The 72,089-nt window shown below is 39.3% G+C and overlaps 1 protein-coding gene across 2 annotated transcripts; it reads right to left on the bottom strand.

The window, feature by feature from the left end:
* Window positions 1–46,018: 46,018 nt before the first annotated feature.
* Window positions 46,019–50,047, bottom strand: LOC112743686 (uncharacterized). 2 transcript variants are annotated; one of them, XM_025792987.3, is made up of 4 exons: window positions 49,014–49,953; window positions 48,866–48,933; window positions 48,642–48,786; window positions 46,019–46,224 (listed from the first exon to the last, which is right to left on the bottom strand). In XM_025792987.3, exons 1-3 carry the CDS (start codon window positions 49,426–49,428, stop codon window positions 48,727–48,729), a joined length of 543 nt encoding a protein of 180 aa, XP_025648772.1. In that variant the 5' UTR covers window positions 49,429–49,953; the 3' UTR covers window positions 46,019–46,224; window positions 48,642–48,726. The 2 variants fall into 2 exon arrangements, with proteins under 2 accessions (XP_025648772.1, XP_072073427.1); XM_072217326.1 differs by lacking the exon at window positions 48,642–48,786 and having other exon boundaries at window positions 49,014–50,047.
* Between the last annotated feature and the right edge of the window lie 22,042 nt (window positions 50,048–72,089).

The following is a 72,089-nucleotide window of genomic DNA, read 5'->3' as shown; positions in this document are numbered from 1 at the left end:
AGAAATTTTCGAACAAGAGAAGGAGATGGCAGCCGAAAATAATAATAATAATAATGCAAGGAGAATGCTTGGTGATTTCACAAAGCCAACGTCCAAGTTTGATGGAAGAAGCATCTCCATTCCTGCCATTGGAGCCAATAACTTTGAGCTTAAGCCTCAACTAGTTGCATTAATGCAACAAAACTGCAAGTTTTATGGGCTTCCATCTGAAGATCCTTATCAGTTTTTAACTGAATTCTTACAAGTCTGTGATACTGTAAAGACGAATGGAGTTAATCCTGAAGTCTATAGACTCATGCTTTTCCCTTTTGCTGTAAGAGACAGAGCTAGAATATGGTTGCATTCACAACCTAAGGATAGCCTGGACTCCTGGGATAAGCTGGTCACTGCCTTCTTGGATAAATTCTTTCCTCCTCAAAAGCTGAGCAAGCTGAGAGTGGATGTTCAAACCTTCAAGCAAAAAGATGGTGAATCACTCTATGAAGCTTGGGAAAGATACAAGCAGCTGACCAAGAGATGTCCATCTGACATGTTTTCAGAATGGACCCTATTAGATATATTCTATTATGGTCTCTCTGAATTTTCGAAAATGTCATTGGACCATTCTGCAGGTGGATCTATTCACCTGAAGAAGACGCCTGAAGAGGCTCAAGAACTCATTGACATGGTTGCAAACAACCAGTTCATGTATACTTCTGAGAGGAATTCCGTGAACAATGGGGTACCTCAGAAGAAAGGAGTTCTTGAAATTGATGCTCTGAATGCCATATTGGCTCAGAACAAAATGTTGACTCAACAGGTCAACATTATCTCTCAAAATCTGAATGGATTGCAACATGTATCCAACAGTACTAGAGAGGCAGCTTCTGAAGAAGCTTATGATCCTGAGAACCCTGCCATGGCAGAGGTTAATTATCTGGGTGAACCATATGGAAATACCTATAACCCATCATGGAGAAATCATCCAAATTTCTCCTGGAAGGATCAACAAAAGCCTCAACAAGGCTTCAACAATGGTGGACGCAATAGGCTGACTAATAGTAAGCCATATCCATCATCTTCTCAGCAACAGACAGAGAATGCTGAACAAAACAATTCTAATTTAGCCAATATAGTCTCTGATCTGTCAAAGGCCACTTTCAGTTTCATGAATGAAACAAGATCCTCCATTAGGAATTTGGAGGCACAAGTAGGCCAGCTGAGTAAGAAAGTTATTGAAACTCCTCCCAGTATTCTCCCAAGTAATACAGAAGAGAATCCAAAAGGAGAGTGCAAGGCCATTGATTTAATCAAAGTGGCCGAATGCACTAGGGAGGAGGAGGACGAAAATCCTAGTGGGGAAGACCTCCTGGGATGTCCTTCAAGCAAGAAGGAGTTTCCTATTAAGGATCCTGAGAAATCTGAGGCTCATACAGAGACCATAGAGATTCCATTAAATCTCTTTCTGCCATTCATGAGCTCTGACTATTATTCGTCCTCTGAAGAGGATGAAGATGTGACTGGAGAGCAAGTTGCTCAATACTTAAGAGCTATCATGAAGCTGAATGCCAAGCTGTTTGGTAATGAGACTTGGGAAAGTGAACCTCCCTTGCTCATTAGTGAACTAGATACTTGGATTCAGGAAACTCTACCTCAAAAGAAACAAGATCCTGGCAAGTTCTTAATACCTTGCACCATTGGCACCATGAGCTTTGAAAAAGCTCTATGTGATCTTGGGTCAGGGATAAATCTGATGCCACTCTCTGTAATGGAGAAGCTGGGAATCATTGAGGTACAACCTGCCTTGTTCTCATTACAATTAGCAGACAAGTCAGTGAGACAAGCCTATGGAACAGTAGAGGACGTGCTAGTAAAGGTTGAAGGCCTTTACATCCCTGCTGATTTCATAATCCTAGATACTAGGAAGGAAGATGATGAATGCATCATCCTAGGAAGACCTTTCCTAGCCACAGCAGAAGCTGTGATAGATGTCAACAGAGGAGAGTTAGTCCTTCAATTGAATGGGGAATACCTTGTGTTTCAAGCACATGGCCATCCCTCTGTGACAAAAGAGAGTAAGCATGAAGAGCTTCTCTCAGTTCAAGGTCAAGAAGAACCCACACAGTCAAACTCTAAGTTTGGTGTTGTGAGGCCACAACCAAACTCTAAGTTTGGTGTTCAAACCCCATATCCAAACTCTAAGTTTGGTGTTGGGACTATACAACATTGACCTGATCACCTTGTGGCTCCATGAGAGCCACTGTCAAGCTATTGACATTAAAGAAGCACTTGTTGGGAGGCAACCCAATTTTATTTATCTAATTTTATTTTATTTTGTTTTAGTGTTATTTTTGTGTTGAATTAGGTACATGATCATGAGGAGTCACGAAAAAATCAAAAAAATTAAAAACAGAGTCAAAAACAGAAGAAAAAAATTTTTCACCCTGGAGGACGCACGGGCTGGCGTTCAACGCCCAGAAGGTGCATCTGGCCGGCGTTTAACGCCAGAACAGAGCACCATTCTGGCGCTGAACGCCCAAAACAAGCAACAACCTGGCGTTAAACGCCAGGATGGTGCACAGAGAGGACAAACTGGCGCTGAACGCCAGGAACAAGCATGAAACTGGCGTTCAACGCCAGAAACATGCATTACATGGGCGTTTAACGCCCAGAACATGCACCAATGGGCGTTTGAACGCCAGAATGATGCATGAAGGCAATTTACACGCCTATATGGTGAAGGAATGGTATTTCTTTTCACCTCAGGATCTGTGGACCTCACAGGATCCCCACCTACCATATTCCCACCTTACCTTCTAATCCTATTTTTGTGATTTGAATTCCCCATGTCACAATTCCCAATTTTCATTCACCACTCACTTCTATCCACTCTTCCCGACTCACCTTCAAAATTCAAAACTCTTTCCCACCCAAACCCACCCATATAGCCGAATACACACATCCCTCCATCTCTTCTTCTTCTTCATCATCTTTTCTTTCTTCTCTTGCTCGAGGGCGAGCAATTTTCTAAGTTTGGTGTGGTAAAAGCATAGCCTTTTGCTTTTTCATGACCATTAATGGCACCTAAGGCCAGAGAAACCTCAAAGGGAAGACAAAAGCTTCCACCTCTGAGTCTTGGGAGATGGAAAAATATAAGCCGTCATAGCTCAGTGGTATAACATGTGGCTGCAAATCAGGAGATCCCTGAGACACCTCAGGGAATAAGTTGTCCCCCACACAACTATTGGGAGCAAATAATGTTAAAAACACCAAAATCACTAGGGATCAAGCAACAAAGGCAAGGAAGGGACATAGAAGAGTTGAAGAACATCATTGGTCCTTCAAGAAGAAGACGCCACTAAAGGTGGATTCATTCCTTGTTCTTTATTTTCTTTCTGTTTTTCGTTTTTAATATTGTGTTTATATATGTTTTGTGTCTTTACTTCATGATCATTAGTATGTAACCATGCCTTAAAGATTATGAATAATTCCATGAATCCTTCACCTCTCTTAAATAAAAAGTGTTTTAATTCAAAAGAACAAGAAGTACATAGATTTCGAATTTATTATTGAATTTAATTTAATTATATTGATGTGGTGACAATACTTTTTGTTTTCTGAATGAATGATTGAACAGTGCATATGTCTTTTGATATTGTTGTTTGAGTGTTAAAATTGTTGGTTCTTGAAAGAATGATGAACAAAGAGAAATGTTATTGATGAACTGAAAAATTCATGAATTGATTCTTGAAGCAAGAAAAAGCAGTGAAAAAGCTTGAAAAAGTGGCAAAAAAAATATAAAAGAAAAAGCAAGCAGAAAAAGCCAATAGCCCTTAAAACCAAAAGGCAAGGGTAGCAAGGATCCAAGGCTTTGAGCATCAATGGATAGGAGGGCCCAAGGAAATAAAATCCAGGCCTAAGCGGCTAAATCAAGCTGTCCCTAACCATGTGCTTGTGTCATGAAGGTCCAAGTGAAAAGCTTGAGACTGAATGGTTAAAGTCGTGATCCAACGCAAAAGAGTGTGCTTAAGAGCTCTGGACACCACTAACTGGGGACTCTAGCAAAGCTAAGTCACAATCTGAAAAGGTTCACCCAGTTATGTGTCTGTGGCATTTATGTATCCGGTGGTAATACTGGAAAACAAAGTGCTTAGGGCCACGGCCAAGACTCATAAGTAGCTGTGTTCAAGAATCAACATGCTTAACTAGGAAAGTCAATAACACTATCCAAAATTCTGAGTTCCCAGAGACGCCAATCACTCTGAACTTCAAAGGAAAAAGTGAGATGCCAAAACTATTCAGAAGCAAAAAGCTACAAGTCCCGCTCATCTAATTAAATTAGTATTCATTGATATTCTGGAATTTATAGTATATTCTCTTCTTTTTATCCTAATTGATTTTCAGTTGCTTGGGGACAAGCAACAATTTAAGTTTGGTGTTGTGATGAGCGGATAATTTATACGCTTTTTGGCATTGTTTTTAGGTAGTTTTTAGTAAGTTCAAGCTACTTTTAGGGATGTTTTCATTAGTTTTTATGTTAAATTCACATTTCTGGACTTTACTATGAGTTTGTGTGTTTTTCTGTGATTTCAGGTAAATTCTGACTGAAATTGAGGGATTTGAGCAAAACTCTAAAGAAGGCTGACAAAAGGACTGCTGATGCTGTTGGAATCTGACCTCCCTGCACTCGAAATGGATTTTCTGGAGCTGCAGAACTCCAATTGGCGCGCTCTCAACGGCGTTGGAAAGTAGACATCCAGGGCTTTCCAGCAATATATAATAGTCCATACTTTATTCGAAGAATGACGACGTAACTTGGCGTTGAACGCCAAGTACACGCTGCTGTCTGGAGTTAAACGCCAGAAAAACGTCGTGATCCGGAGTTAAACGCCCAAAACACGTCATAACTCAAAGTTTAACGCCAAGAAATGCCTTAGCTCGTGGAATGATCAAGCTCAGCCCAAGCATACACCAAGTGGGCCCCGGAAGTGGATTTATGCATCAATTACTTACTCATGTAAACCCTAGTAGCTAGTCTAGTATATATAGGACATTTATCTATTGTATTAGACATCTTTGATCTCATCTTTGATCTCAGTTTTGTTTTATTATTCATCTTAGGGGATCATTGATCACGTTTAGGAAGGCTGGCCATTCGGCCATGCCTGAACCCTTTGCTTATGTATTTTCAACGGTGGAGTTTCTGCACACCATAGATTAAGGGTGTGGAGCTCTGCTGTACCTCAAGTATTAATGAAATTCTATCTTCTTTTATTCAAATCTCTCTTATTCTTATTCCAAGATATTCATTCGTACCCAAGAACATGATGAATGTAATGAGTTCAATTACCCTCATTATTATTCTCACTTATGAATGTACGTGATTGACAACCACTTCCGTTCTACATGCAACAGAGCTTGAATGTGTATCTCTTAGATTCCCCAACAGAATCTTCGTGGTATAAGCTAGATAGATGGTGGCATTTATGAGGGTCCGGAAAGTCTCACCTTGTCTGTGGTATTCCGAGTAGGATCCTGGGAATCCGGAAAGTCCAACCTTGTCTGTGGTGTTCCGAGTAGGATTCCGGTAATGAATGACCGTGACGTGCTTCAAACTTTAACCTGCTGGGCGTTAGTGACAGACGCAAAAGAGGGATTCTATTCCAGTAGGAGCGGGAACCAACCGGTGATTAGCCGTACTGTGACAGAGTGCGTTAGCATAGTTTTCACTGCGAGGATGGGATGTAGCCATCAGCCATGGGTGATGCCTCCAGACTGGTTAGCTGTGCGAGTGACAGCCGCACAGGATATTTCCCCGTGAGGAATGAAAGTAGCCACAGTTGATGGTGAACCCCTATACAAAGCTTGCCATGGAAAGGAGTAAGAAGGACTGAGTAGAAGGAGTAGGAGAACAGGCGTCCAAGAGCTCTATAGCATCTCCACATGCTTATCTGAAATTCCCACCAATGAACCTGCATAAGTATCTTTATCCCTTTCATTATTTCTGTTTTTCAAAAACCCATAAACTATTTTAATCTGCCTAACTGAGATTTGCAAGGTGACCATAGCTTGCTTCATACCAACAATCTCTGTGGATTCGACCCTTACTCACGTAAGGTTTATTACTTGGACGACCCAGTACACTTGCTGGTTAGTTGAACGGAGTTGTGAAAATAAACAATGCCCTCAGAGTAAACATCCTACAAGTAGAAAGAACAAGTGATCACAATTTCGTCCACCAGACACACATCTTCTTATCATTCCATCTGGGCATCTCTTGAACAGGAATGGGTCATCCCAGAAGAAGAACCTAGCCTCATGTAGCAGCTTCTTAACTTGTTGTTTTGTGTACTCTTGTGGAATGATTCTTCCCGCCTTGTAGTTGGCCATGTCTGCAAACCAAGGGACATGTTGAATGTGCAAGAGGTGTTCATCTGGAAATTCTTCATTTATTGATGGAAGGTTGTCTTGGCATGCATCTTGTGGTACCCTTGATAAGTGATCAGCAACTTGATTTTCATTGCCCTTTCTATCTTTGATCTCAATGTCAAACTCTTGTAGGAGTAGCACCCATCTGATTAGCCTTGGTTTGGCATCCTGTTTTGACATAAGATACTTAATAGCAGCATGGTCAGTATACACTAAGACTTTAGATCCAATCAAGTATTGTCTAAACTTATCAAAAGCATATACCACAGCTAGTAGCTCTTTCTCCGTTGTGGTGTAGTTTCTTTGAGCTTCATTCAATACCTTACTTGCATAGTAGATAACATGAAGCTTCTTTTCCTTCCTCTGCCCCAACACAGCACCGATTGCAAAGTTGCTTGCATCACACATGAGTTCAAAAGGTAGTCCCCAACTTGGGGGTGTGATGATTGGTGCTGTGGTGAGCTTAGCCTTTAGAGTTTCAAAAGCATGTTTGCATTCATCATCAAAGATAAAAGGATTGTCTACCACCAGCAAATTTCTTAGTGGCTTTGCTATTTTGGAAAAATCTTTGATGAATCTCCTATAGAACCCAGCATGCCCCAAGAAACTTCTAACGGCTTTCACACTAGTTGGCAAAGGAAGTTTTTCTATAATTTCTACTTTTGCCTTGTCAACTTCTATACCCTTTCTTGAAATTTTATGACCAAGAACAATGCCTTCGGGTACCATGAAATGGCACTTCTCCCAATTCAAAACTAAATTGGTTTCTTGGCACCTTTTCAAGACTAGGGTAAGATGATGCAAGCAAGTATTGAAAGAGTCACCAAACACAGAGAAATCATCCATAAAGACTTCAATAAATTTTTCTACCATGTCTGAGAAGATTGATAGCATGCACCTTTGAAATGTAGCTGGGGCATTACACAGTCCAAATGGCATTCTCCTGTATGCAAAGACTCCAAAGGGACAAGTAAAGGAAGTCTTCTCTTGATCCATGGGGTCAACCACAATCTGGTTATACCCAGAATATCCATCAAGAAAACAGTAATAAGCATGGCCAGCCAATCTTTCAAGCATCTGGTCAATGAAAGGTAGAGGGAAGTGATCTTTTCGTGTGGCATCATTCAGCCTCCTATAGTCTATGCACATCCTCCACCCTGTCACTGTTCGTGTTGGAATAAGCTCATTCTTCTCATTAACAATGACAGTCATCCCCCCTTTCTTAGGCACTACTTGCACTGGACGGACCCATGGGCTGTCAGATATAGGGTAGATGATCCCAGCCTTACACAACTTCAGGACTTCCTTTTGAACAACCTCCTTCATTGTGGGATTCAATCTTCTTTGGGGTTGTACCACTGGTTTGGAATTCTCCTCTAAAAGTATCTTGTGCATGCATACAGCAGGGCTTATGCCTTTCAAGTCATCAATGGTCCATCCCAACGCCTCTTTGTGAGCCTTCAAAACCACAAGGAGTTTTTCTTCTTCCTCTGCATTCAATGTGGAATTGATGATCACTGGGAAGCTGTCCTTCTCTCCAAGGAATGCATATTTAAGATGAGGGGGTAGTGGTTTTAACTCTTGTTGTGGTGCGTCTTCTTTCGTAGCTTCACTTGGTTCCCCTGATGCTTCCAATTTGTTCTCTTCTTGTCCCTTGATGTTATGGACTTCCTCTTGTTTCATTTGATGGTTTGTGTCAAGCACTTCTTCAACCAAAGAGTCTACTACATCAATCCTCATGCAATTTTCTTTCTCAACAGGGTGTTGCATTGCTTTGAAGACATTTATGGTCATTTGCTCATCATGCACTCTGAAAATCATCTCTCCCTTTTCCACATCAATGATTGTTCTAGCTGTAGCCAGAAAGGGTCTACCAAGAATGACTGAATTGTTTCCCTCTTCATCCATGTCTAGGACCACAAAATCAGCTGGGAATATGAAGTTTCCCACCTTCACCAAGAGGTTTTCAACTACTCCATTTGGTATTTTGATGGATCTGTCAGCAAGTTGGAGTGACATCCTTGTGGGTTTAAGCTCTTCAATCATCATTTTCTTCATCATGGTGAGGGGCATTAGGTTAATGCTTGCTCCCAGGTCACAAAGTGATTTGTCAACGGCCATGCCCCCAATCGTGCAAGGTATGAGGAAGCTGCCAGGGTCTTTGAGTTTTGGAGGTAGCCCTTTTTGAATGATGGCACTACACTCTTGATTGAGAATCACCGTTTCTTTTTCTTGCCAACTTCTCTTCTTGGTGATCAATTCCTTAAGAAACTTTGCATATAATGGCATCTGTTCCAGAGCTTCTGCCAATGGGATGTTGATTTCAAGTTTCTTGAAGATTTCTAAGAACCTTGGGAATTGTTAGTCCTTTGCTCCTTTGTGTATCCTAGTTGGGTACGGAAGCTTGGGTACATAAGCTTTTACTCCTTCATTTTTGTTTTCTTGTTGTGGATTCACACTCCCATTGCTATCATGGTTGCTCCTTTGTCTGAGTGGATTGCCTTGTGGCTTGACAACTTCTTTGCCTTTGTTAGGTGTTGAACCCTTTTCTTCATCTTGCCTTTCCACATGTACTTCCACTGTGTCTTGCTCTTTGGGTTTTATTGCTTCTTTATTCGAACTTTCACCAACTACCTTGCCACTCCTTAATTGCAGAGCCTTACATTCTTCTCTTGGGTTGGGTATTGTGTCACTTGGGAGAACATTGGTTGGACGCTCGGCTTGTTTGGCTAATTGTCCCACTTGTCTCTCAATATTCTTCATGATGACCTCATGTTCCTTGTGTCCCTTAGCTAAGGCTTGAGTGGTTTGAGCAAGTGCCTGCAAGGTTGCTTCAAGACTTGAGATTCTAGTTTCATGATGGTCAATTGGGGGTATGATGGGGGTTGATTGTTGTTGGAAGTTGTTGGATGGATTAGTGTGGTAATTTTGTGAGTTGGATGATGGTGCAGAAAAGTTATTTTGGTGAGTTTGTGAATTATGATGGGGTGGTTGATATGTGTTTTGTGTTTTTCTATATTGGTTAGTGTTGTTGGCATGGTGATTTCGGTTATTTGTGTTACGGGTTTGATTGTGGTTGCTATTCTTTTGCCAATGGTTTTCACCCCACTTTAGATTGGGATGATTTTTCCAAGATGGGTTGTATGTATCACCATGAAATTCATCCTGAGAATTTGAAGTATTCTGCATGTACTGGACTTGTTCTTGTGGTTGTTCAACATTGGTCCCTTCACCTTGGTTCCATTCAAGCAATGGTTGATTTGTTGTGTTCACTGCTGCAAGTTGCAAACCATCCATTCTCTTTGTTATCATCTCCATTTGTTGTTGGATTTGTTGGTGCATTAACTTATTTTGTGCCAAGATAGCATCAACACCTTCAAGCTCCATTACACCTTTCTTTGGGGTCGGATTATGCTGCCTCTCTGATGAGTAATAATATTGATTGTTTGCCACAATCTCAATGAGGTCTTGGGCCTCCTCGGCAGTTTTCATCATGTTGAGTGATCCTCCTGATGAGTAGTCTAGTCCCTTCCTTGCTTCTAAGCTTAAGCCTTCATAGAAGTTTTGGAGCTTAACCCAATCACTAAACATGTCAGGGGGACATCTTCTCATTAATGCCTTATATCTTTCCCAGGCTTCATACAATGACTCCCCTTCCATTTGCCTGAAAGTTTGAACCTCTGTCTTCAACTTGATGATTCTTTGAGGTGGGTAAAATTTTGCTAGAAATCTGCCCATCACATCATTCCAATTGTTGAGGCTTTCCTTGGGGAATGACTCTAGCCATTGAGTGGCATTGTCCCTCAAAGAGAATGGAAATAGTAGCAGCTTGTAGACATCTGGATGCACTCCATTTGTCTTCACTGTATTGCATATCCTCAGAAAAACAGATAGATGTTGATTTGGGTCTTCAAGAGGTCCCCCTCCATAAGAGCAATTGTTCTGTACCGAAGTGATGAGCTGAGGTTTCAACTCAAAGTTATGGGCATGAACATTTGGTGTAGCAATACTACTCCCACAATGTCTTGGATCAGGGATAGTATACGAGGATAACACCCTTCTAGCTTGTCCATCATTATTGTTGTTGACCCCTCCAGGAGGATTTTGCATCTCATCCTCCATGACTTGATCTTCTTCTTCCTCTGACTCCTCTTCACCAACAATTAGCTTTCCTCTTTCTGCTCTTCTTATCCTTCGGAGGGTTCTCTCGTCCTCAATATTACGTCTACTAGCTCCTGACATACACAAACAAAACCAAAATCACAAGTGAGACACTCTAGAACTAGAGTGGAATTGGGGTTAGTGAAACAAAGTATCAAACAGTTAGTGGGCTTAACAAAAACACAAAAACAATGCTTAATCTAAACCACCTTTCACTTAATCATTGTCAATCTTTCCAATCCCCGGCAACGGCGCCAAAAACTTGATACGTAAAAATTTGATTTCACGTACAACCGGCAAGTATACCGGGTCGTATCAAGTAATAAAACTCACAAAGAGTGAGGTCGATCCCACGGAGATTGGTAGATTAAGCAACTTTAGTTAAATGGTAGATTTAGTCAAGCAAACATAGTTTTGATTTCATGAGCATTTTGATTTCTGAACATAATTGCAAGAATTTAAATGGCAAAGAATGTAAAGAACTAGAAGAGAGAAATAAAGTGAAAGTAAATAACGGAAACTTAAATTGCAAGAAACTTAATTGACATCAAAAGTAAATTGCAAGAAAATAAAGTGCTGAATTCTAAAGAGCAAAATAGTAAATAGCAAGAGATAAAGAAACAGAATGTAAATAACAAGAATAATAAATTGCAAGAGTGTAGAAGGGAATTGGGCAATGGGTATTCAAGCACTAAGAGCAAAAGAAATGAGAATTAATGATAGAGAGAATCATTAGGGATCAGAGGTGCAAGTTTTCATGAATTGATGTTAGTCAATTCCTTCTCAATCATGGGTATAGATCCATGGCAAGTGGGTGATTGAATCCCAATCTCTTGGTGATTCAATCTCTCTCAACATAACCAATTGCCACTCTCGTGATCTAATTGTTCATGAGAAGAGATGAAGTTCAAATCTAATCCAGCCACACAATTCCCATAATCTCAACCAAGGAGAGTTACATCTCACATACTAACCAAGGTGTATTGATTAAAGAAATCATGAAAGGATGAACTCTAAACTGAATTGTGTGGCTCATTCCTCAAATTCACCACATAATTCATATAGATTAACCCCTCTCTCGATGGTGGTTGAATCTTTGAAGATCAAGAGTTCCCTCTTTAGATCAACCACTAGAATTGAGGAGGAGAAGATGAATTCACCAATTCATTTCAACAAGCAGAGCTCTTCCCCCTAATGAAAGTGGGGTTTAGTGAGTCATTGCTCCAATTTCAACAACAATTGCCATAAATCAAAATTAAACTAAATACAAATAAAAATGAAGAAGAAGAAAGAAATGCTTAAAGCTTAAGAGATGAAGAAGAGAAATTCCAAGAAGAACCAAAAATGCTCTCCGGGTAATCCTCCCGGAAGTGTTAAAGAGTTCTCAAGTAAAAGTGCTAAAAGTATGAAAAAGTTCTAAGTGTCAAAAAAATGTAAAAGTCCTCTACAAGTACACCAATCTCTTCTATTTATACTACTCCTAAAACTTCTTCAGAGATCTTCAATTTGGGCTAGCAATGTGGGCTTTCTCATTGTTGAATTCTTGGTTCAATTGAAGAAGTTGCTGGCCTTTGTGAGGAATAGGGGAAGCAGAGCAAGTTGGCAACCATTCTGGCCCATTGAGGGGCGTTATTGGCAATAACTCCAGGCTTAATGCACGTTGGCAACGTGCATCACAATTTCCTGGAAGTGAAGTTTGAGACTTGGGCGTTGCTAGCCCAAGTTGTTGCTAACAACTTGCTTTTCCTCTTCTTGGCTCTACTTTCATGCTAAATGTAGCCCAGAATTTGAGTGTCAACCTTCTGCTTCAATATGGACTATTATACATCATTGGAAAGCTCTTGATGTCTATTTTCCAATGCCACTGGAATCACCTCAATTGGACTTTCCTAGCTCAAGTTATGCTTCTTCAAAGAAGGTAAGGTTAAGCTGCCAAGTTGTTGCCAAAAACGCACCTTCACTCCCAAGTTGGCAACGTGCCCGTGCCTAACCTCCCAAGGCAGGGACTTGGGGCTGGCGTTGTTGCAAAACACGCCCCCTTGCTAGCACGTTGGCAACGTGCTCGTGCCCCCCTCCAGGGCTCATCTCTAGCCTTCTTGAATTTCAACTTCATGTTCTTGTTTTTAGGGCCTAAAGATGACTCTGGTTTGGCTTCAATTTTGTGCTCCACCATGGACTATTATATATGGTTGGAAAGCTCTGAATGTTAGCTTTCCAACGCAACTAGAAGCACTCAATTTGGATCTCTGTAGCTCAAGATATCTTCCATTGAAGAGGACATGGTTAGGCTGCCTTGTTGGAGTTGTTGTGGATAACGCCCCTATATTCCAAGTTAGCAACGTGCTACCTCCTTTCTTCACCATCCAAAGCTTCCTGGCGTTGTTGCCAAACACGCCAATGCTTTCTTGAGTTGGCAACGTGCTCGATGCTCTTTCCTAGCTCAAGACATTGCTTCCCACGTTGCCATTGAACACGCCCATAGAAGCTGGCGTTGGCAACGTGCTCGAGCCTTCTTCAAGGCTCTAAACATTGCTTCCCACGTTGGCAACGTGGCTGGCAAGGCTTCCTGGCGTTGGCAACGTGGTTGGCAAGGCTTCTTGGCATTGGCAACGTGGTTGGCAAGGCTTCCTGGCGTTGGCAACGTGGTTGGCCCCAAGACTTGGCTGGCAGCACATTCTGGCGTTGGCAACTTGGCTGGCAGCACATTCTGGCGTTGGCACTTGGCTGGCAGCACATTCTGGCGTTGGCAACTTGGCTGGCAGCACATTCTGGCGTTGGCAACTTGGCTGGCAGCACATTCTGGCGTTGGCACTTGGCTGGCAGCACATTCTGGCGTTGGCAACTTGGCTGGCAGCACATTCTGGCGTTGGCAACTTGGCTGGCAGCACATTCTGGCGTTGGCAACTTGGCTGGCACCCAAGACTTGGTGCCTAGCCAAGCAACCATTTCTGGCGTTGCCAAGGAACACGCCAATGATAGTGGTGTTGGCAACGTGCTCGAGGTTGTTTCCTATGGTGCCAAAGTTGCTTGGCGTTGCCTTGAATAACGCCTATGGTTCTTGGCATTGGCAACGCCCTCGAGCTCCTCTTCAAGGCTTCGTTCTTGTTGCTTGGCGTTGCCTTGAATAACGCCAGTGAAGTAGCACGTTGGCAACGTGCTCGAGCTTCCTGGCTGGGCAAAGTTCCTTGTTTGTGTGGCGTTGCCTAGGGACACGCCTATGGTTCCTGGCGTTGGCAACGCGCTCGAAGCTCCTTCATGGCCCAAGTTCCTTGCTTGTGTACGTTGTCCATAATAACTCACTCCTTTCTCCAAGTTGGCAACACCAACTTCTCTTCCAAGGCTGCCTGGCGTTACCTTCAACAACGCAGCCTATTCTTCAAGTTGGCAACGCCAACTTTGCTTCTCCAGGGCTGCCTGGCGTTGCCTTCAACAACGCCCTCCATTCTCCAAGTTGGCAACGCCAACTTGTGCTTCTCCAGGGCTGCCTGGCGTTGCCTTCAACAACGCCTCCTTTTCCCAAGTTGGCAACGCCAACTTCTTGCCCAGCTTGCATCATTCTTGCTTCCATGCTTCCTTGTTTCATCACCTATCATCAACAAAGGAAATAGCTTCAAAGTCTTACCAATTCATGCAATAAATTTCATGAGATTCATTCATACTCATTCATGTATGTATTCTTTAAATCATTTGCATGAATTTGACTAGAATCAACATGTTCCTTGGTGTTCTCATGCATGAAGATAAAACTCATAAAAGGACTTGTTTATTTAGAGAAAATGAGTGAAATTAAGCTAAAACCAACTAAACTAACTAGCTAATATAACAAATATGCAATTGCATCAATATCTTGAGCCGTGAATTATACAGGAGTACTTGTTGTCCAGGTTTGAACTCTTTCTTCAAAATCTTCCTGTCATGCCATCTCTTAGCTTTCTCCTTGTATATCTTGGTATTTTCATAGGCTTCTAGCCTGAACTCATCTAGCTCATTCAGCTGCAACAATCTTTTCTCTCCTGCTGCTTCAGAATCCAGATTTAGAAGTTTAGTGGCCCAAAAGGCTTTGTGCTCAAGCTCTACAGGGAGATGACAAGATTTCCCATATAGCAATTGAAATGGGAACTTCCCAATAGGAGTTTTAAAAGCTGTTCTGTATGCCCAAAGTGCATCCTCCAACTTTCTAGCCCAATCTTTTCTTGTGCTACCAACTGTTTTTTCTAGGATCTTCTTTAGTTCCCTGTTTGCTAATTCTGCTTGCCCATTAGTTTGGGGATGATATGGTGTGGCTACCTTATGAATAACTCCATATTTGTGGAGAAGTTTCTCCATTTGTCTATTACAAAAATGGCCACCACCATCACTGATGAGACCTTTGGGCTCTCCATATCTAGTAAAGATGTGCTTCTTTAGGAATTGAAGGACAATTTGTGCATCACAGGTAGTTGTAGCTATGGCTTCCACCCATTTTGAGACATACTCCACTGCTACCAAGATGTATCTGAATGAATAAGAAGGGGGAAAGGGTCCCATGAAATCAATGCCCCATAGATCAAACAATTCTACTTCCAAAATGAAGTTCTGTGGCATCTCATTCCTTTTTGTTAGTCCTCCTGCTCTTTGGCATTCATTACATTGGTGGACAAACTCCCTGGCATCTTTGAAGATGGTTGGCCAATAGAAACCACTTTGTAGAATCTTTGCTGCTGTTCTTTCTGGACCAAAGTGTCCACCATAAGCTGAGCCATGGCAATGCCATAATATATCTTTTGTTTCACTTTCAGGAATACATCTCCTGATTATTCCATCAGAACACCTTCTGAACAGATAGGGTTCATCCCACAAGAACTTCTTTGCTTCATTGATTAGTTTCCTCACTTGTTGCTTAGTGAATTCTTGTGGTATCTTTCTCCCTACTTTGTAGTTTGCTATATCAGCGAACCATGGTGTTTGTTGGATTTGCATGAGATGTTCATCTGGGAAGCTTTCATTCACAGGTAATGAGGCCTTTTGAATTGTTTCTGGTGGCAGCCTTGACAAATGATCAGCAACTAGATTTTCAGTGCCTTTCCTGTCCCTTACCTCAATGTCAAATTCTTGTAGGAGTAGAATCCACCTGATAAGTCTTGGTTTAGCATCCTGTTTTGACATCAAATACTTGAGAGCAGCATGATCAGTATAAACCACAATTTTAGATCCTATCAAGTACGATCTAAACTTATCAAATGCATAGACTACAGCTAACAATTCCTTCTCTGTTGTAGTGTAATTTTTTTGAGCTTCATTCAATACTTTACTTGCATAATATATGACATGATGCAAGTTTCCCTTCTTCTGTCCAAGTACAGCACCAATTGCAATTTCACTTGCATCACACATGAGTTCAAATGGTAAGTTCCAATCCGGTGGTGTGATGATTGGTGCTGTTGTGAGTTTATGTTTTAAAGTTTCAAAAGCATGCTGGCAATTTTTATCAAAAACAAAAGGTTGATCAATCATCAAAAGGTTACTCAATGGTTTGGCTATTTTAGAAAAATATTTGATAAACCTTCTATAAAATCCTGCATGCCCCAAGAAACTTCTAACAGATTTCACATTAGTTGGTGGAGGGAGTTTTTCTATTATTTCTACTTTTGCCTTGTCAACCTCTATTCCTCTTCTTGAAACTTTATGACCAAGAACAATCCCCTCAGGTACCATGAAATGGCACTTCTCCCAGTTCAAGACCAAATTAGTTTCTTGGCACCGTTTCAAAACAAGAGTTAAATGGTTTAGGCAAGTATTGAAACTATCACCAAAAACAGAGAAGTCATCCATGAAAACCTCTAAAAATTTTTCAACCATATCTGAGAAAATGGAAAGCATACACCTTTGAAAAGTGGCTGGGGCATTGCATAATCCGAATGGCATTCTTCTATAGGCAAAAACTCCAACTGGGCATGTGAATGAAGTCTTCTCTTGGTCTTTTGGATCCACCACTATCTGATTATACCCAGAATAGCCATCCAAGAAGCAATAATAAGCATGGCCAGCCAACCTTTCAAGCATTTGATCAATGAAAGGAAGTGGGAAGTGATCTTTGCGTGTGGCATCATTCAACCTTCGATAGTCAATGCATATCCTCCAACCTGTCACCGTTCTGGTGGGAATGAGTTCACTCTTCTCATTAACAATGACTGTCATCCCTCCTTTCTTTGGTACCACTTGGACTGGGCTTATCCATGAGCTATCGGAAATAGGATATATGATTCCTGCATTCCATAACTTCATCACTTCCTTCTGGACAACTTCCTTCATTGCAGGATTTAGTCTTCTCTGAGGTTGAATTACTGCTTTGGAATTGTCCTCCAAAAGAATCTTATGCATGCATACTGTAGGACTGATGCCTTTCAAGTCATCAATGGTCCACCCTAAGGCATCCTTGTGGGCTCTGAGGACATCAAGAAGCTCTCCTTCTTCTTTCTTTGTCAAGGACGAATTGATGATCACCGGGAGGCTTTCTGAAGTCCCAAGATATGCATATTTGAGATGAGAAGGTAATGGCTTCAGTTCTTGCTTTTGCACCTCTTCTTTCTTGCTTGGTTCCACTTCTTTGTTTATGAAAGCCTCAGCCACATGTTCCTCTGTTGTTTCTTGATTGTCCTTTTCTTGCTCATGCTGATTAATGTCTAACATTTCTTTCACCAAGCTCTCTATCATATCCACCCTCAAATGATCTTCCTGCTCTGGAGGGTGTTGCATTGATTTAAAAACATTTATGATCATCTGCTCATTGTGTACTCTGAAAATCATTTCTCCTTTTTCTACATCTATAATGGCTCTTGCAGTTGCTAGAAATGGTCTGCCCAAGATGATTGAATTGTTGCCTTCCTCATCAGTATCTAGGATTACAAAGTCTGCAGGGAAGATAAACTTTCCAACCTTTACTAGCAAATTTTCCACAATTCCATTTGGTATCTTGATTGATCTGTCTGCCATGACTAATGACATCTTGGTTGGTTTGAGTTCTTCTATGGCAAGCTTTTTCATCATGGACAAGGGCATTAAGTTGACACTAGCTCCAAGATCACAAAGAGCTTTGTCCAAGGATAGTTTGCCTATAGTGCATGGCACTACAAAACTCCCTGGATCCTTGAGTTTTGGTGGGATTCCCTTTTGGAGCACGACACTACATTCCTCACTAAGCATCACTGTTTCCTTCTCATTCCAATCTCTTTTCTTGTTAATGAGCTCCTTTAGAAACTTGGCATATAAAGGCATTTGCTCCAAAGCTTCTGCCAAAGGTATGTTGATTTCCAACTTCTTGAAAGTCTCAAGAAATTTGTGGAAGTGCTGGTCCTTTGTTTCCTTGTGAAATCTCTGTGGATAAGGTAGTGGTGGTGTTGAGCTCTTCACCACTTGATGCTGTTTTGGAATTGGTTTTTCCATGATTTGCTTTCCTTTCTTCAAATTCTGTGGTTTGTTATCTTCCTCTGTGAGTTTTTCTGGAGCATTCTTGGTCATCATGTCCTTGTTGATGGCTTCATCATTCTTTGTTGGCTCAGTGTCATTCTCCATAAGCTTCTTTGTTGCTCCTTGGTTACTATCCACTAACACTTTTCCACTTCTTAGTTGCACGACCTTGCATTCTTCCTTTGGGTTGGGAATGGTGTCACTAGGTAGTGAACTTGATGGTTTTTCAACAGAAATCTTCTTAGAGATTTGTCCAATCTGCCTCTCTAGGTTCTTCATGGAGGCTTCTTGGTTCTTTGTTGTCAATTCTTGGTTCTTCATCAGTTTCTCCATGAGCAGCTCTAGATTGGTGATTCTCTGTGAGTCTTGTGAGATGGGTTGATTTTGGGGTGTTGATGGATGAAGATAAGTGTTTTGGTTAGTTGGGTGGTTATGGGGTGGGTATTGGTTAGCATTTGGGTAGTTGTTTTGTGGTTTTCTGTATGAGTTTTGGTTAGTATTTGGCTGGGGGTTATGGTTTGTGTTTTTCCAATTGTTCTGGCCTGTGTTTCTTTGCCATGGTTGTTGGTTTTGATTATGGTTGTCTCCCCATTTGAGGTTGGGGTGGTTCTTCCAAGAAGGATTGTAAGTATCACCATAGACTTCATTTGTTCCAAGATTTTGGTTGTGCATGTATTGGACTTGCTCTTGTTGTTGCTCTTCTTGAGTTTCTTCACTTTGCACCCAAGTGGTTGGAGGTTGGCTTGTGGTGCTCACTGCTGCCACTTGCAAGCCATCAATTCTCTTAGCCATTTGCTCAAATTGTTGTTGAATCTGTTGCTGCATCATCTTGTTTTGATCTAGAATTGAATCAACTCCTTCCAACTCCATTACTCCTCTTCTCTGTGATGGTTGGCGTTGTCTTTGATGAGCAAAGAAATATTGGTTGTTGGCCACCATGTCGATAAGGTTTTGAGCTTCCTCTGTGGTCTTCATGAGTTGTAGAGAGCCTCCGGCAGAGTGATCAAGAGCTTCTTGAGCTTTAAGAGTGAGTCCCTCATAGAAGTTTTGCAACTTATCCCACTCTGTGAACATCTCTGGTGGACATTTCCTCAATAGAGCCTTATATCTCTCCCATGCTTCATATAAGTTCTCGGCCTCCAATTGAGTGAATGTTTGAACCTCAGTCTTCAACCTTAGGATCCTTTGAGGTGGATAGAATTTGGCAAGAAACTTGCTCACCAAGTCATCCCAAGTGTTGATGCTTTCTTTTGGAAAGGTCTCTAACCATTGAGTAGCTTTATCTCTGAGAGAGAATGGGAAGAGCAGCAACTTGTAGCTATCAGGGGGCACACCATTTGTTTTTACTGTGTCACAGATTCTCAAGAAGGTGGACAGATGTTGATTTGGATCCTCCAAAGGCCCTCCTCCAAAAGAACAATTGTTTTGAACCAGAGTGATGAGTTGTGGCTTGAGTTCAAAATTGTTTGCATTGACATTGGGAGGAAGAATGCTACTCCCACAATGCTTAGCATTTGCAAATGTGTATGAAGCCAAGACTCTTCTCTGTTGTTGATTATTGTTGGCTCCTCCTCCTGGTTGATTGGTATCTCCTTCCATCTCTTGGAATTCCTCCTCAGATTCTTCTTCTCCAACAACGTTCTTCCCTCTTTCGGCTCTTCTCATTCTCCGAAGAGTTCTTTGATCTATTTCAGAGTGAATAGGGGAAGATCTTCCTATACCTGACATACAAACACACAACAATAAACACACAGACCCAGAAAGCCAATGAAACTTCAATCTATAGCTAGAATGAAGTTTTAGTTAGTTTAAGCAAAAATTCAAACAGTTAGTGTGTTAGTAGGAATTAGAATAACAGAAAAGAAAAAAATGCTTAATCTAGACCTTCACTTCACTTAATCATTGTCAATCTATTTCAATCCCCGGCAACGGCGCCAAAAACTTGATGTGTGGAAAACGATCCAACACAAAACTCACCGGCAAGTGTACCGGGTCGCATCAAGTAATAATAACTCACAAGAGTGAGGTCGATCCCACAGGGATTGAAGGATTGAGCAATTTTAGTTTAGTGGGTGATTTAGTCAAGCGAATCTAGTTTTGGTTGAGTGATTTGTGTTTAACAAGAAGTAAATGACTGTAAATGTAAAGGGGGGAGGGAGAAGTGCAGTAAATTGAAGAACAGAATTGTAAATTTGCAGAATCTTAAAGAGCAAGAAAGTAAATGAATGAAACTTAAAGTGCAAGAAACTTAAATTGCAGTAACTTAAATGGCAAGAAAGATAAATGGCTTGAATATAAAAGGGAATTGAGGAATGGGATTGCAAGATCTAAACAAAGAAGAAGTAAATTGCAGCAAAATTAAATCAGAAGCAAATATCATTCAAACAGAAAGAAAATAAAATGCAGCAGAGGTTCACAGAAGAACCCAAAAGTAAAATTGGGTCTCAGGTCTCAAGAGACTAGGTAGCAGAGCCTAGATCTCTATTTGCCTTCTTAGATCCAAGTTCACAAAGCAATTGACAGAAAATTTAAAGAAGAAGCAATAGAAGAACAGAAATAAACTTGAATTATGCAGAAAACAAATTGAAAAGAGCTTGAATGGGAATTGAGACAGAATTTCCTCAATTTCACACACCCAAAACTCAGAAACTCAAGAGTAGAATTGCCCAAGTGAGAATGAGGAAGGAGATCAATCAATTCTCCCTTGATCCTCTTGGTGCTCGGACAAATCTCTCAAGGAAGCTCAAAAGAAAATGCAAAGACTAGCCAAAAGGTAAAAATTCAAAAGAGGGTTCAAAGGTAGCTAAAAAAAAGTTTTCTAATTACATCAAACTAGCTTCTATTTATACACTTTCTATTCTTGGATTTTGGGATTTGGATGGGCTTTTGATTTGGTGAAGAAATGAATTGAAATGGGAATTTAATTTGGATTTTCGGCCCATGAAAATCACTCCCAGGAGGCTGCCATGCCCTTGTGGAGGGCAGGGCAGAAAATTGATGCATGGTGCAAGAGCTTGGCGCGACATGGTGCGGCATGGTGCGAGTTTGGTGCGCCCTTGGTGCGCCAGATGCTGCCCTGCCCGCGCCAAGGGCAGGGCAGAAAAGTTGGTGCTGCCAGGGTTGAGGAGTGCGCGCGTTGGTGCTGCCAGGGTTGAAGATTGGCGCGCCAGAATTGATTTTGGTGCGCCAGATGCTGCCCTGCCCGCGCCAAGGGCAGGGCAGGAAAGGTTGGTGCTGCCAGATGCGCCACGGTGCGCCAGAATGCGTGCGTGGTGCTTGTCAGGGGAGAAAATTGGTGCGCCAGGAAGAAAATTGGTGCGCCAAGGTCGTGTGCCAATCCAAATGCTGCCCTGCCCGCGCCAAGGGCAGGGCAGAGTTCCCACATTGCACGTCCCGTGTTCGAAACACGGCTGAGGCATAAATTCATTAATTTCCTTGGTTTCTTGGCACGGCACTCATCCTTAAGTCTTGGCTTCCTCATGGTTCCTTGTTCGAACCTTGTAGCATGCATGGGTGATATTTTCCTTTGAATTTCTTTCCTTATAGAGCCCGATTCTGCCCTCCACAAGGGCAGGGCAATGTTCTCTTCCTCTTGGCCCCAAGGCACCATTTTGTGCTCTGCCCTTGTAGTGGGCAGGGCAGAGTTGCCTTCCTTGGTTGGTTCCTCTATGTTGCCCTCCTAGAGGGCAGTCTGCCCTTGCGGAGGGCAATGTTGCTTCTCCCTTTGCATGCGGCACGCTTCTTCTTGATTCGGCCACGCTTTCCTTTCCTTAGGTCACACTTCTTAGGCCACGCTTTTCCTTTTCTTTTCTTTTCTTCACCTATAATAAACCAAAACAACACTCCAAGTATCACTAAATTCAAGAGGCTTATAAATCAACTAAAATTCAATTAAAATTAGCTTAAACCTCAATGATTAACATTAAATTCATGGTGGTTGTTTGATTTAGAAAAGTTATACATTTTCACTCCAAATCACTTACTTAGGATGCAAGAAAGTGCATAAATGCTAACAAAACAAGTGAAATTAGCTTGAAAAATGGGTATATGATGACTTGTCATCAGGCATCTCTAGGAACTCAGAATTTAGATAGTGTTATTGATTCTCCTAGTTCAGTATGTTGATTCTTGGACACAGCTTCTTTATGAGTCTTGGCCGTGACCCTAAGCACTTTATTTTTCCAGAATTACCACCGGATACATAAATGTCACAGACACATAACTAGGTGAACCTTTTCATATTGTGACTCAGCTTTGCTAAAGTCCCCAGTTATAGGTGCCCAGAGTTCTTAAGCATACTCTTTTGCTTTGGACCACGACTTTAACCACTCAGTCTTAAGCTTTTCACTTGGACCTGCATGCCACAAGCATATGGTTAGGGACAGCTTGATTCAGCCGCTTAGCCCATGATTTTATTCATTTAATCCCTCCTATCCATTAATGCTCAAAGCCTTGGATCCTTTTTACCCTTGCCTTTTGGTTTTAAAGGGCTATTGGCTTTTTCTGCTTGATTTTTCTTTCTTCTCTTTTTTTCGCCATTTTTTCTTTTTCACTGCTTTCTCTTGCTTCATGAATCAGTTTCATGATTTTTCAGATTATCAATAACATTTCTCTTTGTTCATCATTCTTTCAAGAGCCAACAATTTTAACATTCATAAACTTCACTATAAAAAATATGCACTGTTCAAGCATTCATTCAGAAAAACAAAAAGTATTGCCACCACATCAAAATAATTAAACTAATTTCAAGATAAAATTTAAAATTCATGTACTTCTTGTTCTTTTGTAATTAGGAACATTTTTTATTTAAGAAAGGTGAATGATTCATGGAATTATTCATAGCTTTAAGACATAGACACTAGACACTAATGATCATGTAATGAAGACATAGATAACACATAAAGCAAAAAAATCAAAAAATAGAAAGAAAAGAACAAGGAAATCAAAGAACGAGTCCACCTTAGTGATGGCAGCTAGTTCTTCCTCTTGAAGATCCAATGGAATGCTTGAGCTCCTCTATGTCTCTTCCTTGCCTTTGTTGCTCTTCCCTCATGGCTATTTGATCCTCTCTGATTTCATGGAGAATAATGGAGTGCTCTTGGTGTTCCATCCTTAGTTGCTCCATATTGGAACTCAAATCCCCTAAAGAGGTGTTGAGTTGCTCCCAATAGTTGTGTGGAGGAAAATGCATCCCTTGAGGCATCTCAAGGATTACTTGATGAGGAACTTCCTCATGCTCTTGTTGAGGTCCATGAGTGAGCTCTCTTATTTGCTCCATCCTCTTTTTAGTGATGGGCTTGTCCTCTTCAATAAGGATGTCTTCTCCTATGATAATTCCAGCTAAACTGCATAGGTGACAAATGAGATGAGGAAAGACTAACCTTGCCAAGGTGGAAGTCTTGTCAGCCACCTTGTAGAGTTCTAGAGATATGACCTCATGAACTTCTACTTCCTCTCCAATCATGATGCTATGGATCATGATAGCCCGATCTACAGTCACTTCGGATCGGTTGCTAGTAGGAATGATGGAGCGTTGGATAAATTCCAACCATCCTCTAGCCATGGGTTTAAGGTTAGGCCTTCTTAGTTGAACCGGCTTGCCTTTGGAGTCTCTTTTCCACTGAGCTCCTTCCACGCATATGTCCATGAGGACTTGGTCCAACCTTTGATCAAAGTTGACCCTTCTAGTGTAGGGGCGTGCATCTCCTTGCTTCATTGGCAAGTTAAATGCCAACCTTACATTTTCCAGACTGAAGTCTAAGTATTTCTCTCGACCCATTGTAAGCCAATTCTTTGGGTTCGGGTTTACACTTTGATCATGGTTCTTGGTGACGCATGCATTAGCATAAAACTCTTGAACTATTAAGATTTCGACTTGTTGAATGGGGTTGGTGAGAACTTCCCAACATCTTCTTCGAATTTCATGTCGGATCTCCGGATACTCATTCCTTTTGAGCATGAAAGAGACCTCGGGGATCACTTTCTTCTTGGCCATAACTTCATAGAAGTGGTCTTGATGGACCTTTGAGATGAATCTCTCCATCTCCCATGACTCGGTGGTGGAAGCTTTTGCCTTCCCTTTCCTCTTTCTAGAAGTTTCTCCAGCCTTAGGTGCCACAAAAGGTTATAGAAAAACAAAAAGCAACGCTTTTACCACACTAAACTTAAAAGGTATGCTTGTCTTCTAGCAAAAGAAGAAAGAATGGAGGAGAAGAAGAAGAAAATGGAGGAGATGGAGAGGTGTGAGTTGCGGTAGGTGGGGATCCTGTGGGGTCCACAGATCCTGAGGTGTCAAGGATTTCTCATCCCTGCACCATTCTGGCGTGTAAATGCCCCTTTGAGTGCCAATCCTGGCATTAAACGCCAGGTTGCTACCCATTTCTAGTGTTTAACGCCAGCTTTTCTTTCCTTTCTGGCGTTTAACGCCAGCTTAGTGCCCTTTTTTGGCGTTAAACGCCAGTCTGGTGCCTTTTTCTAGCGTTAAACGCCCAGAATGATGCCAGACTGGGCGTTTAACGCCCATTCTACTACCCTTACTGGCGTTTAAATGCCAGTAAGCTCCTCCTCCAGAGTGTGCTATTTTTAATGCTATTTTTGAATTTGCTTTGATTTTTGCAGTTGTTTTTGTGACTCCACATGATCATCAACCTAAAGAAAACATAAAGTAACATTGGAAAATGGGAATTTAACATAGATAAATAAAATTGGATTGCCTCCCAATAAGCACTTCTTTAATGTCAATAGCTTGACAGTGAGCTCTCATGGAGCTTCACAGATGTTCAGAGCATGGTTGGAGCCTCCCAACACAAACTTAGAGTTTAAATGTGGAGGCTTTGGTTGACTCTGTATTGAGAGAAGCTTTTCGTGCTTCTTTCCCATGTGTACAGAAGGAGATACTTGAGCTTTAAACACAAGGTAGTCCTCATTCACTTGAAGGACTAACTCTTCTCTGTCAACATCAATCACAGCTTTTACTGTGGCTAGGAAGGGTCTGCCAAGGATGATGGACTCATCCTTATTCTTCCCAGTGTCCAGGATTATGAAGTCAGTAGAGATGTAAAGGCCTTCAACCTTCACTAAGACATCCTCTACAAGTTCATAAGCCTGTTTCATAGATTTGTCTGTCATCTCTAGTGAGATTCTTGAAGCTTGTACCTCAAAGATTCCCAGTTTTTCCATTACAGAGAGTGGCATGAGGTTTATTCCTGACCTCAGGTCACACAGAGCATTCTCAAAGGTCATGGTGCCTATGGTATAGGGTTTAGGGAATTTTCTAGGATCCAGTTTCTTCTGAGGTAAAGTCTGCCTAATCAAGTCATTCAGTTCATTGGTGAGCAAGGGGGGATTCATCCTCCCAAGTCTCATTACCAAATAACTTAGCATTCAGCTTCATGATTGCTCTAAGGTACTTAGCAACTTGCTCTTCAGTAATGTCTTCATCCTCTTCAGAGGAGGAATACTCATCAGAGCTCATGAATGGTAGAAGTAAGTTCAATGAAATCTCTATGGTCTTTGTATGAGCCTCAGATTTCCTTGGTTCCTCAATAGGGAACTCCTTTTTGTCCAGAGGACATCCCATGAGGTTTTTCTCACTGGGAATCACGTCCTCCCCACTCTCTCCAGGTTCGGCCATGTTGGATATGTGGATGGCCTTGCACTCTCTTTTTGAGTTCTCTTCTGTATTGCTTGGGAGAGTACTAGGAGGAGTTTCAGTAACTCTTTTACTCAGCTGACCCACTTGTGCCTCCAGATTTCTGATGGAAGACCTTGTTTCATTCATGAAACTGAGAGTGGTCTTAGATAGACCAGAGACTATGTTTGCTAAGCTAGAGAGGCTCTACTTAGAATTCTCTATCTGTTGCTGAGAAGATGATGGGAAAGGTTTGCTATTGCCAAACCTGTTTCTCCCACCATTATTGTTGTTGAAGCCTTGTTGAGGCTTTTGTTGATCCTTCCATGAGAAATTTGGGTGATTCCTCCATGAAAAATTGTAGGTGTTTTCATAGGGTTCTCCCATGTAATTCACCTCTTCCATTGCAGAATTCTCAGGGTCATAAGCTTCTCCTTCAAAGGAGGCTTCTTTAGCACTGCCAGATGCAGCTTGCAATCCAGTTAGATTCTGAGAAATCATATTGACTTGCTGAGTCAATATTTTATTCTGAGCCAATATGGCATTCAGAGTATCAATCTCAATAACTCCTTTCTTTTGAGTTGTCCCATTGTGCTCTGAACATCTGTGAGGCTCCATGAGAGCTCATTGTCAAGCTATTGACATTAAAGAAGCGCTTATTGGGAGGCAACCCAATTTTATTTTTCTATGTTATTTTTTTTTAGATTGATGATCATGTGGAGTCACAAAAATAACTGTAAAAATTAAAGAAAAATAAAAAATAGCAGATCTTGGAGGAGGAACTTACTAGCGTTTAAACGCCAGAAAGAAGCACCAGACTGGCGTTAAACGCCAGAAAGAAGCAACAAACTGGCGTTAAACTCTAGAAGCAGGTTGCAGCTTGGCGTTTAACACCATGAATGGAATAAAAGCTGGCGTTTAACGCCAAGAATGCACAATAGGGGTGTTTTGCACGCCTAAAAGGAGCAGGGATGAGAAATCCTTGACCCCTCTGGATCTATGGACCCCACAGGATCCCCACCTACCCTACCTCTCTTTTTATCTCCCTCTATCTCCTCCATTTTCTTCTTCTTTCCCTTCTTTCTTTCTTTTTTTGCTCGAGGACGAGTAAACTTTTTAAGTTTGGTGTGGTAAAAGCATTACTTTTTGTTTTTCCATAATCATTTATGGCACCTAAGGCCGGAGAAACCTTTAGAAAGAGGAAAGGGAAGACAAAAGCTTCCACCTCCGAGTCATGGAAGATGGAAAGATTCATCTCAAAGGTCCATCAAGACCACTTCTATGAAGTTGTGGCCAAGAAAAAGGTGATCCCTATGCAATTCAGCTGGAATTGTCATAGAGGAAGACATCCTCATTGAAGAGGACAAGCCCATCACTAAGAAAAGGATGGAGCAAACAAGAGAGTCCACTTATGGACCTCAACAAGAGCATGAGGAATTTCCTCATCAAGAAATCCCTGAGATGCCTCAAGGAATACATTTTCCTCCACACAACTATTGGGAGCAACTAAGGATAGGAGCACCAAAAGCACTAAGGATGGAGCAACAAAGGTAAGGAAGAGACATAGAGGAGCTTAGGCGTTCCATTGGATTTTCAAGAGAAAGAACTAGCCGCCGTCACTAAGGTGGACCCGCTCTTTAATTTCCTTGTTCTTATTTTTTCTATTTTTCGATTTTTATGCTTTATGTGCTTGATGAGCGGATAATTTATACGCTTTTTGGCATTGTTTTTAGGTAGTTTTTAGTAGGATCTAGCTACTTTTAGGGATGTTTTCATTAGTTTTTATGTAAAATTCACATTTCTGGACTTTACTATGAGTTTGTGTGTATTTCTGTGATTTAAGGTATTTTCTGGCTGAAATTGAGGGACCTGAGCAAAACTCTGATAAGGAGGTTGACAAAGGACTGCTGATGCTGTTGGATTCTGACCTCCCTGCACTCGAAATGCATTTTCTGGAGCTACAGAACTTCAAATGGTGCACTCTCAATGGCGTTGGAAAGTAGACATCCATCGCTTTCCAGAAATATATAATAGTGCATACTTTATTCGAGATTAGATGGCATAAACTGGCGTTCAACGCCAGTTCTATGCTGCATTCTGGAGTCAAACGCCAGAAACATGTCATAAACTAGAGTTAAACACCAAAAACACGTTACAACTTGGCGTTTAACTCCAAGAGAAGCCTCTTCACGTGTAAAGCTCAAGCTCAGCCCAAGCACACACCAAGTGGGCCCCGGAAGTGGATTTTTGCATCAATTACTTATCTCTGTAACCCTAGTAGCTAGTTTTAGTATAAATAGAACTTTTTACTATTGTACTAGTGTCTTTGATTGTCTAGTCTTTTGACCACTCGGTCTTTTGATCATTCATGGGGGCTGGCCATTCGGCCATGCCTGGACCATCACTTATGTATTTTCAATGGTGGAGTTTCTACACACCATAGATTAAGGTGTGGAGCTCTGCTGTACCTCGAGTTTTAATGCAAAGTACTACAATTTTCTATTCAATTCATGCTTATTCTTATTCTAAGATATTCGTTGCACTTCAACATGATGAATATGATGATCCGTGACACTCATCATCATTCTCACCTATGGACGCGTGATTGACAACCACTTCCATTCTACCTTAGACCGAGCGCATATCTCTTGGATTCCTTAATCAGAATCTTCATGGTATAAGCTAGAATTGATGGCGGCATTCATGAGAATCCGAAAAGTCTAAACCTTGTCTGTGGTATTCCGAGTAGGATTCAGGGATTGAATGACTGTGACGAGCTTCAAACTCGCGATTGTTGGGCGTGATGACAAACACAAAAGAATCAATGGATTCTCTTCTGGTATAATCGAGAACCGACAGATGATTAGCCGTGCTGTGGCAAGAGCATTTGGACCTTTTTTACTGAGAGGATGAGAAGCAGCCATTGACAACGGTGATGCCCTACATACAGCTTGCCATGGAAAGGAGTATGAAGGATTGAAAGTAAGAAAGCAGTATGTTGCAGAGATTCAACAGGGATAAAGCATCTTCATACACTTATCTGAAATTCCCACCAATGATTTACATAAGTATTTCTATCTTTATTTTATGTTTTATTTATCTTTATATTCGAAAACTCCATAACCATTTGAATCAGCCTAACTGAGATCTACAAGATGAGCATAGCTTGCTTCATACCAACAATCTCCGTGGGATCGACCCTTACTCACGCAAGGTTTATTACTTGGACGACCCAGTGCACTTGCTGGTTAGTTGTGCAGAGTTGTGACAAAGTGTGATTCACGTTTGAGAGTGCTACCACGTTTATTGGCGCCATTGTTGATGATCATAATTTCGTGCACCAGTGCTATTTATGTTTGTGTCTTCATTACATGATCATTAGTGTCTAGTGTCTATGTCTTAAAGCTATGAATAACTCCATGAATTCTTCACCTCTCTTAAATGAAAAATGTGCCTAATTACAAAAGAATAAGAAGTACTTGGATTTCAAATTTTATCTTGAAATTAGTTTAATTATTTTGAGGTGGTGGCAATACTTTTTATTTTCTGAACGAATGCTTGAATAGTGCATATTTTTGAGAGTGAAGTTTATGAATGTTAAAATTGTTGGCTCCTGAAAGAATGATGAACAAAGGGAAATGTTATTGATAATCTGAAAAATCATGAAATTGATTCTTGAAGCAAGAAAAAGCAGTGAAAAAGAGAAAATATTCAAAAAAATTTTTGCAAAACATAAAAAGAAAAAGAAAAAAAAAGAAAAAGCCAATAGCCCTTTAAACCAAAAGACAAGGGTAAAAAGGATCCAAGGCTTTGAGCATTAATGGATAGGAGGGCCCAAGGAAATAAAATCCAGGCCTAAGTGGATAAATCAAGCTGTCCCTAACCATGTGTTTGTGTCATGAAGGTCCAAGTGAAAAGCTTGAGACTGAGTGGTTAAAGTCGTGATCCAAAGTAAAAAGAGTGTGCTTAAGAACTCTGGACACCTCTAACTGGGGACTTTAGCAAAGTTGAGTCACAATCTGAGAAGGTTCACCCAGTTGTGTGTCTGTGGCATTTATGTATCCGGTGGTAATTGATAAACCACTATTTTATTATTCATATTGTGTTTAATTGTGTGGTTTTATCAAGTCTTTGCTCACTTATTCATATGATTTTCATGTAATTACAATTTCTTCCTAAAAATATTGTATGATTGAAAACATGCTTCTTTGGCTTATATTTTCTTTTATTTAATCCTCTCTTATTACCATTAGATGCCTTGATATGTGTGTTAAGTGATTTTAGGAATTACAGAGCAAGAATGGCTTAAAGGATGGAAAGGAAGCATGCAAAAATGGAAGGAACACAAAGAATTGAAGAGATAACCAGCGAGAAGTCACGCGGTCGCATGGTTGACACGACCGCACGAAATGGAAGAAATCACAGTGATGCGCTCGCGTGCCTGACGCAACCGCGCAGATTGGAATCCGCATGATGACGTGAATGCGTAGACGACGCGCACGCGTGGTACGAGAAACGCTGAGTGACGCGAATGCGTGGATGACGCGGTCGCGTGACGTGCGCGATCTGCAGAATTTCAGAATTCGCTGGCAGAGTTTCTGGGCCAGATTTCAACCCAGTTTTCGGCCTAGAAACACAGATTAGAGCCAGGGAACATGCAGAGACAGAGAACAACATTCATTCCGCATAATTTTTAGTTTTTAGATCTGAATTTACTCCTCCCTTAGGTTTTACTCACTTGAACATTCATAATTAGGATTTCGAAGATTTTGGCTTTAGCTTTTGAGAAGAGTCTACCTCCGGTACTAGTCACTATAGTCTATTATTTACTTTTCATTTATTCTTCCATGTTCTTAATTCCTTCATATTTACATATTGGATTATTTTCACAAGTTATTAATATAGACTATTTTTAATTTCAATTAATCCCTTTTATTATTATTTATTATATCTTCTTTTATTTTCCCCATTGATTCTGAGAAGTTTATAATTATGATGAGTGAGTAGTTCCATAACTTGATCGGGGGATGACTGAAAGGAAACCTTGAGTTGAATCACTCAAGAGAGAAATTATAATTGGATTTATTGTTGGATCACCCTCTAATCATTGACACTAGTCCTTCCCAAGGGAGAGGATTAGGACTTGTGACTAGAAACAGCTCTCCAACTTGCTTGATTTTCCTTTACCTAGTAAGGGATAACTAAGCAGAGCAACTTCCAATTATTAATTAATCTTGAGAGTACTTCAACAAGAATAGGGCTTCCAACTAATCTACTCCCAGTCAAGGCTTTTATTTAAAATTAATTAAATTCTCTAAATTAATTTCCTGTTTATCAACTCAACCATTTTTTGAAAACACCTGATTGATAAAATAGCACATCTTTCTGCAACTCGTTGGGAGGCGACCTGGGATTCATACTCCCAGTATTTTAATTTCAATATTGTGACAACCCTTCTAAATTGATAAGCGGATTTTTGGCTGGTTAAGGACTGTACTTGCAACGTATTTCTATTAATAATTTCTTAACTCGCCAATTTCCGACACGTCAGTAATACTAGAAAACAAAGTGCTTAGGGCCACGGCCAAGACTCATAAAGTAGCTGTGTTCAAGAATCAACATACTGAACTAGGAGAATCAATAACACTATCTAAAATTCTGAGTTCCTATAGATGCCAATCATTCTGAATTTCAAAAGATAAAGTGAGATGCCAAAACTGTTCAGAAGCAAAAAGCTACTAACCTCGCTCAACTAATTGGGACTAAGTTTCATTGATATTGTGAGATTCATTGTATATTCTCTTCTTTTTATCCTATTTGTTTTCAGTTGCTTGGGGACAAGCAACAATTTAAGTTTGGTGTCGTGATGAGCGGATAATTTATACGCTTTTTGGCATTGTTTTTACATAGTTTTTAGTATGATTTAGTCACTTTTTAGTATATTTTTATTAGTTTTTAAGAAAAATTCACATTTCTAGACTTTACTATGAGTTTGTGTGTTTTCATATGATTTCAGGTATTTTCTGGCTGAAATTGAGGGACCTGAGCAAAAATCTGATTCAGAGGCTGAAAAAGGACTGCTGATGCTGTTGGATTCTGACCTTCCTGCACTCGAAATGAATTTTTTGGAGCTACCAAAATTGAAATGGCGCGCTCTCAATTGTGTTGGAAAGCAAACATCTTGGGATTTCCAGCAATATATAATAGTCTATACTTTTTCTGAGTTTAGACGATGCAAACTGGCATTCAATGCCAGCTTTCTGCCTTATTCTGGCGTTAAACGCCCGAAACAAGTTGCAAGCTAGAGTCAAACACCAGAAACAAGTTACAAACTGGCGTTTAACTCCAGAGAAGGCCTCTACATGTGAAAGCTTCAATGCTCAGCCCAAGCACACACTAAGTGGGCCCGGAAGTGGATTTCTGCATCATTTACTTATTTCTGTAACCCTAGTAACTTAGTTTAGTATAAATAGAAATTTTTACTATTGTACTGAGATATTTTGAGCTTTTGGAACATCTTTGGATCATCTTTTGATCTTTTGATCACTTTTGGGAGGCTGGCCATTCGGCCATGCCTGGACCATTATCACTTATGTATTTTCAACGGTGGAGTTTCTACACACCATAGATTAAGGTGTGGAGCTCTGCTGTTCCTCGAGTATTAATGCAATTACTACTGTTTTCTATTCAATTCATGCTTATTCTTGTTCTAAGATATCCATTCGCACACAAGAAAATGATGAATGTGATGATTATGTGACGCTCATCACCATTCTCAACTTATAAATGCGTGCCTGACAAACACTTCCGTTCTACATGAAAACAAGCTTGAATGCATATCTCTTGGATTCCTGGTCCATGCGTTTGATTGCCTCTCCTGACAACAGAGCCTTCAATTCCTTGAGATCAGAGTCTTCGTGGTATAAGCCAGAATCAATTGGCAGTATTCTTGAGATCCGAAAAGTTTAAAGCTTGTCTGTGGTATTCCGAGTAGGATCTGGGATGGGATGACTGTGACGAGCATCAAACTCATGACTGTTGGGCGTAGTGACAGATGCAAAAGGATCACTGGATCCTATTCCAACACAAGTGAGAACCGACATATGATTAGCCCTACGTAACCCGTAGCTGGACCATTTTCACTGTTAGGACGGGAGGTAGCCATTGACAACGGTGATACCCAAACATACAGCTTGCCATAGAAAGGAGTATGAAGGCAGTAAGAAAGCAGGGATTTAGAAGGAATAACGCATCTCCATACGTTTATCTAAAATTCCCAACAATGAATTACATAAGTATCTCTATCTTTATTTTATGTTTATTTATCTTTTAATTATCAAAACTCCATAACCATTTGAATCTGCTTGACTAAGATTTACAAGATGACCATAGCTTGCTTCAAGCTGGCAATCTCCGTGTTATCGACCCTTACTCACGTAAGGTTTATTACTTGGACGACCTAGTGCACTCGCTGGTTAGTTGTGCGAAGTTGTGAAAAAGAGTTGAGATTACAATTGTGCGTACCAAGTTGTTGGCGCCATTGAGATCACAATTTCGTGCACCAGTGTCAGAGGAAAATAGGAATAAAGGATGAGGTAGAGAGAAGAATTCGAACTTATAGAGAGAGAGGGGGTTCAAATTATTAAAGGAGGATAAGTGTTAGTAATTAAATAGAAAGAGATGAGAGAGAGAGAGTTTTCGAAAATTAAAAAGATTTTTGAAAAAGTGGTTAGTGATTTTCGAAAATTGGAGATAGAAAAGTGGTTAGGTAGTTTTGAAAAAGATAAGAAATAGTGATTAGTTGAAAAAGATTTGAAAATAATTTTGAAAAGATAAGAAGTTAGAAAAAAAAGTTTAAAATCAAATTAAAAAGATATGATTGAAAAAATTTGATTTTAAAAAGATATGATTTTAGAAAGATATGATTGAAAAGATATGATTGAAAAAGATTTAAAAAAAGATTTGATTTTTAAAATTGATGACTTGACTAACAAGGTATTAAAAGATATGATTCTAAAATTCAAATATTGAACCTTTCTTAACAAGAAAGTAACAAACTTAAAATTTTTGAATCTCAACATTAATTGTTAGCAAGGATTTTCGAAAATATTGAAAGAAAAATGGAAAAGATTTGATTTTGAAAAAGATATGATTGATACGAGAGGATAAGAAAAAGATAAGATTTTGAAAAATTAGTTTTAAAACTTGAAAAATTGAAAAAGATTTTAATTGAAAACAAAATTACCTCCTTGGTGCTATCCTGGCATTAAACGCCTAGAATGGTATCCATTCTGGCGTTTTGCTACCTCCTTGGGCGTTAAACGCCCAGCCAGATACCCTAGCTGGCGTTTAAATCCCAGAAATCCTTCTTTACTGGGCGTTTTGAATGCCCAGCTTTTTCTCTGTAATTCCTCTGCTGTATGTTCTGAATCTTCAATTCTCTGTATTATTGACTTGAAAAGACATAATTTTGAATTTTTTTTGAAATTTTTTTGATGAGGGAGAAAAACAACAAAATGAAACTAATCATGAAAAACTAAGATCAAACAAGGGATGCATGCAAGAACACTTTGAATGTCAAGATGAACATTAAGAACACCATGAAGGTCATAATGAACATCAAGAATATATTTTTGAAAAATTTTAAGAAAAGAAAGACATGCAAGACACCAAACTTAGAAATTTTCATACGAGAGACACTAACAAATTGAGAATGCACATGAGAAACAACAAAAGACACAGAATAAGAGAATTTAAAGATCAGACAAAGAAAATCATCAAGAACAACTTGAAGATCAATGAAGAACACAATGCATGAGTTTTTTGAAAAATGCTAGAAAAATACAAGCATGTAATTGACACTAGACTCAAACAAGAAATACAAATTATTTTTTTGATTTTATGATTTTATGATTTTATGAAATTTTTTTGTATTTTTTTATTTTTTCAAAAATTATTTTGAAAAAGAAAATAAGAAATTCAAAATTTTTAGTAAGAATTTCAGGAATCATGCAATGTTAATCTAAAGCTTCAGTCTAAAAAGATTAGACATGGCTAGCCATGCTTTAGCAGGACATTACATACAACAGCCAAATTGATGGGAATCAACTAGCTCTTGTGATGATAAAAGCATCATCTAAAACTCTAGAATTCGTTCTTAAAAATTCTGAAGAACAAAATAAAAAGAAAAAGATACCTAATCTAAGCAACAAGATGAACCGTCAGTTGTCCAAACTCGAACAATCCCCGGCAACGGTGCCAAAAATTTGGTACACGAAATCGTGATTCTCACACTTCTTCACAACTCCGTGCAGTTGACCAACAAGTTCACTGGGTCATCCAAGTAATACCTTACGTGAGTAAGGGTCGATCCCACGGAGATTGTCGGCTTGAAGCAAGCTATGATCACCTTGTAAATCTCAGTCAGGCAGATTCAAATGGTTATGGGATTTTGATAATTAAAAGATAAAGAAGACATAAAATAAGGTAGAGATACTTATGTAATTCATTGGTGGGAATTTCAGATAAGCGTATGGAGATGCTTTGTTCCTCCTGAATCTCCGCTTTCCTACTGCCTTCATCCAGTCATGCATACACCCTTCCATGGCAAGCTGTATGTTAGGGGATCACCATTGTCAATGGCTACCGTCCGTCCTCTCAGTGAAAATGGTCCGGCTACGGGTTACGTAGGGCTAATCATCTGTCGGTTCTCGATCATGTCGGAATAAGATCCAATGATCCTTTTGTGCACTGTCACTGCGGCCAGCACTCGTGAGTTTGAAGCTCGTCACAGTCATCCCATCCCAAATCCTACTCGGAATACCACAGACAAGATTTAGACTTTCTGGATCTGAAGAATGCTGCCAATTGATTCTAGCTTATACGACGAAGACTCTGATCTCACGGAATGGAAGGCTTTGTTGTCAGGAGAGGCAACCATGCGTCGTGGACCAGGAGGCCAAGAGATACACACTCAAGCTATTGCATGTAGAACGGAAGTGGTTGTCAAGCACGTGTTCGTAAGGGAGAATGATGATGAGTGTCACGGATCATCACATTCATCAGGTTGAAGTGCGAGTGAATATCTTAGAATAAGAATAAGCTTGAGTTGAATAGAAGAACAATAGTACTTTGCATTAATTAATGAGGAACAGCAGAGCTCCATACCTTAATCTATGAGGCGTAGAAACTCCACCATTGAAAATACATAAGTGATGAAGGTCCAGACATGGCCGAATGGCCATCCCTCTCAAATAACATGAAACAATCGAAAAAGGGGTTCAAAGACCTGATCCCAAGATCAAAGATGATCAAAAAATGAAAATACAATAGTAAAAGGTCCTATTTATAATGAACTAGTAACCTAGGGTTTACAGAAATAAGTAAATGATGCAGAAATCAACTTTCGGGGCCTACTTGGTGTGTGCTTGGGCTGAGGATTGAAGTTTTCATGTGCATAGGCTTTTCTTGGAGTTAAACACCAGCTCTGGTACCAGTGTGGGCGTTTAACTCCAGCTTTTATGCCAGTTCTGGCGTTTAAGGCCAAAAAAGAGTCTCTGACCGGCATTTTGATGCCAGTTTGGGCCATCAAATCTCGGGAAAAGTATGAACATTATACATTGCTGGAAAGCCCAAGATGTCTACTTTCCAACGCAATTAAGAGCGTGCCAATTGGGCTTTTGTAGCTCCAGAAAATCTATTTCAAGAGTAGGGAGGTCAGAATCTAACAGCATCTGCAGTCCTTTTTCAGCCTCTGAACCAAATTTTTGTTCAGGTCCCTCAATTTCAGCCAGAAAATACTTGAAATCACAGAAAAATACACAACCTCATAGTAAAGTCCAGAAATGTGATGTTTGCATAAAAACTAATAATTATATACGAAAAACTAACTAAATCTTACTAAAAACTACCTAAAAATAATGCCAAAAAGCATATAAATTATCCGCTCATCAGCCTGATTGCAAGGGTTGGTATAATTCTCAATTAATTGGGTCTAGGAGGATGTTTGGGTACCAAAATGAGAATTCCAAGGCTGAACCACCCGGATGGAATCATCATGATCCACTTGAAGTCGAATGTAGAAACAAGATTTGGGATCCGGGAATATATGAAGATCAATTGTGGGAGCTCAAAGCTTATGAAGAACTCCATCAAAGCTTGAGGAATTTACCTGGTATTGATAAAGCTTATTGGAAGTCCAAGTATTGGTGGAAGTTTCAAGGCGAGTTCAAGCACAAGCCACCATGACAAGGAGTCACCAAATGTCCAACGTAAGGACAATAACTAAAAGTGCTAGGTGGGAGACAACCCACCATGGTATGATCGTTCTTTTCTCTCTTCTTAGTTTTCTTTTTAAGTGACTCTTCTCATTATTAGTACATATAGTTTGCTTCTTCATCTGCATATTGCATAAAAAAATTTCGAGAAAAAATTGGACAGAAAGTTGCGTGGGAACTGTGAAGGAAGTGTGCTTTATGCACAAGCAACACCACGCGTACGCATACCTCACGCGTACGCATCATTTGTGATTCTGGCACCTCACACGTATGCGTCAATGATGTGCACGCGTGACCCAAAAAAATTGACGTAAAAAGGTGTTTGGCGTCATTTTCAGTCTCGGATCATTCACGCGTGCGTGTGCCTGACGCGGAGGCGTCACATGCAATTTTGGCCATAGCGCGAAGCAAACAGAGAGTTGTGCGCGTGAGGAGCTGGCCTCACGTGAGTAGCATGACCAAGGTCATGCGTACGCATGACCGACGCTTACGCGTCAATTGTGATTCTGCTCACCCACGCGTACGTGTGAGCGACGCGTACGTGTCGCATCCCGTTTTCCATCTTACTCCTTTCTTCTCTCCCTTCTTATTCTTTCCTCCTTCATTTCTTCTTCATTTTCTTCTTGCTTTCTTTTCTATACTTGTTATTTTCACATTGGTGTTAAAATTCTCTTACTCAACTGTTGCATATTTTTTGCATTATTTTGGGTGCACCTTGACTTGTTTGCTATTTAGTTGACATGCCCTGTGCTTCTATTATTTTCTCACTTACATGTTGTCGCGACCATGTAGTTGAGAACCTTGTTATTTGGCACTAGACCACATATGTTTTATTTCTTTTCATATATTTGCTTGTGGGTTCTTTCCCCTCCCTTATCCCTTTTTCAGGATGGCCACCAAGAGGGAAAAGGAACTATTTCTAACTGGAGCAGTAAACAAGTTTGCCGCATGATCCTTGGAGAAAAAGCATCAGTTGGAGCCACCCGTCCACTTGTACATCTCTGCATGCACCAAGGACGGTGCAATCTTTAAGTGTCGGAAGGTCGATACCGACTTCTGCGGGTTAGTTTTTTTCTTCTCAACACCAATGTTTAATTTCCTTTGTTAGTTTATTGTTGCATTTACATGTTTGATTGCATTATAGATAGACTTTGTGCATATTTTACCACTACTTGGTTGAAGTAATGATTTTCTTTTCAAGAAACTATTTCAGAGTATTTCACTAATTCGAAATTAAATTTTTGATAAACTTGTTTGAAGAAATTTTATTTTGGAACATGGTTTAGAGCTCGAACACACAAAACCAGTGAGATTTTGAGCCTATTTGATTGGTTGCATTTTATCAACCAATATTTTATTTTTGGTGTGTGTTATTCTCTCTAAAATTGTGATCTTTGTTTTCCTTAATTCTATATTTCCATTGTTTGATGTATGCATGCACTTATATGATTGAGGCTTTTGTTTCGCTGAGCTTACATACCCATATGGCCTTACCCTTTCATTATCATTTGCAAACCAAAGTTGAGCCTATTTTACCCCTTTATTCTTTATTTTAGCACATCATTAACTCTAAGTGAAAAAAAATAATGTCCCTAATTTGAATCCTTGGTTAGCTTAGATTAGTGAGAGTGTTCATGATTTAAGTGTGGGAAAATTGGGTTTGCCAATATTTGGTTTAAGAATTGGGCATTGTATATTTTTTGTGAAATTGTGGAAAAGATGGTTAAGCACATATTCTTGCATTCAATACCTTAATCATATGCATTGAGAAAAACAAAAGAGAAAAAGAAAAAGAAAAGAAAAAATATACAAAAAAAGAAAAAAAAGAAAAAGAAAAGAAAAAGAGCAAATAATAACAACGGGACAAAATGCCCCAAAGTAAGTAATAATGCATATGTACTGTACTACATTTGAGATGCATGAATATGTGGTAAACATAGTTAATGGGCAATAAGATTTTGCATTGTAGTTACATGGATTGTCTTAAGTTAGGTGGTAAGTTTAGGTTAATCAAGGATTCAGATTTTAGTCCACTTAACCAAATACAATCCTACTTTAACCCTAACCCCATTACAACCCTTAAAAGATCTCTTGATATGTGTATTTGTGCATTAAATTTATGTTGATTGGTAGAAGAAGATCAAGTCTTAGAAAGCATGATTAGTAGAGAACCGAGAGATCGAACCTTAAATACCTGAGTGCTTAGAGTGCATACACTTCCAGTGAGGGTTCGATGCTTGATTCTTTATTCCCGGCTTTCATGAGCTATTTTCTTCTTGCAAGTTATTTATACTTCATTTTTTATGATTTGAATTAGTGAAATCCAATTCATATTTGATCTTAAAAGATTTATTTACTTTTAACCAAGTAGGTAGAAATATTCTGTATTTAGTTGCATTCATATAAATAGGTTGCATTTCATACATCTTACCATTCCTCCTTCACTCTTTTAGTTCTCTTGAGCTTAGCATGAGGACATGCTAATATTTAAGTGTGGGGAGATTGATAAACCACTATTTTATGGTTTATCTTGTTCATACAAAATGCATGTTTTACATTTTCCTTCCTGATTTTGTGCTATGATTGAAAACATGCTTCTTTGACCTTAATTTTATTAATTTTAATCCTCTCTTATTACCATTCGATACCGTGATATGTGCGTTAAGTGATTTCAGGGATTACAGGGCAGGAATGGCTTGGAGGATGGAAAAGAAGCATGCAAAAGTGGAAGGAATACAAGAAATTGAAGGAACTGCAAAGCTATCAGCCCTGACCTCTTCGCACTCAAATGGTCATAACTTGAGCTTTAGAGATCCAAATGAGGCGGTTCTAGTTGTGTTGCAAAGCTAACATCCAGGGCTTCAAATTGATATATAATTTGCCATAGTGGCCATACAGCTAGGTGACGCGCACGCGTCATATCACGCGCATGCGTCGCATTGACGGAAAACCAGCGTATTAAGATTCGCAACCAGCGATTTTTGGGCTATTTCTGGCCCAGCTTTCGGCCCAAAAAATATAGATTAGAGGCTGCAGAGTGGAGGAATCAAGGGGACATTTCACATTCACATAATTTTAGGTTTTGGATGTAGTTTTATAGATTCCTAGTTTTATGCTGTTGGATTGGATATTTACAGAGTCACTACCTCTCTGAGGACTTCATCATTCTAGTTTGTTCCTTACTTGTCACTTATTCTTCTATATTCTTAATCCTTGTTCAGAGTTACAATTGGATTGCTTTTATGAATTTAATTTTATTATTTATTTAATTACTTCCAATTTTATTCCAATGATCATGTCTCTTTTCTATTCCTTTTTCATAACAAGGAAGATGGCATTAATGTTGATATTCTAGCTCCCAACTTGACTTGAGAGTTAATTAAGAGGAGATCCTTGAGTTGGAATACTCAAGAATTAATTGGTAATTGGAAGTTGTTGGCTAGCACTCTAGTTACTAACGCTAATCCTTCCCGAGGGAGAGGATTAGGACTTGTGAATAGAAGTTGGATCCCTACTTAAATTTCCTTTATTAGATAAGGGATAACTCAGTAGAAACAACAATCAATTATTAACTGATCTTGGGAACGTCCAACAAGGATAGAACTTCCGATTAATCTTCTCCTAGTCAAGGCTTTTTATTGTTATTATTTATTTTCTCTGCAATTTTCTCTTCTTATTTCTCAATCCAAAACCCCAAATTACATGACTCATAACTAATAATAAGAACACCTCCCTGCAATTCCTTGAGAGATGACTCGAGGTTTAAATGCTTCAATTATCAATTTTATTAGGGGTTTGTTACTTGTGATAACCAATCTTTTGTACGAAAGGATTCTTTGCTGGTTTAGAAGCTATACCTTCAACGAGAATTTATTGTGAATTCTTTACTAGCAAAAATCCATTCGTCAGTCGGTTATAAAGCCACCCGACAAGTTCTGGTAGCTAACCATTGGACTGTCCCTCTGTCGTGCATCCCCAACTCGAGTTATTTACAATATAATTCATAATCAACATCCAACACCCTCAATGGTGTATATTCACGGGAGCGAGCTCATCCGAAACTTTCACAGTATCCGGCCACACTTACGACATAGGGTCAGCAGAGTATCGAGTCTCCACTTGGAGCACATGGTGGCTAGCCACCGTTTTCACCCAGAAAAACTCGTATCTCAAATAGGTGGAGTGCAATAATCACAATAATCAACAATTCAGCATATATGCATTCAATCACAGCCATACATTAACATTTATCTCAGCCATTCGGCTTAAAATTATAATTCATTATTAGTCATAAATGATAAACCCAATTTTTAGGGCTTATCTTGTGCTTAATTTAGGGGATTTTATCACCTTTTACCCACATTTATACAAGGAAATAGCATGGTTTCATGATTGTCTCCTAATTTTTGTTTAAGTGTGAAAACATGCTTTTTAGGCCCTTAATTGCTAATTTTGATTCACCTTTGATTCCACTAGATGCCATGATATGTTTGTTAGTGAATTCAGATTGGAAAGGCTAGGAATGGATCAAAGGGATGGAGAGGAAAAGCATGCAAGAGGAGAACTCATGAAGAAACAAGGATTTAGGATGCTGAGATCGATGCACATGCGCAGCAGACGCGCACGCGTGGAAAGTGACGTTGGAAGGCGACGTGTACGCGTACATGACGCATACGCGTTGATAGCAATTTGTCAAGCGACACGTACGCGTGTGTATGCACAGGGATGTGCGTGCGCACACCCTGAAATATTTTAAGAATGTGTGCGTGCGCACCGAAAGTAAAATTTTCATTGTTGAGTGGGCGCACAAGGTGTGCTAGCGCCATCAACAGAATGGCATTCCCAACGTGTGCGTGCGCACAAGTCTGTGCATATGCACAGATTGCAATCCTTCATTGGTGGAGTGTGCACACAAGGCATGCTAGCGCTCCTATCAGTAGCCATGTCCCCGTGTGTGCGACGCACAATGCTGTGTGTGCGCACAGGTTCAAAATTCTACGGGGTGTGCGTGCGCACACAAACCAGAAATTACAAATTCTGTAGAATTTGCAGAATTCATATTTTAGGCCCAAACTTCCAACGATCATATCTCCTTCCAAAAATTCAGATTTCCACCAAATTCAAACCATTTTAAAGCTTATGAAATCATCTTTTATTTGATATAAAAATCATCAAATTCCGAAAACAATAGCTCAAGATATGATCCATTGAAGTTCACCAAAATTCCATTTTTACCAAAACTCATAACTTCCAATTTTTAAAACATACACTTCCAATCCTCATTTAAAACCAAATCAAAACTCACCCTTCCAACATCAATCATTTCCAAACCCTCATTCAATAATCAACCCACCAATTCCACCATATTTAACCAAATTTCAATTTAACAATTCAATATATAATCCACATACCATACCTCAATTTCCAATCAACATTCAAATTCATCATTCACCATATATTTACACATATCAATATCACACTCCAACCATGCTCATCAACAAGAGCCTCTACATTATCATCAATTAAACATATTAATATACATCGCATACAATATTTCATGCTTTACCAACCATTATCACCATTGTTCATATATTCAACCCACTCCAAAACATCCCACAACCACATCAACATTTCACAACCCACTAAATACATAGATAACAACACAATTCATCTCAACCAATCAACAACATCAATAGTTCAAATCCTATCTTAGGGTCTCTAGCCTAAGTTTTCACAACCACATTACATTTTAGATACAGAAAACCGAAACCATACCTTGGCCGATTCCCATTCCACCCGAAACACTTCAATTTTTACTTTTTCCTCAACTTCCAATGTCCCAAAATCAGATTTCCTAGTGCAAAGGCTCCTTTCTAAGCTTTCCAAGATATCATCAATCAAGCCCCAATATACATATATATAATGCCTAAGAACCAATATCACCCCCAAACACAATAACTTTCAAAACCCAAATGCTTTAAATTTAGAACTTTCACTAGGGTTTGAGACATCTTACCTTACCCAAGGTTCAAGGAAGTAAGGACAAGCCTTCCCTTCAAGTCAATTAGATCCTATAATACAAAGGAGCTCACAATTTCAACATTTTTGCCCAAGAAATTCGAAATCAAGGGCTGTAAATTCGAAGAAGAAGCTGTGACTTACCTCAAAAATGATTGTGTGGGTTTTGTAGAGTTGGACGCTGCGATCACGTGGCCATAAACGGTGCGTCAATTGGAGTTCCGGATCAAAAGTTATGATCAATGGAAGTTGGAAGTGATTTCGGAACAAGGGTTTGGAACATCTCCTCCCTCCCCTTTCTAATTTTTAGCGTGTATGTTTGTTTAAGGGAGAGAGGAGTGCTGAACTCTCTTAATTGAGAGATGCATGGCTGGGCCTTGGGCCAACATGGGTCTGGTTGGCCCGGTTTGGCCCGTTCGGCCCAATCTTGGGCCGATTTCTTTAAAATTGGTGTCAAAATTCTCGTTTTAAATTTCTCTATCACATTAAACCATAAAACCTTATCTCTCATTTTCTATAATATATTTTAATTTATGGGTTAATTAGTTATTAATTAACCGGGTTTTACATCTTCATTTTGAATAGTCTAATATTATTATTGTTCATGTAATGCAAGCGAAAATGGGAGTCTCAAATACAACATACAACTCGATTTGGAAGAAGTTAAAAAATTCAGACAAAGGTTAGAATTTTTTTGGTTTATTAAAGTTACAGTGATATTGTAAGTATAGCCGTGTATGGTTGCATCTTCAAAATTGTAGTGCAAATTTTATTTGTTTGAATAAAGGATAATGGCTATTGGGACAGAGACACCAACACCGGTTGCACGGATTGAGAAAAGAGCTCCATATTCAGAGGAAGATGATTTTTTGAATATGACTCCGTAGAAACCAATTTCTGAGATTAGGGATCTTATAAAGGTTTTTATATAACTTGACAAAATATTGAATTAATTGGCGGGGTATAATGTACATCTCTTATTAACACTAATATGTTTACCCCTGATATTTAAATGATATAAAAATCCCCAACTTCAAATGCACTTTCCTTATAACAAATTGAGTGGACTCTCCCTTTATAAAAAATTTCCTTGGTGCACTGTTCTTTGTAATTGTTGATATGTAGTATTCCAAAATAGTTAATAGACTGCGAGTTTAAGTGGTGGTGTTTTGCTTAAGAGTGTGTAGTATGAACCACGAAACAATGATTGTTTTATGTATGGTTTTAGAACAATTCTAAATTTCTTTCAATTGTTGCTCAAGGTTCTGTAAATTTTAAGGTTGAGATACAACTTTTTCAAATTGCAATTTTTGGAATATTCAAACTTGATTGATGAGATTATTAATTAGATTTTTATTTCTAATGATAACTTTTACTTAATTTTTTATGGAGTGTTGATTCACAAGTAGGTGACAACCAATTTGAAATTGAGTTTTCCAATTCTATCACACTATTTATGTCTGGATAGAATTCAAGTTCTGCTGGTAAAAATCATACAGTTAATGAAGCTGGTGATAGAAGTGCTACAATTATATGGGACAAACATAACTTAGTTGTAAACCCAGCTCATTTTTTTACAGATGAACCTACAGCTACTTCTGGTGGTGTTTCTGAGGTTGTTGAAAGTGAAGGCTGGATTTCACAACTAACTCATGATGCTGGAGAAGATTACAATTTTCCAGCAACAAAGACGAGGAAGGTTGCTAAAGAATAGCTTATTAAGCAGTTTTCATAATTATTTCTAGAATGTTAATGGAAGTATTTTTTTTAATTGACTGTGTGCCCAACTATCTTATCTAGGTGATAAGTTTAGTCTCTTCCTTTTGATTTTGTTTAATTACAAATTACTTATAAGATACACTGGGTAAAGGTTGGGGGCTTTTAAAATATAGCATTGGTATTATGGACATGTTACTTTATATCTTGCCTTCATTTTATTAAAGAAAAATTTGTTGATCAGCGACCTTGACCCAAAACAGGGCAAGATTCTGATGAATGATTCCCGGTTAGCTATATAGTGTGTGTTTTGATTAAAGACACTTAAACTAGAATTTGTATAAAATTGATTTTGCAAACTTAGCTTTTGATAAAGGTTGAGTTGATGTTAACGTTATTTATGTTTAGTAATTTTGTAACAAAATGGATTGTAATAAAATGAATGTTGTTTGGATTATATTATTCAAGATTATGTCTAGACAAAAATTACTACAAAATATAAATTTGTATCATTTAAAACTATATTATTTTAAAACTCATTGACTATAACCTTTTTTTAAAAGAATTTAAATATATGTCTTGAAATTTAGTATTCTTTTAGTTATAACTTTTTAGTACTCTTCTGTAGTACTATTTTTAAATTTAATTATATCTTTCTAGAAAAATTCATAATATAAAATTAATAGTAGTACATAAAATATATACTAATTTTTGAACACACAATAAAAAACATACAAAGATAAATACTTTCCTTGCTCCATCTTCTGCCTACTTCCCGCAACCTGGTCTACATGGCCTCTTCATCAACGTCAACGGCTGCTACTCCTCTGACTCAGCGGCGGCCTTTTACCTCCAGAGTTCGCCACAACGGTGCTGATGTTTATCTGCGCTGCTGCTCCCTGCAACCTCCACAGTGGTTCTGGCATCCCCTTCGTCGAAGAAATGAGCCAGTGAGACCACCATAGCCACCACTAATTCCTGTAATCTATGCATCATGAGCACTGCTGGGTACGTTCCTGGCTTCTTTGAATCTTAGAAGAGCTGCATTAGCATTTACCTTTATCATGCCATACGGAGGAGGTCTCAAGTTGAGTTAATGTTAGGAATTCTGCTTTTTTCAAATGAGCCTCCTCTAATAACTTAATTTCTCCTCTGATCGTATTTCAATTCCGTTAATCCAAAAATTGTAACACCCTAACTATCAAAGCTCACGCTTCTGGCTGCGCGACTCTGATAGTTCGGACATTACGATGACTCTTATACTATTTAATACTAAAATATGAGCCTGTTTAAAACTTTAAACCACAATATTGCTCCAAAAATACTTCCGTTATGTAACGTACATCTATACATACAATACAACTTACAAAAACTCAAAGAGTACATACATATGTATGTATATATATATATATATATTAAATAACTTTACAAGCATTAACCAATACAATTCCTATCCCTCTTACAAAATGTATAAAGATATAGGCAATGGAACAATAAGCAACAACAAAAGCAATACAAAATATCACGACAACAACTAGATAAACTCTTCGTGACTTCTGCGTCCATATCCTGAAAAGAGAAATTTGTAGGGGGTGAGAACATCATCCTCGATAGGGTTCTCACCGTAGGGTTTCAAAATTACTATAATAGGATATGCATGATAAAATCGTTACAGTGATTGATAACTGCCTTATGTATCTTTTCAAAAGCAACGGTTTACTTAGAAATCTGAAATATTTTCTGAAAAAGGCACTCTTCAATTCTTAAAAACTCAAAAGCCTTTCAAAAAGTTTAGCTATACTGAACCAGATTAGTTTTTCATACTTTTCCAAATCAGAAACACCAACCAATATGGCCTTTGGCCCATCTCATGATCAACCACGGCTCTAGGCCCAAACAACCCAGACAACAACCAATCATCATAGTCCAACAGAGTCTCAGTCGCAAACACAAATAGGAAAGTTCAAGCACAAACAAATAGTTACTGCAAGTAGAACAATTAGAAGTTAATCACAAGTGATAACAAAGGCAAACCAAGTACAATATGCACACCCAAACAATGTCACATAGATGCATATGATGCATGCCTGTCCTAGTGGCTGATGATATCATCTATCGGTTATAAAGCCAATCCGATAAGGCCTGGTAGCTAACCATTGGACTGTCCCTCTGTCGTGCATCTCCAACTCGAGTTATACTCAATATAATTCATAATTCATAATTCACATCCAACACCCTCACTAGTGTATATTCACTGGGGCAAGCTCATCCGTGACTTTCACAGTTCCCGGCCACACTTACGACATAGGGTCAGCAGAGTATCGAGTCTCAACCTAGAGCACGTGGTGGCTAGCTACTACTTTCACCCAGGGAAACTCGTATCTCAGATAGTTGGAAGCGCAAAATAACAATATCAATATCTCAGCATATATGCATTTATTCTCAGCCATAAATCAACATTCATTTTAGCCATCCGACTTAAATTCATGACTTATAGTCAACCATCCGGCTCATAACATATTTCACAATCAGCCATGATTCATTATCATATACAGCCATCCCGGCTCATAACAAAATAGCACTTCCATCATCCAACATCATCAAATTCACAAAATCATCATTTAAGCCATAACTCACTTTTTCTCAATTCACTTTACTTTGAAATCAAATTTCAGCTCTTTTCGGCCTTGGCTTTAAAGATCTCATTTCTCAAATCATCTCAGGCTCATAAGCCCTTTTTACTCAAAGTGAGTTCCCCTTTTGAAAACAAAGCCACTCTCGGCATCCTCTTTCTAAAACTTCCAAAACCATGGCAAATTAAAGATCTCTTTTGAAATATTCAAAATCATCCATCCAACAACGGGATTTTATAACAAAATTTCCTCGGCAGAGTCTCAAGTCTTTAGGGGAGAATAACATAACTCATTTCCTCAAATTCACTTAAAGTCATTAAAACCTTGGCTTCATGATTTGAATAATAAAATAGGTTCTAAGCCAAACTGAGTCATGTAATCAATTACTCCTTTCAAGGCCGTTTTCTTTACTTAAACAAAACCAGCTTCAACCCCATGATAAATTCTAAAGCATTTCAAACTGCTCAAAAATTGGTTTAGTCTTGCAAAAATTTAGAATTCAAAGAGTACTGAAAACTTTTCCCAAAACATTTTAAATGAAACTTGTCAATAGACGTTCAGGTTCTTTCAAAGTCACTAAAACTCCTTTAATTGAAACCTTCAAGTCAAATTCAAAGACATAACCCTTTTCACATTAAAAACAGCCTTAAAACATAAGTTCCATCAAAATTACTTGCTTCCAAAAGAGATACAATACTTTTCTTAAGAAACAAGACTAAATCACACCCCTTTAATAATTCATTTCAAAAGCATAAATCACCCCTTTCTTAATAATTCAAATAAAATAGTAGAAGTCTTTAACTTATAATTTTTCCAGATAACATTTCAATAAGTCCCAGATTCTACCGGAATTTTGGCAGCACCTCCCCTAAAACTTGGACTCTGCAACCCTTTCCGAGTCCCATCCAAACCAATCCACAATCCTTTTCAATGGTCCAAAACCCAAAATCAGTTCAAAAGCAAACTGAATCCGACATTCACCTCATTTTCATATCTCAAAGAAATTGTCTCAAGATCAAATCATTATCAACTGATTAAACTTATTTCTAAAACTTTTAAAGAAACAATTCAGCAACAACCCATTTATCAAAACCAAACAATAATCAGGAATCGTCTCAAGGTCAATTTTAATTAACGGATTAAACTCATTTTCAAAACTTTAAAGAGACAATTTAGCAACAATCGCTTTATCAAAACCAAACAATAACCCAATCAAGCATATAATCACATTCATCCAAAATGGTCAGACAATACATAAGACTTGTACAATCACTAAAAAGTATATTTCTCATATCGGCATCCATTTATAACAATCCCAAATTATAAAATTGAGATTTTAGAAAAAGCCCCTACCTCGACACACGAAACCACAACCCAAACACCTCATAGAGTCATTTCCGCCTCAACCCGAAATCAAAAATCAAAATCTCGGGTCTGCTTATTTTTTCTCAATAGTAGAAACAGCCTCAATGCCACATATAAGCTCGGTTACTACTTCCTAACACATCAATGTCGCGGAAATCTCAAAACTCATAACTGAAAACAAATGGTGAGGATTCCGAGATAAAAACACTTACTGAAATAAAAAGAATGGCACAGCAGCCTCCGCAACACTTATGCGACGCGCAATCATCAGAACTCAAACCTACATTATCAAGCCTCAAGGTCTTTAACCAAACATAACCAAACACTAAAGCAGGAGTTTTTGAAACGTAAAATACTTACTGTAATAACAAGCGAAGCAGCCGTAATTCCAAGTCGACCCAGCAGCAGCTCTGTCAATAATTTTCAAGTGACAGCAGCGGCCCGAATCTCTGATAATAGCAGCTGTACAACTACGTAGTATCAACAATCTTCCCGGAATTTCAAAAGGACAGAAACCAGACTTAAAAAATCTTATCGGCAGTGGAACTCGGCCGTGGTAGTGGTGTTTCTCAGCGCCAAAGGTGCGGTGGTGCAGCTGATTTCTCCTCTGGGAATGGCTGTGACAGAACCAGTATCTCCTCCCTCTGTTCACAATCCCAGCGGCAGCTACAGTGGTGGTTCTGGCGGCAGTAACTCGCGATAAACTCCAAATGACATAGGCTTCAGTAGCAGTTCCCGGCGGCAGCAGCGGGGGTGTTTCTTGGCGACCCATCATCTGCGGTGACACTGGGTAGAGACAGCGACGACGCGCCTGGCGGTGGCGAGCTTGGATGACAACAGTGGCTTCATAGACGAGACTAGGGGCGGCAGTTCTAGGCCCTCAGCCCCCCTTCTTACTCGCGTACCCACTCTCTCCATGTCTCAGATTCAACGGGTCAAGAATGGCGGAGGCGGCGCGAGCTCTCTCTCATTTTCGTGATTCTCCTCAAGCGACGGAGTGAGGTGCTGGATGGTAGAACCGCGACTGGGCAGGGGCAAAAGGCGTTGCTTCAACGGTGGCGCTCCTCGCGTGTGGCAGAGCGCGATGACAATGAAGCCTCATCTCCCTCCTTCACATCACTCTTCTCTCCTGGTGACAGCAACGGCGACGGCACTCCTCGTCGGCACCGCACCGTCCCTCTTCTCGGATTCCCCTCCCCCGGTTCCCTCTGATTCCTCAATCTCTCTTTCTCTCTGTTCTATTTCATGAATGCCGCTGGTTTGGGAAGAGGGAAATAGGATTAGTGTTTCGGCTGCTGAGGGTTAGGGGATTAGGGTTTCATTTTTTGAAAATTAGGGTTAAGGGTAATTTGGTAATTTCAAAGAAAATTAGGAGTAATATAGTAATTAAAACTCAAATTAAATCCAACACTAATTATATATAGAAAAATACTACTTGCTCATCGATTTTACAAATTACATTCAATAAAATGTTCAAATCCAAAAATTAGAAATAATATACTTAATTTCTTCATTTTTCAAAATGGCAGTATTAATATTTAAAATATTAATTATTTAATCCAATTCATATCAAATTCTTATTATTTCATAACTATCAACTTTATAATTTAAATATAGAAAATAATTCAATAATTGTAAATTGGATAATAATCATAACTTATTTCAAATTCAATAAATCAAAACTTGCTTTAATTATCTTTAATAAAATAATTTCTGAAATTAAGACTATAAATAACTATATGATTTGAGACTTGATCATAATAAGACTTTTCAAAAGTTCTGGTTCTTAGAAAAAAGCCATTATCGAAGCTTTACTTGAGTACCTCACCTTTGGTCTATAGATTTTGCAAAATTCATTGGTTATCGGTGTACCTCGGGCTTTTTTATGCATAGGCCTTGCTTGAGGTTTAACTAACCTTCCTTTTTTCCTCCCGTTAAATGTTTTAGCTTATAAGATTTAGGCTTCGACGTGACAAATTGGGATTCAAACACTTAGTGAAGTTTTTTAATTTCATATATAATAATATAATAGATGGGGTGTATCAATAATTTTAATTCACAAATATAGTTGCTCATGGTGTGATATTTTATTACAGTAGCATATCTTTTCATGCCTATTCCCTATATAGCAATAATGTCATATATATATATATATATATATATATATATATATATATATATATATATATATATATATATATATATTTATTTGTATATCTCTTCTTTTAGCTCTTTCTAAATAGTTCACTATTATATATTTTCATGTATGTATATATCAGTGAATTGGAAATCATTGTTTTCCTATCACATGATGTATTGATTATTATATTCCAAACTTAGCTCTCCTATAAGTTTCCTTAATCAAAGGTTGCAAAATGTAATTTTTCGGTAAAAGGTATTGCAAGCAAAAAAGAATAAAAAGCATAGAAGCATGTGAATCTTCCAATCGTAATTATCCTACTCTAAAGATAGAAAATTAATTGTAGAGTATTCATTTCTTATTTTTACTTAATAAAATACTTTACATATTCTAGCTAACTCATTTTTCATCAGTTTTCAAACACTTCTAATATACTCTGCATATATAACAATTCTGAATTTGAATTACCTCAAGTTTAGTGTGTTATTTTAACCTCTTATAAATGGACAATGAAAATTCAAAGATAAATTCAAGACTTGCAAGGATTAGGCGTAGAATTATTTTGGACAATCAAAGAAGAAGAAAAAGAACAAGTCTTTGTTTACAAAATGCACCTCAAGGTAATCACCATTGATAATTATCTCATCCCAATTCTTTCATGGCTTACTTTCTTTTTATTTCCTAATGTTATATTCTTTTAAAACATTAATTATTTCAAGACACCTACAATAGAGCAAAGAGAAGAAATGTTGCCAAAGAGAGTTTTGCGGCTAGTAATAACTCATATAATCAAGCCCTCTTGATTAACAAATCAATATGAACACAAAATGAGAGCAACGAAAATTCATTGCATGCAACGAGGCACGGTTCATCTAGCACAAGGACTTTATTACAAGTAAGTTAATTGACTTATCCTTATTTGGAGTGTGCTTCTTTATTAGCATTTCTACCATTCTTAAAATAGAAAATTATTTAGATGTGATTTGTTTTACCACTTGTGTTATTACCATATGTATTATTACTAGATTACTACAAAATTATTGTAGTTATTTATGTATCAATATTAAGAACTTAGGAAACCTTGAACTATGGACAACATTTTATTAACAAGACAATTAGTGTAACACCCTAGCACACAGAGTCTTATGCTTAAGTCAAAAAACTGAGGTGGTGAGGGATTACGACCTCTAAAAAGGAAATATATAATAATAATAATAATAATAATAATAATAATAATAATAATAATAATAATAATAATAATAATAATAGTAGTAGTTCAAAGGAATTTATACCGAGGAGCCTTTAAAAGAAAATTTAAAACAAAAGTCGTAACACTAAGGTAAACGGAAACTTGCGTACGAAGATATTGGAATTTAGTTGATTAATTGGTAACTCTTGAGTTGTTAAACTCATTGTCGACTATAAATTGGAATTCTTCAAGAATTAACTCGAGTTCCAATAACTCTAGCCCTTTCCAAGGAAAGACTAGGACTTGAGGAACCAAACTTATTCCATCCACTTGACTTACCTTCATAGTTAGAGGTTAACTTAGTGGGAGAAAAATCCAATTCTCATCACAATTGATAAGGATAACTAGGATAGGACTTCCAGTTTTCATACCTTGCCAAGAGTTTTATTAGTTATTAATTTATTAATTCTTGCAATCTATTTCTCTTGCTTAAAACCTTTTTCAAACCCAAACACTGTTTTTCCATAACCAATAATAAATCATACTTCCCTACAATTCCTTGAGAAGACGACCCGATGATCGAATACTTTGGTTTATAAATTTATTGGGTTTTGTTACTTGTGACAACCAAAACGTTTGTACGAAGGGATTTTCTGTTGGTTTAGAATCTATACTCACAACGTGACTATATTTTTACAAAATTATTTACTAGCAAAAATCCCAACGTCAAAATGGCGCCGTTGCCGGGGAATTGCAAACGTGTGCCTTATTATTGGTTATTGTAAATATTTTTCTTTTATTTGATTATTTGTTTTTTTCTCTTCCCCCTTTATTTCTAATAACTACTATGAATTCTCACCCCTCTCGCTTTGAGTTTGGTTCTAATTTTGTTGCAAGGAATGGAAGCTATAACAGGACTATACATCAAGGTCTAAGCAATCAAAGATGGATGGAACCAAGAGGATCTGATCAACCCTTTAGGCAACAACGCCCTCCTAGATATTATGGATAGAGACCATTCTACAATGCATAGCCAACTGATAGATTTGGTGGACCACCTTGTAGCTACCAACAAGCCCCACCCCATGCTTAGAGACCATCCTTTCAACATAACCTTAACCCACCATACTCACAAGCTTCTTTTCACCATTCGCCACCATATGATCCTTATCCTCCCCAACGCCAATCCAATTACTCCCAAGAACCACCACTCCCCTATGCACCATGTCCATATCCATCAAGCCAAGAATCACAGGTTCACTTCGAAGAATCAGTAAACCAATTTAATGCAACCCTTCATCAACTGGAGCAAGCAATAAATCAATTATCTTCCAGATATTCAGTCCCTCAACAGACTCCCATGGCTTCATGTGGAGAATTCAATGAAGAACGCAGCACAAAGAAGATGCTAGAAACTCCAGTGGACAACATAGAGCATAACTTCGTACTGGAACAAGTAGAGGACGCTGTCATTGTAGAAGAAGAAGAGTTAGTTGAGGATTTAGGAGATGCTGAACTTCCGCAGGAATCCAGAGTTGTGGAGAATTCCGTCAAAGAAATTACAGCTGATGCTAAGGAGGATAGTGCACAACCCCCGAAGCAGATATCTTATGAAGAACTGGATGGAATAACCCAAGACGCATGTTTTCCTGATGATGACAATCACAAGTCGAGTTCTCGTAGCAATGAACTTGCATCCGCAAGTGAATTCTTTGAGACAAATAATCTTCCCCAAGTGAATACGAAGATGATGCAGAGGTCGACTTTTCTCAGCCTCCAAATTATGACTTCAGTGACGAGGAAGATATCAGTGACTTTGATCAAGACATGGTTGAAATGGAAGAAGTTTGCAAAGAAGTGAAGGAATTCACAGAAGACCACAAGGGAGTAGAGCTTGCAAAACCACTGAAAACACTGATCCCAAGGCCACTACCACCCAACACAAACTTCAAGTGGGTAAAATCCTTGACCTTTATCTTCAATTTTCCACTTGAATATGTTTTCTTGAGACAGATGGCCAGCTTAGACCTCTTTGCGGCTTTAAAAGCAAACGGGAAATGACTCGCACTCAGAGCTGGTATGCAAGATTCACTAAGGTTTTACACTTCAATTTGAGGTGCAAGAATTGGTGTCAAGCTCAATTGAAAGGATCTCGAAAGCTGTTTGGTCACTGCAGTGAGGATTCAGATCACTCATCACCTGGCTGAAAAATGCAGATCAAGACAAAAATGGGTGTAAAAGTAGAGTTTGAGATCCTAGAATCTATTCTACCATTCAACACTCCAGGAGCCTGCAAGCCTATTTGAACTCACCTAAGGACTTTACGTACCTTTTATGGGACCCCGGAGGATGCTGGCATTCCAAACACTGGTAGAGATTTCTGGACGAATTCAAGCACAAACCACCATAGCAGGAAGCTCATCAAATGTCCAACATAAGGACTTTAACTAAAAGTGCTAGGTGGGAGACAACCCACCATGGTATGATCGTTCCCCCTCTATTTTGCTCTGTTTTTGAATTTTGTTTGAACCTGAATTTTTGCATGACATTCACTGCATTTTGCATTCTGCATACTACATAAAAAATAAGAGCATGCGACGTGACAACGTCGCTGATGCGTCCACATCACAAGTGCATTAGAAGAAAAGGAAAGTGAACAGAGAGTCACGCTGAAGCAAGGCTGGAGGCGTGCCTTTAACACAATTGTTCCACGCGACCGCGTACCCCACGCGATCACGTTAGTTACAAAAAAGGCCTCTCACGCGTCCGCATCACCCACTCGAACGCGTGATCTGGATATCGATGTAAAGATTCAACGCTCAGAAAGTTGGGCTGGAATCGTGCGGCTACGGTGCGTGTAGCACCAAACAACCCACACGTATGCATCTCTGACGCAAACGCATCACCTACATAACACCCACACCACACGAAAGCGTGAGCGACGCGATCGCGTCGCGCGGATATTATGACCCCCAAACCAAACAGAGAGTTGCGCTGAAACAACGCTGGAATCATGCGTCTAGCACAAATATCAGTGACGTGTTTGCGTGCTTCACGCATCCGCATCACCTATCCTACACCCAACCCACATGATTGCGTCGACCACGCATCCGCGTCAACCCTATTGCACCCTAGTCACGTGATCGTGCGTTTCACGCATTCGTGTGGATTCGTGATCACTAACCCCGTGTCACGCGAACCCTTCCCCGTCGCGTCCCCAAAGCCGAACCCCCTCTCTTTCTAACCTCTGCAAGTCTCTCTCTCAACCACCCCAGTCACCACCTCCGACCACCAAGACAGCCGCCACGCCACCCCCGACCACCTAGACCCGCCGCGACATCCAACCCTCTCTTCTTTCCTCCTTCTTCTCCTCCTCTCTCCCTCTCCTCCACTACCGCCCCCCACAGCCTACTGGTGCACGAAATTGCAATCACACTATTGCAACCCGCACAACTAACCAGCAAGTGCACTGGGTCGTCCAAGTAATACCTTACGCGAGTAAAGGTCGATCCCACAGAGATTATTGGTTTGAAGCAAACTATGTTTATTTTATTATTCTTAGTCAGGATATTAATAAAAATTATCAGTTGGAATTATTAGAAATATAAAAGAGTGTGAAATAGTTACTTGTTGTGCAGTAATGGAGAATATGTTGGGGTTTTTGGAGATGCTTTGTCCTCTGAATCCCTGTAATATAATGCTTACTCACTTTCATAAATGCAAAGCTCCTTCCATGGCAAGCTGTATGTAGGGAATCACCATCGTCAGCGGCTACATCCCATCCTCTTAGTGAAAACGGTCCAGATGCTCTGTCACAGCACGGCTAATCAACTGTTGGTTCTCGATCATGTTGGAATAGGATCCATTGATCCTTTTGCGTTTGTCATCACGCCTAGCAATCGCGAGTTTGAAGCTTGTCACAGCCATTCAATCCTTGAATCCTACTCGGAATACCACAGACAAGGTTTAGACTTTCCGGATCCTCAAGAATAGCCTCCATCAGTTCTAGCTTATACCACGAAGATTCTAATTAAAGAAGCTAAGAGATACTCATTCAATCTGATGTAGAACGGAGGTGTTTGTCAAGCACACGTTCATGGATTGAGGAAGGTGATGAGTGTCACGGATCATCACCTTCTCCATAATTAAGCGCAAATGAATATCTTAGATAGGAACATGCATGTTTGAAAGGAGAAACAGAAACAATTGCATTAATTCATTGAGACGCTGCAGAGCTCCTCACCCCCAACAATGGAGTTTAGAGACTCATGCCGTCAAAGTGTATAAAATTCAGATCTGAAAATGTCATGAGGTACAAGATAAGTCTCTAAAAGTTGTTTAAATAGTAAACTAGTAACCTAGGTTTACAGAATATGAGTGAACTAAGATAATTGGTGCAGAAATCCACTTCTGGGGCCCACTTGGTGTCTGCTGGGGCTGAGACTAAAGTTATCCACGAGCTGAGACTTTTCTTGGAGTTGAACTCCAAGTTATAACGTGTTTTGGGCGTTCAACTCCGGATCATGACGTGTTTCTGGCGTTTAACTCCAGACAGCAACATGTACTTGGCGTTCAACGCCAAGTTACGTCGTCTATCTTCGCACAAAGTATGAACTATTATATATTGCTGGAAAGCCCTGGATGTCTACTTTGCAACGCTGTTGAGAACGCGCCAATTGGGCACCTGTAGCTCCAAAAAAGCTATTCCGAGTGCAGGGAGGTCAGGATCCAACAACATCAGCAGTCCTTTTTCAGCCTAACTCAGATTTTTGCTCAGATCCCTCAATTTCAGCCAGAAATTACCTGAAATCACAGAAAAACACACAAACTCATAGTAAAGTCCAGAAATATGATTTTTTCCTAAAAACTAATAATATTCTACTAAAAACTAATTAAAACATACTAAAATCTACATGAAATTACCCCCAAAAAGCGTATAAAATATCCGCTCATCACAACACCAAACTTAAACTGTTGCTTGTCCTCAAGCAACTAGATAAATAAAATAGGATTTAACAGAAATTAAGAAGTAATAATATTTTAGAGTTTTTTAAGTGGAGCTCAAATTCTTATTAGATGAGCGGGGCTTGTAGCTTTTTGTTTCTGAACAGTTTTGGCATCGCCCTTTATCCTTTGAAATTTAGAATGATTGGCATCCATAGGAACTCAGAATTCAGATAGTATTATTGATTCTCCTAGTGTAGTATGTTGATTCTTGAACACAGTTACTTTATGAGTCTTGGCCGTGGCCCTAAGCACTTTGTTTTCCAGTATTACCACCGGATACATAAATGCCACAGACACATGACTGGGTGAACCTTTTCAGATTGTGACTCAGCTTTGCTAAAGTCCCCAGTTAGAGGTGTCCAGAGCTCTTAAGCACACTCTTTTTGCTTTGGATCACGACTTTAACCACTCAGCCTCAAGCTTTTCACTTGGACCTGCATGCCACAAGCACATGGTTAGGGACAGCTTGATTTAGCCGCTTAGGCCTGGAATTACTTCCTTGGGCCCTCCTATCCACTGATGCTCAAAGCCTTGGATCCTTTTCACCCTTGCCTTTTGGTTTTAAGGGCTGTTGGCTTTTATTCTTTTTCTTGATCCAATGATTTCTTGTAATAAAATTTTTTTCACTGCTTTTTCTTGCTTCAAGAATCAATTTCATGATTTTTCAGATCATCAATAATATTTTTCGTGTTCCTCATTCTTTCAGGAGCCAATATTCATAAAATTCAAGATAAAAATTATGCACCGTTCAAGCATTCATTCAGAGAACAAAAAGTGTTGCCACCACATATAGTTAATTATGATTTTTATTATTAAGAACTCGAAAATAAATTACTTCTTTATTCTAATTATCTACTATTTTATTCATGCCTGATGATGATGAGAAAAATAAATTATAACTTAATTGGAAATAAAACTAGAATAGATATACTAATTACTACTACTACTATATATCTCCTAAGGTAAATTTCTATAATAACACTATCACAGAGTTAAGGCTAAAATTAGAACTCAACAACCTGTGTTTTGAGAAGTAGATATTCCACTGATCTGTGGGGTGCTTGGTTCTTCAAGGATTAATTTCTGGCGCTTCAACTCCCTTAAATCACGCCCTTGCTCTTCCTGTTCCTTAAGCAGGTTGCAAAGCATGCTACTTTGATTGTTCTACTCTTCCTTTATTTGGTTCATAGCTTCTTGCAATTTGGAAATAGATGCCTCAAGATGTTCCCAATATTTGAATTGAGGAAGTTCTGGGAGGACTTCTTGTGCTCTCCTCTTGATTGGATCATCCTGCAGCTGTTGTCTGTCCATTAATATTCTAGTGATTGGCCTTTCAACTGAGATATACTCTGTTATTCCCATCTTCACTCTGGCATCTCTGTAGAGCATAGAAATTAAGCTTGGATAGGCCAATCTGGCGTCCTTGGAATTCTTGTTTGCTATTTTGTATAGTTCACACGAGATCAGTTGATGAACTTCTACTTCTTTTCCCAACATGATGCAGTGAATCATCATTGCTCTTTTAACAGTAACTTCAGAACGGTTGCTGGTGGGTAATATGGAACGCCTAATAAAATCCAACCAGCCTCTGGCTACTGGTTTGAGATCTTCTCTTTTGAGTTGATTTGGGATGCCAGTCATGCTGGTGGTCCACCTGGCTTCAGGGATGCATATATCCTCTAGAATCTTGTCCAAGCCTTTATTTACCCTCATCATTCTCCTATTAAAGGAGTCTGGGTCATCTTTCAGTTGAGGAAGCTTAAAGATCTCCCTGATTTTGTCAGGATGGGTATGAACAATCTTTCCTCTGACTAAGGTTCGATGGTCATAGAGGGCAGCTCCAATTATTCTTTGCCTGTCTGTCTGCCATAGATTAGCATAGAACTCCTGAACCATGTTCCTTCCCACTTTCGTTTCAGGATTAGCTAGGATTTCCCAGTTCCTGTTTCGAATTTGTTCTTGGATCTCCGGATATTCATCTTCTTTCAGATCAAACTTGACTTTCGGGATCACTGATCTGTGACTCATTATTTTGTAGTATTGGTCTGCATGTTCTTTAGTTAAGAACTTCCCTTGATTCCAAAGTGGCTTTAGAATATTCTCTTTCTTGCCTCTTGGGTTGGGTTGTTTTCCTTTAGGGGCCATGATCAAAGTGAGAATGTTTTTGTGATCACGGATAAGCACACCAAACTTAGAGGTTTGCTTGTCCTCAAGCAAAAGAAAAGAGAGAAGAGGAATAGGAGGAGAGCAAGTGTGGAATGGAGGATGAGGAGAGGTGGGACACCGAAAGGGAATATAAAGGGAGGGGGTGGGATTCGAAAATAAGAAAAAGATATAAGATAAGAGATGTGATTTATAAAAGATAAACATGATAAGAAAATGATATAATTTAAAAAGATATGAATGATATTTAAAGATAAATTTGAAATATATAATTTGAAAAAGATTTTAAAAGATAATGAAGTTTGAAAAGAAATTGGAAACAAGAGTTGGATCGGATTTGAAAAGAAAAAGTTAATGTTCATGTATGAAGCCATATTATTTAAAAAAAGGGTTTTAGAAATTAGGGTTTTTAGAAAACTAATTTGATCTGAGGGATGACAATTTGAAACATGTTTATGCAAGAAATCATGAATTGAAACATAAAAAATTAGAAAATTTTTAAAGAAAAACGAATTTTACCTCCTCCCCACCATCCTGGCGTTAAACGCCCAAACGCTGCATGTTTTGGGCGTTTAATGCCCAATTGATGCTTCTCCTGGGCGTTCAACGCCCAGCTGTTGCTTCTTTCTGGCGTTGAACGCCAGGAAGTCCTTTGTCACTGGGCGATTTTCTGAACGCCCAGGATGCTATGATTCTGGCGTTAAACGCCCAGAAGGAGCTTCTTTCTGGCGTTCAATGCCCAGAAGATGCTCCTTTCTGGCGTTCAACGCCCAGATTGCTACCTTTACTGGCGTTAAACGCCCAGTGGATGCTTCTGTTGGGCGTTCAACGCCCAAAATGTTTCTCACTGGCTTTTCCACGCTAGTGAGCATCCAAATTCCCCTGTAACTCTGTGAACTCAAACAAATGCTATTTTACCTTTTGAATATACTTGACACATACCTGTAAAGAAAAGGAAATTTATTTAATTAGTGAATAAATTTTGTAAATGGCTGGGTTGCCTCCCAGCAAGCGCTTCTTTATTATCTTTAGCTGGACTATTACTGAGCTCTAATCAAGTCTCGGTTTTGAGCATTCTTGCTCAAAATTACTTTCAAGATAATGTTTAATTCTCTGTCCATTAACAATGAAATTTTTTGTTAGAGTCATTATCCTGAAGCTCTACGTATCCATATGGTGATAGACTTGTAATCACATATGGACCTCTCCACCGGGACTTTAATTTCCCGGGAAATAATTTGAGCCTTAAATTGAATAGAAGAACTTTCTGCCCCGGCTCAAAGACTCTGGATGACAGTTTCTTATCATGCCATCTTTTTGCTTTCTCTTTGTAAATTTTTGCATTTTCGAAAGCATTGAGTCTAAATTCCTCTAGCTCATTTAACTGGAGCAATCATTTTTCTCCAGCTAACTTGGCATCAAGGTTCAGGAATCTGGTTGCCCAGTAGGCCTTATGTTCCAGTTCCACTGGCAAGTGGCATGCCTTTCCATTCACAAGCTGGTATGGAGAGGTCCCTATAGGGGTCTTGAATGCTGTTCTGTATGCCCACAGAGCATCATCCAAGCTCCTTACCCAATCCCTTCTACGGTTAATTACAGTCCGTTCCAGGATTCTTTTGAGTTCTCTATTTGAGACTTCAGCTTGCCCATTAGTCTGTGGATGGTGTGGAGTGGCTGCCCTGTGGCTAACTCCATAATGAACCAAAGCAGAGTAAAGCTGTTTATTGCAGAAATGAGTGCCCCCATCACTGATTAATACTCTAGAGGTACCAAATCTGCTGAAGATGTGTTTCTGAAGGAATTTTAACACTGTTTTAGTGTCATTAGTGGGTGTTGCAATAGCCTCCACCCATTTGGATACATAATCCACTGCCACCAGAATATAAGTGTTTGAGTATGATGGTGGGAAAGGTCCCATAAAGTCAATACCCTATACATCAAACAACTCAATCTCCAAGATCCCTTGTTGAGGCATGGCATAACTGTGAGGCAGATTGCCAGATCTTTGGCAACTGTCACAATTAAGTACAAACGCTCGGGAATCTTTATAGAGAGTAGGCCAGTAGAAGCCACATTGGAGGACTCTTGTGGCTGTTCGCTCACTTCCAAAATGTCCTCCATACTGTGATCCATGGCAGTGCTATAGAATCTTCTGCGCTTCTTCCTTAGGCATACATCTACGGATTACTCCATCTGCACATCTCTTGAAGAGATATGGTTCATCCCAAAGATAGTACTTTGCATCTGTGATCAATTTCTTGGATTGCAGCCTACTGTACTCTTTGGGTATGAATCTCACTGCCTTGTAGTTTGCAATATCTACGAACCATGGCACTTCCTGGATGGCAAAGAGTTGCTCATCCGGAAAGGTTTCAGAGATCTCAGTGAGAGGGAGGGACGCCCCTTCTACTGGTTCTATTCGGGACAAGTGATCTGCTACTTGGTTTTCTGTCCCTTTTCTGTCTCTTATTTCTATATCAAACTCTTGCAGAAGCAACACCCATCTTATAAGTCTGGGTTTTGAATCCTGCTTTGTGAGTAAATATTTAAGAGCAGTATGATTAGTGTACACAATCACTTTTGATCCTACTAAATAGGATCTGAATTTGTTAATGGCGTAAACCACTGCAAGTAGCTCTTTTTCTGTGGTTGTGTAATTCTTATGTGCATCATTTAGAACACGACTGGCATAGTAAATGACGTGCAGAAGCTTGTCATGCCTTTGTCCCAACACTGCACCAATGGCATGGTCACTGGCATCACACATAAATTCAAATGGTAATGTTCAGTCTAGTGCAGAGATGATTGGTGCTGTGACCAATTTAGCTTTCAGAGTCTCAAATGCCTGCAGACACTCTTTATCAAAGATAAATAGCGTGTCAGCAGCTAGCAGATTGCTCAGAGGTTTGGCGATTTTTGAAAAATCCTTTATAAACCTCCTATAGAATCCTGCATGCCCCAGAAAGCTTCTGATTGCCTTAACATTGGCAGGTGGTGGTAATTTTTCAATTACCTCTACCTTAGCTTGATCCACCTCTATTCCCTTGTTTGAGATTTTGTGCCCAAGGACAATTCCTTCAGTCACCATAAAGTGACATTTTTTCCAGTTTAAAACCAGGTTAGTCTCTTGGCATCTCTTTAGAACAAGTGCTAGATGGTCAAGGCAAGAGCTGAATGAGTCTCCAAATACTGAGAAGTCATCAATGAAGACTTCCAGAAATTTTTCCACCATATCAGAGAAAATTGAGAGCATGCACCTCTGAAAGGTTGCAGGTGCATTGCACAGACCAAATGGCATCCTTCTGTATGCAAATACTCCAGATGGACATGTGAATGCCTTTTTCTCTTGATCTTTTGGATCTACTACAATTTGATTATAACCTGAATATCCATCCAGGAAGCAGTAGTATTCATGACCTGCTAGTCTTTCTAGCATCTGGTCTATGAATGGTAAAGGAAAATGATCCTTTCTGGTGGCTGTATTGAGCCTTCTATAATCAATACACATACGCCACCCTGTAACTGTTCTTGTAGGAACCAGTTCATTTTTTTCATTATGAACCACTGTCATGCTTCCCTTCTTAGGGACGACTTGGACAGGGCTTACCCAGGGGCTGTCAGAAATAGGATAAATAATCCCAGCCTCTAGTAATTTAGTGACTTCCTTCTGCACCACTTCCTTCATGGCTGGATTCAGCCGCCTTTGTGGTTGGACCACTGGTTTGGCGTCACCCTCCAATAGGATCTTGTGCATGCATCTAGCTGGGCTAATGCCCTTAAGATCACTGATGGACCACCCAAGAGCTGTCTTGTGTGCCCTTAGCACTTGAATTAGTGCTTCCTCTTCCTGTGGCTCTAAGGTAGAGCTTATGATTACAGGGAAGGTATCACCTTCTCCCAGAAATGCATATTTCAGGGATGGTGGTAATGGTTTGAGCTCGGGTTTGGGAGATTTCTCCTCTTCCTGAGGGATTTTCAGAGGTTCTATTATTCTCTCTGATTCCTCCAAATTAGGCTGAACATCTTTAAAGATGTCCTCTAGTTCTGATTCGAGACTCTCAGCCATATTGACCTCTCTTACCAGAGAGTCAATGATATCAACACTCATGCAGTCATTTGGGGTGTCTGGATGTTGCATGGCTTTGACAACATTCAACTTGAACTCCTCCTCATTGACTCTCAGGGTTACTTCCCCTTTTTGGATGTCAATGAGGGTTCGGCCAGTTGCTAGGAAGGGTCTTCCTAGAATGAGAGTTGCACTCTTGTGCTCCTCCATTTCCAGCACCACAAAGTCAGTAGGAAAGGTAAATGGCCCAACCTTGACAATCATGTCTTCAATCATGCCTGATGGGTATTTAATGGAGCCATCAGCAAGTTGAAGACATATCCGGGTTGGTTTGATTTCTTCAGTCAAACCAAGCTTTTTGATAGTAGATGCAGGTATTAGGTTGATACTTGCCCCAAGATCACATAAAGCTTGCTTGGTGCAATTACCCTCTAATGTGCATGGTATCATAAAGCTCCCGGGATCTTTGAGCTTCTCAGGTAAGCTTTTCAGAATGACTGCACTGCATTCTTTAGTGAGGTAAACTTTTTCAGTTTCCCTCCTATCCTTCTTATGACTTAAGATCTCTTTCATGAACTTAGCATAAGAGGGTATTTGCTCAAGTGCTTCTGCAAACGGAATATTTATTTCAAGAGTCCTGAGATAGTCTGCAAAGCGAGCAAATTGCTTATCCTGTTCTGCTTGGCGGAGTTTTTGAGGATAAGGCATTTTGGCTTTATATTCCTCAACCTTGGTTGCTGCAGGTTTATTACCTACAGAAGTGGGTTGGAAAGCCTTTTTAGAAAGGTTGTTATCAGTACTTGTATGTGACTGATCCCCCACTGGCGTTTGAATGCCAGGGGTGGAAGCTGGAGTGGCGTTAGACACCACCTCCTTATTTGTTACTGGCGTCTGAACGCCAGAACTGTGCTCCCTTTGGGCGTTCAACGCCGGATTCATGCTTGTTTCTGGCGTTGAACGCCAGGAATGAGCATGGTTTGGGCGTTCAGCGCCAAGATCATTCCTCTCTGGGCTCTGATTGTCCTCAGAGGGATTTTGAGTAGCCATTTGTTCATTTCTTGGCTTCTTGCTGCTTTGAAGTGAAGTATTTAATGTTTTCCCACTTCTTAATTGAACTACTTGGCATTCTTCTGCTATTTGTTTTGACAGTTGCTTTTCTGTTTGCTTTAACTATACTTCCATATTCCTATTAGCCATTCTTGTTTCCTGTAGTATTTCTTTGAATTCGGCTAGCTGCTGGGTTAGAAAGTCTAATTGCTGATTGAATTCATTAGCCTGATCCACAGGACTGAGTTCATCAGTTACTGCTTTAGCTTCTTCTTTCATGGAAGGTTCACTACTTAGGTACATATGCTGATTTCTGGCAACTGTATCAATAAGCTCTTGAGCTTCTTCAATTGTTTTTCTCATATGTATAGATCCACCAGCCGAGTGGTCTAGAGAAATCTGAGCTTTTTCTGTAAGCCCATAGTAAAAGATGTCCAATTGCACCCACTCTGAAAACATTTCAGAGGGGCATTTTCTTAGCATCTCTCTGTATCTCTCCCAGGCATCATAAAGGGATTCATTATCTCCTTGTTTGAAGCCTTGGATGCTTAGCCTTAGTTGTGTCATCCGTTTTGGAGGGAAATAGTGATTCAGGAATTTTTCTGACAGCTGTTTCCATGTTTTTATGCTGTTCTTAGGCTGGTTATTTAACCACCTCTTAGCTTGATCTTTTATAGCAAATAGAAACAGTAATAATCTGTAGACATCCTGATCTACTTCCTTATCATGTACTGTGTCAGCAATTTGTATAAATTGTGCCAGAAACTCTGTAGGTTCTTCCTGTGGAAGACCGGAATACTGGCAGTTTTGCTGTACCATGATAATGAGCTGAGGATTCAACTCAAAGCTACTAACTCCAATGGAGGGTATACAGATACTACTCCCATATGAAGCAGTAGTGGGGTTAGCATATGACCCCAGAGTCCTCTTGGACTGTTCATTCCCACTTAGTTCCATAATGGAATAAAGGAGATGATATGTATGTTAATATTATTTATTTTATAAAAATTTATTTTATAAAATAAAATAAAAACGAAATAAATAAAAGAAATTGAAAATATTTTGAAATTGAAATCTGAATTTTTATATAAAATTTTCGAAAATGTAGTTTAAAATTAGTTAGGAAAGATATTTTTTTGAATTTTGAATTTTTTTGATGAAAGAGAAAAACACACAAAAGATACAAGACTTAAAATTTTTAGATCCAATGCTCCTTATTTTCGAAAATTTTTGGAGGGAAAACACCAAGGAACACCAAACTTAAAAATTTTAAGATTAAAACACAAGAAAAACTCAAGAACACCTTGAAGATTCACAAGAACACTAAGAACAAAAGAAAGAACACCAAACTTAAAATTTTTAGAAAACCAAGACAAATTTTCGAAAATTAAAGAAAAATTAACAAGAAAACACCAAACTTAGAGTTTGGCACAAGATTCAATCAAAGAAAAATTATTTTTGAAAAAGATTCCAAAGAAGATACCCAATTATCAAGAACAACTACTAAAGCTCCAGCCAATTGGGCAGCAACTTCAGTGTTGATTTTAAAGATGTATTATATTTATGGATAAAAGTATAAAATTTTTGAAAGCTAATGTTTTGAAAAAGTACAAGAAAAACAAGAAAAGACACAACACAAGAAAAACTCAAGATCAAACAAGAAAAATAAACAACAACTTGAAGATCAATGAAGAACAAAGAACACAAGTTCGAAAATTTAAAGAAAAATATAAAATATGCAATTAACACCAAACTTAGAACAAGACACTAAACTCACGAAAATTAACAATTAATTAAGAAAAATAATATTTTTGAAAAGAAATTTTTGAAAAGAAACTATCCTATCAGGATTTAATGACTCTATAACGATAAAAATAAATTATTCCTAATCTAAGAAATAAAATAAACCTTTAGTTGTTCAAACTCGAACGATCCCCGGCAACGGCGCCAAAAACTTGGTGCACGAAATTGCAATCACATTATTGCAACCCGCACAACTAACCAGCAAGTGCACTGGGTCGTCCAAGTAATACCTTACGTGAGTAAGGGTCGATCCCACGGAGATTATTGGTTTGAAACAAACTATGTTTATTTTATTATTCTTAGTCAGGATATTAATAAAAATTATCAGTTGGAATTATTAGAAAGATAAAAGAGTGTGAAATAGTTACTTGTTGTGCAGTAATGGAGAATATGATGGGGTTTTTGGAGATGCTTTGTCCTCTGAATCCCTGTAATATAATGCTTGCTCACTTTCATAAATGCAAAGCTCTTTCCATGGCAAGCTGTATGTAGGGAATCACCATTGTCAGTGGCTACCTCCCATCCTCTCAGTGAAAACGGTCCAGATGCTCTGTCACAGCACGGCTAATCAGCTGTTGGTTCTCGATCATGTTGGAATAGGATCCATCGATCCTTTTGCGTTTGTCATCACGCCCAGCAATCACGAGTTTGAATCTCGTCACAGCCATTCAATCCTTGAATCCTACTAGGAATACCACAGACAAGGTTTAGACTTTCCGGATCCTTAAGAATGGCCGCCATCAGTTCTAGCTTATACCACAAAGATTCTGATTAAAGAAGCTAAGAGATACTCATTCAATCTGATGTAGAACGGAGGTATTTGTCAGGCACACGTTCATGGATTGAGGAAGGTGATGAGTGTCACGGATCATCACCTTCTCCATAATTAAGCGCAAATGAATATCTTAGATAGGACCATGCATGTTTGAAAGGAGAAACAGAAACAATTGCATTAATTCATTGAGACGCTGCAGAGCTCCTCACCCCCAACAATGGAGTTTAGAGACTCATGCCGTCAAAGTGTATAAAATTCAGATCTGAAAATGTCATGAGGTATAAGATAAGTTTCTAAAAGTTGTTTAAATAGTAAACTAGTAACCTAGGTTTACAGAATATGAGTGAACTAAGATAATTGGTGCAGAAATCCACTTCTGGGGCCCACTTGGTGTCTGCTGGGGCTGAGACTAAAGTTATCCACGAGCTGAGACTTTTCTTGGAGTTGAACTCCAAGTTATAACGTGTTTTGGGCGTTCAACTCCGGATCATGACGTGTTCTGGCGTTTAACTCCAGACAGCAGCATGTACTTGGCGTTCAACGCCAAGTTACATCGTCTATCTTCGCGCAAAGTATGGACTATTATATATTGCTGAAAAGCCCTGGATGTCTACTTTCCAACGCCGTTGAGAGCGCGCCAATTGGGCTTCTGTAGCTCCAAAAACTCCATTCCGAGTGCAGGGAGGTCAGGATCCAACAGCATCAGCAGTCCTTTTTCAGCCTAACTCAGATTTTTGCTCAGATCCCTCAATTTCAGCCAGAAATTACCTGAAATCACAGAAAAACACACAAACTCATAGTAAAGTCCAGAAATATGATTTTTGCCTAAAAACTAATAATATTCTACTAAAAACTAATTAAAACATACTAAAATCTACATGAAATTATCCCCAAAAAGCGTATAAAATATCCGCTCATCACCTACCTTCGACGGCCACTGCCCCACCGCCGCGCCGCCGTGCTTTACCCACCGCCGCCGCATCATCACCCATTTGCCCTCATCTCTGCTCCATCTCATTACTCTTTACGCACCAGGTTCCGCCATACGGCGATTCTTCCTTACGACTCATTAGTTCGTTTTTCAGTTTTTGTTCCGCATAGGCTAGATAGAGATGCATGTTTGTAGTGGACTCTAGGTGGTTAGGTAGCTAGGATATGGTTAGTGGATTTAGGCCTGATAATTGCACCGTTCCTATTACCTGTTTATCTGTTCTGCAATTTTATTCTGGCTGTGTTATTCATACTGTTCATCTGCTATGTTCATGCTGCTAGACTATTCTTTACTATTCCTACTGTTTGTGACTATTTACAGCATTTGTTAATCTCATATGACCTGGTTTTTTTGATATCCATTTTTTGGGAACGTCCAATTCTAGCCGGAATGCTGCCCAATTTTCTGCAAATTACTTTTCCTTCTACATTCAAGTATTGGTTTTGACAATTCTCATTTTTGAACTGCTCCACGAATACCAAACCTATTCTTGAATGCACGGGCCCACATTCTTCTTATTTTTGATTTCCTAGTCAATAATTTGAATTCTTGATGATGTGATTTTACTTTTTACTACTCCTATATCTATATGAATCATCATCAATACCCTGTTATTCCTGCTTGAATATGAGTTGACTGTTGCTTAAAATTGTGAAATTCTTGTTACTTAGAAACCAATCTTCATGCCACTTACTCTGACTTCCTTTTTACCAACTCACTAATTTTTTAACTTTCTAACTTCCCACTTTACCTTTTCACTACTTCTTTCAATTAATTTCACTCACGGCATGATTATTGTTTTTCTATTTAACAAGCTTTCCACTTCTAACATATTTTGGACTGTGAATTCTCATCTCCGCTTTTCAACTCCAACACAATCCAACATATACATTTCCTTCACTGATTTTATTCTTCTACTGCTCCTTTGCCACTTACTGCCTATCTTGTTATTTGCCTACTTGTTCTCCTACTTTTACTCCTCAATTATATCTTGGAAATTCTATTTTTCAGGATGTTTGACTCTCAAGGAAGGGGAAAGGGCAAAGTCTCCACTGGCAAACAGAAAAGAGGTGAATCCTCTGGTTCCATCCTTGGCATCTTACATGATGATTCCTAGCGGGAGGAGAACTTTACCCCGCAGGAAAAGGCTGATCAGTTGGTACCTTCAGCTGACCCGGTAAAATTTGCAAACAAATACTGTGAGCTAAAATAGCCAACCTTTGCCACCGCCAGGAACCTACACCTGGAAAGGACCCTCAAAATTCCAGAAGAACTCCAGCGGTACACCTCAGATCAAATCAAATAGAGAGGCTGGTTCTTCCTGGAGAGGAACCTAGCTGAGGTCAACTCATCCTGGGTTAGAAAATTCTACAGTAACTACTTTCTATCTTCCCTGGATGCAGTACAGCTTAGAGGCAAACAGATTCTGGTTACTGAGAAAGCAATTGAAGAAATCCTCCATCCTCCACCTAAATCAGATCAGCCAAATGGTTACCAGAAAGCTGAGGAAGATATGAGATTCATGAGGTTTGATTGGGATGTAGTAAAGAAGGACATCACCCTTGATCCTACTGTTCCTTGGGTCATGGGAACAAGCACATTGGTACCAAAGGGAATCAGGCTTATATATCTGAATGATGAGGCTCGACTATGGAAACAGATTCTGAGCAACTATGTGATGCCGAGCACTCATGAGACAGAGGTGCCAGCTGCTATGATTACCCTCATCTGGTGTGTGATGACGGGTAAGGACCTTTATCTACCTCGCTTCATCCGGCATTACATGGCCAGGGTCCATGTTAGAGGCACCCTCTCTTTTCCTTACCTGATTACTCAGTTGCGTCACCGAGCTGAGGTACCTTGGGAGGCTGTTGATGAAAAGCCCCCCGCCACAGAGTGCCAAAAGATTATCCCTCACAGTCGGAAGTTCCTGGCTTTCGGCTACCACCCTCTATTTCTCACTGACACTACTGAGACAGCCACCTCTTTAGCTACCCCTTCTGCTTTCACTGGCCCAGTGGTGGACGAAATTGTGATCAACAATAATGGCTCTTTGGCATGTGCCAAAAAACTAACTCAGCACTTTCTTTCCACAATTCCGTTCAACTTAACCAGCAAGTGTACTGGGTCATCCAAGTAATACCTTACGTGAGTAAGGGTCGATCCCACAGAGATTGTTGGTATGAAGCAAGCTATGGTCACCTTGTAAATCTCAGTTAAGTGGATTCATAGGGTCAAATGTAATTGGATTAGATATTTAAAAGATAAATAAAATAAAAGGGATAGAAATACTTATGTAAATTAATGGTGGGAATTTCAGATAAGCATATGGAGATACTGTGCCCTTTCTTTTTCTACTTTTCTACTTCTTCCTTCAATCCTTCTTGCTCCTTTCCATGGCAAGCTGTATGTAGGGCATCACCGTTGTCAATGGCTACATCCCATCCTCTCAGTGAAAAAGGTCCAAATGCTCTGTCATAGCACGGCTAATCATCTGTCGGTTCTCAATCAGGTTGGAATAGAATCCCTTGATTTTTTTGCATCTGTCACTAACGCCCAGCCTTCAGGAGTTTGAAGCTCGTCACAGTCATTCAATCCCGGAATACTACTCGGAATACCACAGACAAGGTTTAGACTTTCTGGATTCTCATGAATGCCGCCATCAATTCTAGCTTATACCACGAAGATTCTGATTAAGGAATCCAAGAGATATGCGCCCGGTCTAAGGTAGAACGGAAGTGGTTGTCAGTCACACACGTTCATAGGTGAGAATGATGATGAGTGTCACAGATCATCACATTCATCAAGTTGAAGTGCAATGAATATCTTAGAACAGGAATAAATGATGTTTATAGGAAAAGAGTAGTAATTGTATTGAAACTTGAGGTACAGCAGAGCTCCACACCCTTAATCTATGGTGTGTAGAAACTCCACCGTTGAAAATACATAAGTGAAAGGTTCAGGCATGGCCGAATGGCCAGCCCCCATGGTCTAAGGACTAGGCGTCCAGAGATGTCTAATACACTAGTAAAAAGTCCTATTTATAACAAACTAGCTACTAGGGTTTACATGAGTAAGTAATTGATGCATAAATCCACTTCCGGGGCCCACTTGGTGTATGTTTGGGCTGAGCTTGGTCTATCCACGAGATGAGGCTTTTATTGGAGTTGAACGCCAAGTTGTAACGTGTTTTGGGCGTTCAACTCCGGGTCGTGACGTGTTTCTGGCGTTTTACTCCAGACAATAACATAGAACTGGTGTTGAGCGCCAATTTACGTCATCAATTCCCGAACAAAGTATGGACTATTATATATTGCTGGAAAGCTCTGGATGTCTACTTTCCAACGCCATTGAGAGCGCGCCATTTGGAGTTCTGTAGCTACAGAAAATCCATTTTGAGTGCAGGGAGGTCAGATTCCAACAGCATCAGCAGTCCTTTTGTCAGCCTTTTTCAGAGTTTTGCTCAAGTCCCTCAATTTCAGCCAGAAATTATCTGAAATCACAGAAAAACACACAAACTCATAGTAAAGTCCAGAAATGTGAATTTAACATAAAAACTAATGAAAACATCCCTAAAAGTAGCTTGAACTTACTAAAAACTACCTAAAAACAATGCCAAAAAGCGTATAAATTATCCGCTCATCACAACACCAAACTTAAATTGTTGCTTGTCCCCAAGGAACTGAAAATCAAATAGGATAAAAAGAAGAGAATATACTAGAAACTCCAAAATATCAATATAATTAAATTAAATTCAAAGATAAATTCGAAATTCATGTACTTCTTGTCCTTTTGAATTAAAACATTTTTCATTTAAGAGAGGTGAAGGATTAATGGAATTATTCATAACTTTAAGATATGGTTACTACATACTAATGATCATGAAGTAAAGACACAAAATATAGATAAACATAACATAGAAAAAAAAACAAAAAGCAGAAGAAAAATTTAAGAACAAGGAATGAGTCCACCTTAGTGAGGGTGGCGCCTTCTTGAAGAACCAATGGTGCTCTTTGAGCTCCTCTATGTCTCTTCCTTGCTTTTGTTGAATGATTCCTAGTAATTTTTGTGCTCCTATCCTTAGTTGCTCCCAATAATTGTGTGGAGGACAATTTATCCCTTGAGGTATCTCAGGGATCTCTTGATTTGCAGTCAAATGCTCTACCATTGAGCTATAGACCCTTTACATGAATCTTTCCATCTCCCATGACTCAGAGGTAGAAGCTTTTACCACACCAAACTTAGAAAATTGCTC

The sequence above is a fragment of the Arachis hypogaea genome, chromosome 2, assembly GCF_003086295.3.
Source record: "Arachis hypogaea cultivar Tifrunner chromosome 2, arahy.Tifrunner.gnm2.J5K5, whole genome shotgun sequence".
Lineage (NCBI taxonomy): Eukaryota > Viridiplantae > Streptophyta > Magnoliopsida > Fabales > Fabaceae > Arachis > Arachis hypogaea.
Note: the sequence above shows the minus strand (reverse complement) of the source record. Positions and strands in the feature narration are given on the sequence as shown.

Bases quoted from the DNA above. Each gene is read 5' to 3' on its own strand.
- LOC112743686 (XM_072217326.1), bottom strand. From the start codon at position 49,428: ATGATGGGTCGCCAAGAAACACCCCCGCTGCTGCCGCCGGGAACTGCT. The intron at 48,934-49,013 runs GTAAGTATTTTA...TTGATAATGTAG, and splicing joins CTGCTTCGCTTGTTATTACA to GTTTGAGTTCTGATGATTGC. The intron at 46,225-48,865 runs GTAAGTGTTTTT...TTCTCTTTTCAG, and splicing joins GTGCCATTCTTTTTATTTCA to GATATGGACGCAGAAGTCAC.